This window comes from Salvelinus fontinalis, chromosome 9 (assembly GCF_029448725.1).
Source record: "Salvelinus fontinalis isolate EN_2023a chromosome 9, ASM2944872v1, whole genome shotgun sequence".
Taxonomy (NCBI): domain Eukaryota; kingdom Metazoa; phylum Chordata; class Actinopteri; order Salmoniformes; family Salmonidae; genus Salvelinus; species Salvelinus fontinalis.
The window spans coordinates 15,211,794-15,283,882 of NC_074673.1; the positions used below are offsets into that span (position 1 = coordinate 15,211,794).

The following is a 72,089-nucleotide window of genomic DNA, read 5'->3' on the forward strand; positions in this document are numbered from 1 at the left end:
CCCTGTCTGTACTCAGATATACTCCCACACAAGCATTCGCCCATACTCACAAACACACACACAGTAAAAGCTGCTGTCGCATGAACATAGGGACATCAAACACGGGACTGTTTATTTTTTACTGTTTTTCACACTATGTATTCGTGTACTGTATTCTTCCCATAACTAATTTTAATATATTTACAACTGTATATTGCATTTTGTTACACTGTTTATATACTGGATTCTTGAAAGCACACTGTAATATCTGTATATTTCATTCATAGTATTTCTTTTTATTGTACATACCATTGGAGGCTGGTGGGAGGAGCTATAGGAGGATGGGCTCATTGTAATGGCTGGAATGGAATAAATGGAAAGTATCAAACAGATGAAACATTTGGAAATCCCACGTTTGACTCCGTTCCATTGACCCTCTATAACATCTGCTATGTCTGCAACTGTGTATGCAACCAATACACTTTGATTTGACTGTTCCCAAGCCACCGTACAATGTTACATACAGAAGGCATGTTCAGGCAATGCCTTGTGAATTCAAAGCTTACACACACCACAGAAGCCATTCACTTCATCAGTAAATATTCCCATCATTCTGGTGATGGGACTCTAATTTGACCGTCTTCCTAATTGTATGGGCTACCTTTCTCACATTGTGGGTCGTATAGCCTATTCACAATGGGAGAAGTAAATGCATGACAGCAAAATAATACGGCCAAGGAACAACATTGGAATGTACGGTGCCTTATCGCACTTTTCCCTACTAAAGTGAACCCTCAAGGGAGGAATTAACTTTATTGGGAATGTATTGGGCCCAAGAGATATTTGTTTGGGGATTTACTCTAGGCTTAGCTTCGACTTGCACCATGAAACCAATACAAACAGTAACTCAAATACCAGGTGAAAAACAATAGCTAGAATTGAATATACAGTAAGCTAACCAACATACTGTAGCTGCACATTGCCTGAATGAACATCAGTCCTTTAGTATAATCTATAACTTAGACAGAGTTGCCAACAATGTAAGTTAATGGACAGTATACGCGACATTGTAATGACAGAGAGATGTGAACCAAGTATTTAACCCATATTTTCTTGGCATCACTAATTGCATTAAAGCAGAAGATGACCTTTGTACTTTAGATGGGAGAAACACCAGCAATGATCTTCTCCTTGCTGTTGGCGCATCAAATGTGCAGCAGAATCAATTGAAGAGCAAGAAAAGAAAAAAAAACATGTTCCATTCAAAGCTGTTTACAGACCATATCACAAGATCAGAGCAGCAACACTTTCTCATAACACAAAAGTAGCACTTACAGTACAAGCAGTCTTCCCTGTACGCTTCCAGAATCAGTGCCTACCTGCTCCGGAGCCCGAATGTGATTAGAGCGGTAATGACACTGAGTCTCAGCCTGTAAGTGCACAGCTGAGCACCACACAGAGAGAGCGAGAGAGCAGGCCAAAACGTAGACCCCGAGGATGTAAGTGAAGGAGGATTACATTTCATTCAAAGCGGACACATTCCCGTCTCCCTCTGATTGATACCCGAAGTACAGTACAGTAAGAGGGAGGAATTTACCTGGACAAAGACATGGAACACAGACTAGTTACTGAGGTATGCTCACCTTGCCTGGGTGTACAGTAGTACAGTACAAGACAGGGGTTTACCTTAGAAACATTGAATACACTGATGTTCTCTCCGTTATGTTAGCCATGTCCTGTGTGAAGTGGATATGATTCAGCAATAACATAATTAGAACATACCTTGTTTTGATAAAATTTACCCAAACATAGAAATTTAACTCATAGTGTGGTCTCTACTAGTGCATCATCTCTAAATACTAATACAGTTGCAGCAAAGAAAAATAACAGAGCAGAATTTTGGGGGGGAATAAATGTATTCAAATGGTAAAAATAAACGGTAAACAGGGCTGAGCTAGTTTAAGCCATGCTACAGAGGGATGTTTGAGATTATACAAGGCATATTCAGGATTTTTTGTTCTTATTTTACAAAGCAATATACACGAAGTGGCCAGTAGGTACACCAACCCGTTCACGAAAATGGTTTGCTCCTACAGACAGTGAGTCACGTGGACTTCTATATAAAGCAGGCAGACAGGCATCGAGTCATTCAGTTACTGTTCAATTGAATGTTATAATGGGCAAAACGAGTGACCTAAGCAGCTTTGAGCGTGGTATGATTGTCGGTGCCAGGCGTGCCGGTTCCAGTATCTCAGAAACACATGGTTTCCTGGGCTTTTCACGCACGACAGTGCCCAGGGTTTACCGAGAATGGTGCGACTAACAAAAAACATCCAGTCAGCGCCAGTTCTGTGGGCAAAAACAGTTCATTGATAAGAGGTCGAAGGAGAATGGCAAGAATCGTGTAAGCTAACAGGCGGGCCACAAACAGGCTAATAACGGTGCAGTACAACAGTGGTGTGCAGAACGGCATCTCGTGAACGCACAACTCTTTGGTCCTTGTCACGGATGGGCTATTACAGCTATTATCAGCTAAAAACAAGAAGAAGCGGCTCCAGTGGGCACGCAATCACCAACATTGGACAATTGAGGAGTGGAAAAAAGTTGCCTGGTCCGACAAATCCCGGTTCCTGTTGCGTCATGTGGTTGCATCAGTCAGAATTTGGCGTAAGCAGCATGAGTCCATGGCCCCATCCTGCCTGGTGTCAACGGTACAGGCTGGTGGTGGTGGTGTAATGGTGTGGGGAATGTTTTCCTGGCACACGTTAAGTCCCTTGATACCAATTGAGCAACATTTCATGCCTGAAGAATTCTATTCTGGAAGCAAAGGGGGGTCTGACGCGGTACTAGATGGGTGTTCCTAATAAGCTGGCCACTGAGTGTATATACAGTATAGCATATTGACAGAAATAATGTAGCTGTATATTCTTTCTAAGTAGTTTTTGAGAATGTACATATCAAGGCATTGAATAAAGCTGGAGGTTTCTCTGCTACAGTGTTATGATAATATCCAGATGCTTGGGTTAGTTCTACCCTCTAGGGTTCATTTTGGACACCACATGTTTACATTTCAAATCAATCATTCTTCACTGAAAGTTACTCATACAGTACTACAAGTATCCCCATCACACAATATGGCCCAGTCAAAGTAGGCTACATAGAGCATGTCATCTACTTTGTTGCCACAACAACATACAGATTATAAATGGATAAAGCAAATGTAATGCAAGTTCAATGCAAAATAAGTCACCACCTTTATTTTATGTATTATTAGACTAGTTTGGCATAGAGCACAATGTATCATAGGCATAATATTACAAAAAAGGAGCCCCACAATAACATGCTGTGGAAAGTTCAGTTTGTGGTGAAATGAATCACTGACATATTTTCTTGTGTTGCTTTAAATTCCAAGCACGATTGAAACTCTTCCCACAATTAGAGCAGAGGTAAGGTTTCTCTCCAGTGTGTAGTCGGATGTGTGCTCTTAAATGTCCCGGCAGAAAGAAACTCTTGTCACAGTAAGTACATGTGTGCCGTCGTTCCCCCTTGTGAAATAGCAGGTGCATTCTGAGTCCCTGAGCGTGATGGTATCCCTTCCCACAATCAGGGCATTTATGTGGTTTCTCTCCTGTGTGAATGCGCATGTGAAGCCGTAATGTCTTTGCGATGTTGAATGTCTTGCCACACTCCTTACAAGAGAATGACCTCTCTCCTGTGTGGGTTAACATATGAACCTTCAAGGAGCTGGCCTGCGTAAATGTTTTACTGCACTCTTTGCAAGAGAACGGCGTCTCCCCTGTGTGAGTACGGCGGTGTATTCTCAAACCTCCGATCTGTTTGAATTTTTTACCACACTCCTCACAAGTGTGGGACTTAACATTGGAATGAACTTGTTTATGTCTGGCCAGTTGGGTGAGGTTAAGAAAGCTTTTTCCACACTCCTCACAGAGGCAGGATTTTTCTGGTTTGGGCCTGTGTGTGTACTGGTGCCTCTGAAGACCATCCAGAAGGCCAAAGCTCTTCCCACACTCCTCACAAGAATGCGGTTTGATACCAGTATGGTTTGACTGATGCTCTTGCAATATGGACAGTGTGGAGAAGCTTCGCCCACATTCAGGGCAGGGGAAGGCTGTTCTGTGTACTTGCTTCTGATGCTTTCGCAGACGGTACTCTGAGACAAAACTTTTCCCACATTCAGAGCAAGGCAATGCTTTTTCCTCTCCATGCGCTGCTGACATATGCATTTTCAAGTTGTAGAGGAGTGTGTAGCTCTTCCCACACTGAGAGCAGATGTGAGGACCCTCGTGGACTTTCATATGTTCTTTAAGGAACTTCAGCACACTGTAGCTCTTTCCACAGTCGTGGCAGGTGTGCAGCTTCTCCCCTTGGTGATTTAACTGATGATTCTTTAAGCTCTCTGGTCGGGTAAAACTCTTCCCGCAGGCGGTGCAAACATGTGGTCTTTCCCCGCTATGTGTTGTCATGTGCCTTTTTAAGCGAGATGCTGAACAGAATTTCCTATTGCACTCGGTGCAACCGTGATTCTTCTCACCGTGCGTTGTCAGGTGCTTCCTTAGGCACGATGCAGATCGGAAGCTCTTTTCGCATTTCGTGCAACAGTATGTTCTGTCAGCATCATGCATTGTTAGGTGCTGCTTTAAGAGTGATGCATAAGGGAAGCTCTTCTCACAAGTTATGCAATAGTGTAGGGTTTTATCAGTGTGAATAATCTGGTGCTTTTTCAAATGTAAGGCGGTACGGAAGCTCTTGTCACACTGGGTACAAGAGAAAGACTCTGAATCAGACTCAGAATCCTCCTGGGATGAATCCGAACTGTCTGCTTGGTTTGCTGGCTGATCACTTAGATTCTCTTCTTCCAGTGTGTTCATCTGTTGAGTGTACTCAATGCGCACCTCATCTATTTCAATCTTTATTTCAGGTGAATCAATGTTATTTGCCTTGTTCTCTGGATCATTGCGGCTTTGGTGTTCATTAATCAAGTTCTCCATCTTGATAGACGGAGGGAAGGGGTGCGGTCTAATTTTCTGTCTGGGGAAAGTGACAGAAAATAATGTGTGAAGAGAATATAATATAAAAAGGCTTGGCTAATGCAAACAAGACCTCACTTGACACAGACGATCAATGTTTCATGGTGTTGTGGATGTGGACGACCACAGATTTCAAAGCAAAAAGTGTAAGAACTAAACCAAACGTGAACGTTTGCTGACTAGCTAGCCAACCAGCCAGCTAGTTGGCTAGTTTGCTTGCCTGCAGTGCTCATACCGAATGGAAATACAAGATTGTTGGTTTGGCTATATGACTCAACCAGAATGCACAACACGAAAACACACAAAACTACTGCTAACACCTAGAAAAGTCAAAATACCTGTAGCTATGTTCGCTTTTGGGCAAAAACAACAGCGCAAAAATCAGCGTCTCGTCAGCAACACTAAAAAAGTACTTCCTGGTCACGGCATTTTCTTACATTTTCGAAATAAAAGTCCCCCACGTAATAGTAGAAAAGTGTCATCAACCTGTCTTTATTTATGATGTCTAAAAAAATTATTGTCTAAACATTAACAACAAAGTACTTCCGGGTCACGGCTTTGTGAAATCTTGTGCACTTTGTACATTAATAATTAGGGCAAAATTGATGGAAAATGTGCACAATTATTAATATATTGTATAATAGGTATTATACAAAGAATTTTAAAAAGATGTTCTAAAATATATTACACGATTAAAAAATATATTTGGTCAGCAATGTTTCTTGGTCCGTGTACTCCTATGATTTATTGGACTGTACACACACACACACACACACACACACACACACACACACACACACACACACACACACACACACACACACACACACACACACACACACACACACACACACACACACACACACACACACATATACATGGTTACATAAATATATATATTTAAATGTAACCATGTGTGTGTGTGTGTGTGTGTGTGTGTGTGTGTGTGTGTGTGTGTGTGTGTGTGTGTGTGTGTGTGTGTGTGTGTGTGTGTGTGTGTACAGTCCAATAAATTATAGGAGTGCACGGACAAAAAAACATTGCTGAGTAAATAGGAGTAAATTTAAATATATATATATATATATTTAAATGTAACCTTTATTTCGCAGTAAAAGGGGGTCCATTCAGCTAAGTGTAACGGATGTGAAATGGCTAGCTAGTTAGCGGACGCGCTAGTAGCATTTCAATCAGTTACGTCACTTGCTCTGAGACATTAAGTAGGGTTGCCCCTTGCGCTGCAAGGGCCGCGGCTTTTGTGGAGCGATGGGTAACGACGCTTCGTGGGTGTCAGTTGTTGATGTGTGCAGAGGGTCCCAGGTTCGCGCCCGTGTCGGGGCGAGGGGATGACGTAAAGTTATACTGTTACATTGATGCTGTTGACCCGGATCACTGGTTGCTGCGGAAAAGGAGGAGGTTGAAAGGGGGATGAGTGTAACGGATGTGAAATGGCTAGCTAGTTAGCGGAACGCGCTAGTAGCATTTCAATCAGTTACGTCCCTTGCTCTGAGACATTAAGTAGGGTTGCCCCTTGCTCTGCAAGGGCCGCAGCTTTTGTGGAGCGATGGGTAACGACGCTTTGTGGGTGTCAGTTGTTGATGTGTGCAGAGGGTCATAGGTTCGCGCCCGTGTCGGGGCGAGGGGACGACGTAAAGTTATACTGTTACATAAGGAGCAGCTTTAGTTTCCAAATTCACAGATATTACACCCCAGCATTGTCGCTGCTCATTTTGAGGCCCTTAAAAAGGAGTCAATCAGTTTGTTTTGCATGGCCTGGTGCCCCGGGTGGGTGATGATTTTACTTAAGGGCCAATGGAATGGTCTAAAATGTGCAAACTCTGCCCATTCGTTGCATGCAAAACATACATATTGGACCGTACACAATTTCCTGTACATTGTGTCACAGTAAAAGAGGTGTCCATTCAACTCATGAGCACCTCTAGTTTCCAAATCCACAGAGTTTACACAGAGTGCTCCTAAGTAGAATGGACCCCCCTTTTACTGTGATATAATATACAGAATATTGTTTACGGTGTAATATCTATGTACAACATGAAAAAACTATTGGATTTCAGCTGATTGACAAAACTTTAAGGGCCACAAAATTAGCAGTGACGATGATTGTGGTGTAATTCTGTGGATTTGGAAACTAGAGGTGCTCCAGAGTAGAATGGACTCTCATTTACTGCAATGCAATGTACAGGAAATTGTATACAGTGCAATATGAATGACAGAACATTGTGTACAGTGTAATATGAATGACAGAACATTGTGTACAGTGTAATATGAATGACAGAACATTGTGTACAGTGTAATATGAATGACAGAACATTGTGTACAGTGTAATATGAATGACAGAACATTGTGTACAGAGCAATATGAATGACAGAACATTGTGTACAGTGTAATATGAATGACAGAACATTGTGTACAGTGTAATATGAATGACAGAACATTGTGTACAGAGCAATATGAATGACAGAACATTGTGTACAGAGCAATATGAATGACAGAACATTGTGTACAGTGTAATATGAATGACAGAACATTGTGTACAGTGTAATATGAATGACAGAACATTGTGTACAGTGCAATATGAATGGGCTAAATAACAACAGGATTTAAATGTGTGTTCTTAAGTTGATTATTATAATTATAAAATTAGTAGTAGTAGTAGTGCTATTACTATTATTGATAATAGTAGCATTTAAACAATGTTTTGTTATTTGTATTGCTGTTGTTATCATCACAACCATTCATCTCAATGCTTCTCGTTAGGTCTTGCTTATTCTTGCTGGCGTCTCAAACGTTCACTTACGTGGAGCAAAACACAGCATGCTTCATAAAGTCGGCTTCCTTTAACGACGAAAAGAAACAGTGGACACTTTGGTGCCATCTGATGTACAGGAGGCGCAAGCAGGAGTTATCAACCTGGGCCCGGTTTCCCAAAAGCATTTTAAGACTAAATTCATCTTCAGAACCTTCGTAGGAGGATCCATCGTTAAATCTCCAATCTTTATCTTCCTAAACACTTGAAAACGCTCGTAATCTAACTCCTACCTCAGACCACTCGTAGAACAGCTAAATGCGTCATTGGATGCTGTTTTGTCCTCCCGCCTCACTGGAGATATCCTCTAAGCATAAAATGACATGCTTTATCTGCCTCTCTGAGACCACCAAGAACTACAGAACAAAGTTGACTACAAATAAAAGTTGCCAATGTCTTTGCACTTGATACAAACAATGCTTCAAATTAAAACCGAGATGACTGCATTGAAATATAAATTGCCTACTTTATGCTATAGGCCTGTTTCATTCAAATTGAAATACATTTCATGTTCACTCAATTGAGTTCTATTTTGCAACTTGTATGCTACTGTCTGTAATTAAGAGATAATGTCCAGGAAGCCGGTGTTTAGAGGATATATTGGCGCAGGTGTTGTTAGGCCCAAGATCATTACTAATAGAAAGGCAATCCAAATTCTGATTATAGCTAGTTCTGATAGTGCAGCTACAGTTTGACTGACATTGTGAAATCTCCAATTAGAATAAAGTGTTGTTGTCCCCCCCCACGCACTACATGCAGTTGAGAGGTCTATAGTTGGCTGAGAATAAACATTCACCTAAACGCTTGCTCTTAGTGCATATTTTCAAGCAACAAACATTGAAAATATAAGACAGTGCTCTTTTTTCCCCCTTTCCCCTTTCCGTACCTGAGAGTCCACAATTCACTATCAGCTCTGACACCCAGGATCACCCTCCTGCTCAGGTTAGACATTCTCTGTCCGATGATGGCTTGCAGACCTTCTGACCTTCTGGTACCTACCCCAACTGTCAACCTAGTGTCGGACCTTCTGGTACCTACCCCAACTGCCAGACCAGTATCTGACCTTCTGGTACCTACCCCAACTGTCAGACCAGTATCTGACCTTCTGGTACCTACCCCAACTGTCAACCCAGTATCTGACCTTCTGGTACCTACCCCAACTGTCAGCCCAGTATCTGACCTTCTGGTACCTACCCCAACTGCCAGACCAGTATCTGACCTTCTGGTACCTATCCCAACTGTCAGCCTAGTATCTGACCTTCTGGTACCTACCCCAACTGCCAGACCAGTATCTGACCTTCTGGTACCTACCCCAACTGTCAGACCAGTATCTGACCTTCTGGTACCTACCCCAACTGTCAACCCAGTATCTGACCTTCTGGTACCTACCCCAACTGTCAGACCAGTATCTGACCTTCTGGTACCTACCCCAACTGTCAACCTAGTGTCGGACCTTCTGATACCTGCCCCGCCTGCCTCTCCGGTTCCTTCCATCCGAGTGCCTTGTCCACCTGTTTGTCCCATCCCTGACCCATCTGCCTCCCCGCTGCTAGCCAGGCCTGCCAATGCCATATCAGGAAGGTGTGTGTCGGAGAGATCTAGTTCTTACAAATACGGTCTGCTATGCAGGACCAGCAGCTACCAGAGCTAATGGACGTCAGACAGGTCATATTACCATCTGAGCCCTTGATCTTCAGAAGCACCGAGACGTTGTTCCTGTGTAGCCCACCCAGCTAATGTAGTCGGAGATGACGGATGTCACCGCCTGCCCAGATCTACATCCAGCCATACAGGTAGCACAGGCCACTCTGCTATACTGACCATTAGGAGAGCAGTGCAGGTGGGCGAGAGGTGCCCCTCTCACAACCTCTTGGTCCCATTGGCAGAGTGGACTCTTATCAGACAGTGGCACATGCCCGCCTCCCGTGCCAAGGCTGAGCAGGAATGGGAGAATAGCCGACGAGAGTGCAGGAAGGAGGGATAGTCCATTCACCTGGTTGAATTCTTCACCAGTCAACCCCAAACCACAGAGGCAGGTGACAGATTTGATCCAGCTCCTACTGATCCAGGTCTTTGTGCAGGAGCAGCAGCTACTGTTGGAAATACTGTTGGATCAGATTCTTCCCATGAGACCCAACAGGAGCCACAAGTACTCTTCTCCCTGGGGTGGGTAGCTTCTCTGAGGGTCTTCTCTTCCTGAATATGGTCAACTTTAACCCTTGAGGGAGAACGCCACCCTGGAGTATCCAGAGTATCCATTAATCCATTTGATATTCTAGTTAGGCCAATGTTAACTTCCACTCTGCCTGTGCCAATGAATGCTTTTCTAATAAAGCTTTCTTACAGTTAAACATGTGGTGTCAGTTTGTGTTAGAATAGAACAATATAGAACCCATTTAACAATAATAGAACACATTTGTCTTCATTGGATTTGTTGAATCAAATGTTTTTGCATGTGACAGGTTGATGCTGAATATATTACAACAGAAAGTAACATTTAAATCACACTCAGAAGCTCCTCTACTTCAGTTATGACTGGACTATGAGGTACAGTAAGTAGCATGTGCCAGATCTTTGTACTGACCAAAGAGAGATATTGAGAAGGAGTGAGATCTGACTGGACTAAGAAAAGATCCAATTCAAATTCTTATTACCCTGAAGGAGGCACATCTGACACACCATAGTCTCACATTTCCCCACAACAATTTGTACTACAGTTTCTGAAATTAGCTCCGTCAGGACCTATCCCTGTTGTAACAACACATTATATCCCACAGGGGGCACTAAAGGTATGGACAGGAGGTTGAGGTTGGAAAGCAGGGAGGAGCAGACTGCAGTGCACATAGTATCAGAACACTTTGTACCTTGAACACCATCTGAACTTCCTCACATCCTCAATTATTTAAATTTAAGAAAATCTAATACCCGCTCTGCCATGGTCATCTTCAGGCTGATATGGTTTCAAATGACAATTACAGTAAAGGTAACAGGAGGAAATGATGCTCTGACGAATGAAGGACTTCAATTGGTCGTAAGGACAGTACGTTAATAGATGATGATCCCTTGGGTTTTCACAGTCCATCATGATAAATACTTTTTTTTGTCAACTTACGTATTGTTGTCTGAGGTCCACTATGAAACATATTTGCTCCACCAAAGCTCTGAGCTTATGAACATTGTCGAGGTATCGCTCAAGTTTATAACCTCTCCTTCAACGTGAGCAAGACGAAGGAGCTGATCGTGGACGACAGGAAAGGGAGGGCCGAACAGGTCCCCATTAACATCGATGGGGCTGTAGTGGAGCAGGTCGAGAGTTTTAAGTTCCTTGGTGTCCACATCATCAACAAACGATCACGGTCCAAACACACCAAGACAGTCGTGAAGAGGGCACGACAACACCTTTTCCCCCTCAGGAGACTGAAAAGATTTGGCATGGGTCCCCAGATCCTCAAAAAGTTCTACAGCTGGACCATCGAGAGCATCCTGACTGGTTGCATCACCGCCTGGTATGGCAACTACTCTGCATCTCACCATAAGGCACTACAAAGGGTAGTGCGTACGGCCAAGACTGTTCTCTCTGCTACCGCATGGCAAGCAGTACCGGAGCACCAGGTCTAGGACCAAAAGGCTCCTTAACAGCTTCTACCCCCAAGCCATAAAACTGCTGAACAATTAATCAAATGGCCACCCGGACTATTTAATTTGACCCCCCCCCCCCCCCCCCTCTTTTGTTTTTACACTGCTGCTACTCGCTGTTTATTATCTATGCATAGTCACTTTGCACGTACCTACATGTACAAATTACCTTGACTAACCTGTACCTCTATAGAGCCTCATTACTGTTATTTTCTGTGTTACTTTTTATAAAAATGTTTACTTTAGTTTATTCAGTAAATATTTTCTTAATTCTATTTCTTGAACTGCATTGTGGGTTGAGAGATAGTAAGTAAGCATTTCACAGTAAGGTTGTTGTATTGTTGTTGTATTCGGGACGTGACAAATAGAATGTGATTTGACTGGATACCAAATGTCTGTAGACATGTATATGTAAATTCAGTCATGCATTGCACCCAGTTCCTCTCTAAAGATGTGCATTAGGAAGTTATGACCAATCAATTTGTGGTGTATAAATAGCTTCAGAACTGGCTCAAGAAAAACAAAAAAAAGAGAGAGAAAAAAAGCATATAAGGAAGTTGGTTTACGGACATTGAAACACTTTCCATCATACTCTCAGGAAAGTTAGGTTTAGTTGGGCTACATGTAGTCAAAAGTGTATCACTCTTATTGAAACATAACTTTTGTTATTTTACAGTTTCACTTCATGGTGCAATTATTTGCATAAACGGGTTATTTTCGTTTCCCAGCCGGCAGTGAAGGGATTGACTAGCTGTGCGCCTGCTCATTTTGCTTGCACGCACACATCCGTCTAAAGCAGCTGAGAGAGAGGTGTTCTTCACTGTTTAACAACACAGACCAGGTAAGAGCAGCTTCAAACCTAACACACTTGCATATAAATACATACACCTTTGTTTATGTGCATACCTACTGTACCTACAGTACATTCAGAAAGTATTCGTACCCCTTGACTTTGTGTTGTGTTACAGCCAGAATTTAAAATTGATTAAATACAATTATAACGACAGAAGGTGAGACACAGATGCAGATGGTTTGAGCTCTGATATTTATTATAGTCCAAGGGGTAGTCAAAAGGCAGGTCGGGGACAGGCAAGAGTTCATAACCAGGTCAGAGTCCAAAACGGTACAGGGCAGTAGACAGGCTCGAGGTCAGGGGCAGGCAGAATGGTCAGGCAGCCAGGCTCAGAGTCAGGACAGGGGTCAGAACCAGGAGGAAGAGAAAAACAGAGACTGGGAAAAACAGGAGCTAGGAGAAAAACGCTGGTTGACTTGGCAAACAAGACGAACTGGCACAGACAAACAGAAAACAAAGGTATAAATACCCAGGGGATAATGGGGAAGATGGGCGACACCTGGAGGGGGTGGAGACAAGCACAAGGACAGGTGAAACAGATCAGGGTGTGACAATAATTTTGTTTTCAGAATTATTTGCTAATTTATTGAGAATGAAATACAGATATATCTCATTTACATACGTATTCAATACATGTTAAAATCACCTTTGGTAGCGATTACAGCTATGAGTCTTTCTGGGTATGACGCTACAAGCTTGGAACACACCTGTATTTGGGGAGTTTTGCCCATTCTTCTCTGCAGATCATCTCAAGCTCTGTCAGATTGGATGGGGAGCGTCGCTGCACAGTTATTTTCAGGTCTCTCCAGAGATGTTCGATCGGGTTCAAGTCCGTGCTCTGGCTGGGCCACTCAAGGACATTCAGAGACTTGTCCCAAAGATCTCGACCTGTTCCACAACAGCCCAGTCGATGAGGATGGGGCGTGCTGGGCCCTCCATTTCCTGTAGTCTGTGATCAGCTCCTTTGTCTTGCTGACGATGAGGGAGAGGTTGTTGTCCTTGCTCAACACTGCAATGTCTCTGACCTCCTGTCACGCCCTGGCCTTAGTATTCTTTGTTATCTTTATTATTTTAGTTAGGTCAGGGTGTGACATGGGGAATGTATGTGTTTTTGGATTGTCTAGGGGTTTGTATGTTAAATGGGTCAGCGTCTTGTCTAGGTGTTTGTATGTCTATGGCTGCCTAGATTGGTTCTCAATTAGAGGCAGCTGTGGTTCATTGTCTCTGATTGAGAGCCATATTTAAGGCAGCCATAGGCATTGGGTTTTGTGGGTAATTGTCTATGTAGAACGTTTGTAGCTTTTGTATTGCACTTACGTTTATAGCTTCACGGTCGTTTGTTGTTTTGTTTCATTTTGTTATAAGTGTTCGTTTCGTGTTTCACTCGTCTCAAATAAAAGAGATGTATTTTTCACACGCTGCGCCTTGGTCCACTCATTATCCTCAAGACGATTGTGACAGAATTACCCACCAAACCGGGACCAAGCAGTGTGTTAAGCAGCAGCAGGAGCACCGCATAAAGGATTCTTGGACTTGGGAGGAGATACTGGAAGGTAAGGGACCTTGGGTTCAACCGGGAGAATATCGCCTCCCTCGTGAAGAGCTGGAGGCAGCTAAAGCTGAGAGGAGGCGATATGAGGAGGCAGCACAGAAGCAAGGCTGGAAGCCCGAGAGTCAAACCCAAACATTTCTTGGGGGGGGCGTCCTGTTGCTGCTCCCCGCACTAGCCCTGAGATGCGTGTCCCCAGCCCGGTACCACCAGTGCCGGCACCACGCACTAGGCCTAATGTGCGTCTCCAGGGTGCAGTATGCACCATGTTCCTTCTCCCCGCACTAGCCCTGAGAGGCGTGTCCCCAGCCCGGTACCACCAGTTCCGGCACCACACACTAGGCCTAATGTGCGTCTCCAGGGTCCAGTATGCCCTGTTCCTTCTCCCCGCACTAGCCTTCAGGTGCGTGTCCCCAGCCCGGTACCTCCAGTTCCGGTACCACACACCAAGCCTCCTGTGCGTCTCCGGAGCCCTGTACGCACTGTTCCTTCTCCCTGCACTCGCCCTGAGGTGCGTGCCCTCAGCCCGGTACCACCAGTTCCGGTACCACGCACCAGGCCTATAGTGCGCCTCAAGAATTCAGTGTGCCCTGTTCCTGCTCCCCGCACTAGCCTTGAGGTGCGTGTCTCCAGTCCGGTACCACCAGTTCCGGCACCACGCACCAGGCCTACTGTGCGCCTCAGCAGGTCAGAGTCGGCCGTCTGCCCAACGCCGCCTGCACTGCTCGTCTGTCCCGAGCCGTCAGAGCCGCCCGTCTGTCCCGAGCCGTCAGAGCCGCCCGTCTGTCCCGAGCCGTCAGAGCCGCCCGTCTGTCCCGAGCCGCCAGCCAGCCATGAGCAGCCAGAGTCGCCAACCAGCCATGAGCAGCCAGAGTCGCCAACCAGCCATGAGCAGCCAGAGTCGCCAGCCAGCCATGAGCAGCCAGAGTCGCCAGCCAGCCATGAGCAGCCAGAGTCCCCAGCCAGCCATGAGCAGCCAGAGTCGCCAGCCAGCCATGAGCAGCCAGAGTCGCCAGCCAGCCATGAGCAGCCAGAGTCGCCAGCCAGCCATGAGCAGCCAGAGTCGCCAGCCAGCCATGAGCAGCCAGAGTCGCCAGCCAGCCATGAGCAGCCAGAGTCGCCAGCCAGCCATGAGCAGCCAGAGTCGCCAGCCAGCCATGAGCAGCCAGAGTCGCCAGCCAGCCATGAGCAGCCAGAGCCGCAGCCAGCCAGGATCTTCCAGAGCCGCCAGTCAGCCAGGATCTACCAGAGACACCAAAGCTGGTATTGACAATGGTGGAGTGGGGGTCACGTCCCGCACCCGAGCCGCCGCCATAGGAAGGCCCAACCCGGACCCTCCCCTTCTGTGTTAGGTTTTGCGGCCGGAGTCCGCACCTTTGGGGGGGGGGGGGGGGGGGGTACTGTCACGCCCTGGCCTGAGTATTCTTTGTTTTCTTTATTATTTTAGTTAGGTCAGGGTGTGACATGGGGAATGTATGTGTTTTTGGATTGTCTAGGGGTTTGTATGTCTATGGCTGCCTAGATTGGTTCTCAATTAGAGGCAGCTGTGGTTCATTGTCTCTGATTGAGAGCCATATTTAAGGCAGCCATAGGCATTGGGTTTTGTGGGTAATTGTCTATGTAGAACGTTTGTAGCTGTTGTAATGCACTTACGTTTGTAGCTTCACGGTCGTTTGTTGTTTTGTTTCGTTTTGTTATAAGTGTTTGTTTCGTGTTTCACTCGTCTCAAATAAAAGAGATGTATTTTTCACACGCTGCGCCTTGGTCCACTCATTATCCTCAAGACGATCGTGACACCTCCTCCCTGTAGGCTGTCTCATCATCGCCAGGGATCAGGCCTACCACCACTGTGTCGTCTGCAAACTTAATGATGGTGCTGCAGTTGTATGCGGCCATGCAGTCGTGGGTGAACAGGGAATACAGGATCGCCTGTGGGGCCCCCGTGTTGAGGGTCAGCATGGCAGATGTGTTGCCCAGGATCAAGTTGCCGAGTGAGGTGTTTAATCCCAGGGTCCTTAGTTTAGTGATGAACTTGGAGGGCACTGTGCATTCTCACATATGTGTTCCTTTTTTCCAGGTGGGGAAGGGAAGTGTGGATTGCAATAGAGATTGCGTCATCTGTGAATCTGTTGGGGCGGTATGTGAATTGGAATGGGTCCAGGGTGTTTTGAATGACGGTGTTGATGTGAGCCATGACCAGCCTTCCAAAGCATTTCATGGCTACAGACGTGAGTGCCTCAGGGCAATAGTAATTTAGAGTTAGAGTTATTGAAGTGACTATGCATAGATAATAACAGAGATTAGCAGCGGCGTAAAAGAGCGGGTGAGGGGGGGGGGGGGCTATGCAAATAGTCTGGGTAGCCATTTGATTAGATGTTCAGGAGTCTTAGGGCTTGGGGGTAGAAGCTGTTTAGAAGCCTTTTGGACCTAGACTTGAAGCACCGGTACCGCTTGCCGTGCGGTAGCAGAGAGAACAGTCTATGACTAGGGTGGCTGGAGTCTTTGACAATTTTTAGGGCCTTCCTCTGACACCGCCTGGTATAGAGGTCCTGGATGGCAGGAAGCTTGGCCCCAGTGATGTACTTGGCCATACGCACTACCCTTTGTAGTGCCTTGCGGTTGGAGGCCGAGCAGTTGCCATATCAGGCAGTGATGCAAACTGTAGAAGCTTTTGAGGATCTGAGGACTCATGCCAAATCTTTTCAGTCTCCTGAGAGGGAGTAGGTTTTGTTGTGCCCTCTTCACGACTGTCTTGATGTGCATGGACCATGTTAGTTTGTTGGTGATGTGGACCTCAAGGAACTTGAAACTCTCAACCTGCTCCACTACAGACCCGTCGATGAGAATGGGGGCGTGCTCGGTCCTCCTTTCCTGTAGTTTCCTGTAGTCCACAATCATCTTTTTTGTCTTGATCACGTTGAGGGAGAGGTTATTGTCCTAGATGGTCAGGTCTTTGACCTCCTCCCTATAGTCTGTCTCGTCGTTGGTGGTGACCAGGCCTACCACTGTTGTGTCATCGGCAAACTTATTAATGGTGTTGTAGTCGTGCCTGGCCGTGCAGTCATGAGTGAACATGGAGTACAGGAGGGGACTGAGCACGTACCCCTGAGGGGCCCCTGTGTTGAGGATCAGTGTGGCAGATGTGTTGTTACCGACCTTACCACCTGGGAGCGGCCCGTCAGGAAGTCCAGGATCCAGTTGCAGAGGGAGGTGTTTAGTCCCACCACTATGGTGTTGAACACTAAGCTGAAGTCAATGAATAGCATTCTCACATAAGTGTTCCTTTTGTCCAGCTGAGAAAGGGAAGTCTGGAGTGCAATAGAGATTGCATCATCTGTGGATCTGTTGGGGCGGTATGCAAATTGGAGTGGATCTAGGGTTTCTGGGATAATGGTGTTGATGTGAGCCATGACCAGCATTTCAAAGCACTTCATGGCTACAGACGTGAGTGCTACGGGTCGGTAGTCCTTTAGACAGGTTACCTTAGATTTCTTATAAGTTTGAGTTTTTGCTCAAGAGGATAGAGTTATGGTGAGATTTGCCAAATGGAGGGCGACAGAGAGCTTTGTTTCACATCTCTGTGTGTGGAGTAAAAGCGATCTAGAGTTTTTTCACCACTAGAGGCACAGGTGACATGCTGGTAGAAATTAGGTAAAACGGATTTCAGTTTTCCTACATTAAAGTCATCAGCCACTAGGAGCGCCACCTCTGGCCGAGCATTTTCTTGTTTGCTTATGGCCCTAGACAGCTCATGAGTGTGGTCTTAGCGCCAGCATTGGGTTAAAGTGGTTAAAACCTCTACGGGATCGGTGTCCCTATACTGGGACGTTTTTTGCTAACGTGCGCTAATGTGACTAGAATGAAGTTGTAAGTAACAGCCAACTTTCCAGGACATATGCGTGTCTTATATGTGCAGAAAGCTTGAAATCTTGTTAATTCAACTGCACTGTCCATTTCACAGTAGCTATACAGTGAAAAAATACCATTGTTTGAGGAGAGTGCACAACAACAACAAAAACTTTTATCTCGGTAACTGGTTTGATACATTCACCTCTGAAGGTAAATAATGTACTTACATTCAGTAATATGGCTCTCATGTGTCATCCTGAGGGTCCCTGAGATAAAATGTAGCATAGTTTCGTTTGATAAAATCCATTTTTATATTAAAATGTAGGAACTGGGTTTAACAGTTTCACCCCCTGCTGTTTCCGGGGTTTATTGGTCACATAGGCATGGTTAGCAGATGTTAATGCGAATGTAGCGAAATGCTTGTGCTTATAGTTCCGACAGTGCAGTAAAATCTAACAAGTAATCTAACAATTCCCCAACGACTACCTACTACACACAAATCTACTGGGGTGAATGAGAATATGCACATATAAATATATGGATAAGCGATGGCCGAGCGGCACAGGCAAGGTGCAATAGATGGTATAAAATACAGTATATACATGTAATAGGAGTAATGTAAGATATGTAAACATTATTAAAGTGGCATTATTTCAAATGGCATTGTTTAAAGTGACTAGTGATCCATTTATTAAAGTGGCCAGTGATTGGGTCTCAGTATAGAAAGCAGCCTCTCTGAGTTAGTGACTGCTGTTTAGCAGTCTGATGGCCTTGAGATAGAAGCTGTTTTTCAGTCTCTCGGTCCCAGCTTTGATGCACCTGTACTAACCTCACCTTCTGGATGGTAGCGGTGTGAAATGGCAGTGGCTCGGGTGATTGTTGTCCTTGATTATTTTTTGGGCCTTCCTGTGACATCGGGTGCTGTAGGTGTCATGGAGGGCAGGTAGTTTGCCCCCGGTAATGCTTTGTGCAGACCTCACTACCCTCTGGAGAGCCTTGTGGTTGAGGGCAGTGCAGTTGCTGTACCAAGCTGTGATAGAGCGAGACAGGATGCTCTCGATTGTGCATCTGGGAAAGTGTGTCAGGGTTTTGGGTGACAAGCCAAATGTCTTCAGCCTCCTGAGGTTGAAGAGGCGCTGTTGTGCCTTCTTCACAACACTGCTTGTGTGGGTGGACCATTTCAGTTTGTCTGTGATGTGTACACTGAGGAACTAAAAACTCTCCACCTTCTCCACTGCTGTCATTTCGATGTAGATAGAGGGGTGCACCCTCTGCTGTTTCCTGAAGTCCACGATCGTCTCCTTTGTTTTGTTGACGTTGAGTGAGAGGTTGTTTTCCGACACCACACTCCGAGAGCCCTCACCTCCTCTCTGTAAGCTGTCTCGTCGTCGTTGATAATCAAGCCAACTACTGTTGTGTCATCTGTAAATTTGATGATTGAGTTGGAGGCCTGCATGGCCACGCAGTCGTGGGAAAACAGGGAGTACAGCAGGGGGCTGAACACGCACCCATGTGGGGCCCCAGTGTTGAGGGTCAGCGAAGTGGAGATGTTGTCTTCTACCTTCACTACCTGGGGGTGGCCCGTCAGAAAGTCCAGGACCCAATTGCACAGGGCGGGGTTGAGACCCAGGGTCTCCAGCTTGATGATGAGCTTGGAGGGTACTATGGTGTTGAATGCTGAGCTGTAGTCAATGAACAACATTCTTACATAGGTATTCCTCTTGTCCAGATGGGCTAGGGCAGTGTGCAGTGTGATGGCGATTGCATCGTCTGGGCAGTATGCAAACTGAAGTGGGTTTAGGGTGGCAGGTAAGGTAGAGGTGATATGATCCTTGACTAGTCTCTCAAAGCACTTCATGATGACAGAAGTGAGTGCTACGGGGCGGTAGTCATTTAGTTCAGTTATTTTTGTCTTCTTGGGTACAGGAACAATGGTAGCCATCTTGAAGCATGTGGGGACAGCAGACTGGAATAGGGAGCGATTGAATATGTCCGTAAACACATCTTCCAGCTGGTCTGTGCATGCTCTGAGGACGCAGCTAGGGATGCCGTCTGGGCCAGCAGTTTGCAAGGGTTAACACGTTTAAATGTTTTACTCACTTCGGCCACGGAGAAGGAGAGGGGGGCTCAGTCCTTGTTAGCGGGCCGCGACAGTGGCACTGTATTATCCTTAAAGCGGTCAAAGAAGGTGTTTAGTTTGTCTGGATGCGTGACGTCGGTGTCCGTGACGTGGCTGGTTTTCTTTTTGTAGTCCGGAATTTCCTGTAGACCCTGCCACATACGTCTCGTGTCTGATCCGTTGTATTGTGACCCCACTTTGTCCCTGTACTGGCAAGACGGTAGGAGCAAGATGGCATCGTGGTTGGATTTGCCAAAGGGAGGGCTTTATATGCACCGCGGAAGTTAGAGTAGCAGTGATCGTGTGTATTACCCCTGCGAGTACTACAATCAATATGCTGATATAATTTAGGTAGCCTTGTTCTCAAATTTGCTTTGTTAAAATCCCCAGCTACAATAAATGCCGCCTCAAGATATATGGTTTCCAGTTTACATAGAGTCTAGTGAAGTTCCTTGAGGGCCGTCGTGGTGTCTGCTTGAGGGGGAATGTACACAGCTGTGACGATAACTGACGAGAATTCTCTTGGGAGGTAATATGGCCGGCATTTGATTTTAAGGAATTCTAGGTCGGGTGAGCAGAAGGACTTGAGTTCCTGTATGTTGTTATGATTACACCATGAGTCATTAATCATGAATCATAAACCCCCGCCCTTCCTCTTCACAGAGAGGTGTTTATCTCTGTCGGGGCGATGCATGGTAGAAGCACGGTGGCTGAACCGATTCCGACAACATATCCCGAGGGAGCCATGTTTCTGTGAAACATAGGTTGTTACAATCTCTGATGTCTCTCTGGAAGGCAACCCTTGCTCGAATTTCGTCTACCTTGTTATCAGGTAGTAGGCGAATAGTATACTCTGGAGAGGTGGGCGATGTGCACGTCTACGAAGCCTGACCAGGAGGCCGCTCCGTCTGTCCCTTCTGCGGCACCTTTGTTTTGGGTCGGCTTCTGTGATTAGATCCATTGTCCTGGGTGGTGGTCCAAACAGAGTAACCGCTTCGGGAAAGTCGTATTCCTGGTAAATTGACGTCGCTCTTATATCCAATAGTTATTCCAGGCTGTATGTAATAAGACTTAAGATTTCCTGGTGTAACAATGTAATAAATAATACATTAAAAAAAACAATCTCTGTCGGCACCATCTTATTCTTTTACCAGATCTAATGTGTTATATAATCCTACATTCATTTCACATTTCCACAAACTACAAAGCGTTTCCTTTCAAATGGTTTCAAGAATATGCATATCCTTGCTTCAGGTCCTGAGCTACAGGCAGTTAGATCTGGGTATGTCGTTTTATGCAAAAATTGAAAAAAAATGGTCTGGTGCTTTTTTAAACTTTTTTACTTTATATTTTTACTCCTGAACTTATTTCGGCTTGCCATAACAAAGGGGTTGAGTAGTTATTGACTCAAGACATTTCAGCTTTCATTATTTATCAATTTGTAAAAATGTATTAAAAAAATACTTTCACATTATGGGGTATTGTGTGTAGGCCATTGACACAAAATCTCAATTTTGTCCATTTACAATTCAGGCTGTAACAACAACATTTTGAAAAAAATCAAGGGGTATGAATACTTTCTGAATGCACTGTAACCACTTATTCTGTCTCTCGTAGGATGCATTTGCACAGGCAGCCCAATTCTGATATTTTTTCCTCAAATGATTAAATGACTAAATGTATAGCAGTTACAACACTGTAAAGACCCAGCTTTGAGCCTTATGATAATGATAGTGTAGTGTAATCTAGCTAGTGAGTTCTATTTTTATGCTCTGTGAACCATGGTTTTATAATCTTGCCTTGTATTCTGCAGTTTAGGTGTTTCCTGTACATTTTGCATAATTGGCCCAGATATTAAAGAAGATGAAGAGAAGAGACACGCCCCAATTCAAGCAGAAGTCCACTCACAACTTGGGGAAAAGTAAGCAATGCAGTGGAAACCCACTCACACACGCAGAGACGCACCTGCACGCACTTTGCACATGCATATTCGCATGTACTTTTACACACATATCAATGCAAGAAAGACAGCAACTGGGCCAAAATTACGTGAAAGCACACAAAACACACCTTAAACTTAGCGTAGGCATGGGCTCTGTAGGCTTAAACTCACTTGATAAACCAGCTCCTGCGTAACAGTATGGTGACAGCGAAGCCTCTAAATTTAGGAAAGAGAAGGTCTCTTACACCATTCAGCAGAGATAAGAGAACCAGCTCCCTTATTATCAACAGCAACTCAGTTATAGAGGAAGTGTTTACAGACATACTATATGGAATGTTGGTACAGAGGCTATGCTCTCTTTAAAGGCCTGGCATGTGACAATCTCTCCAAATTGTTTCTCTCTCTGTGATGAAAAAAGCTGAAGTTACATGCAGTAGTACCACATCCAACCTGGCATGTGTCACATTTTGTGGGTCACTCATACCACATTTCCTCTATCAAGACATACTAATGTAGTAATATCGCCAAATAAAATACAATGTTACACCCATGCTTGCGGTGCTGCACATGATTATGAGTGTATGTGTATCAACTCAATCAACACAGTATTGTTCAGCGTAAATGTGTGTGTCTTGTTATTGCACCCTGCTGTACAGTATGTCCAGGACACTCATGCCCCGCATAAGGAAAATCTAGTGTAGCAGCTTCTACTCTGCGCTCAGATACCATGCCAGCCCTGACATTTCTTGACTCTCTGCCCAAAAATAATCTGAATTCTGAGGTGAGAATGCAGCCCAGGGCATTCCATTGTTCTCTACCAGCATTTATGAGCTAAGAACAGGGCATGAGTGTCCTGGACATACTGTACAGCAGGGTGCAATAACAAGACACACACATTTACGCTGAACAATACTGTGTTGATTGAGTTGATACACATACACTCATAATCATGTGCAGCACCGCAAGCATGGGTGTAACATTGTATTTTATTTGGCGATATTACTACATTAGTATGTCTTGATAGAGGAAATATGGTATGTGTGACCCACAAAATGTGACACATGCCAGGTTGGATGTGGTACTACTGCATGTAACTTCAGCTTTTTTCATCACAGAGAGAGAAACAATTTGGAGAGATTGTCACATGCCAGGCCTTTAAAGAGAGCATAGCCTCTGTACCAACATTCCATATAGTATGTCTGTAAACACTTCCTCTATAACTGAGTTGCTGTTGATAATAAGGGAGCTGGTTCTCTTATCTCTGCTGAATGGTGTAAGAGACCTTTTCTTTCCTAAATTTAGAGGCTTCGCTGTCACCATACTGTTACGCAGGAGCTGGTTTATCAAGTGAGCTTAAGCCTACAGAGCCCATGCCTACGCTAAGTTTAAGGTGTGTTTAGTGTGCTTTCACACACAACAGTGTAATGATTGACTCTGACTACCATTTGTATGGTGTCTGTCTGGTCTGTCTTCACAATAATTCATAAGAGGTGTTACATAATACAATTGCAATGCCAAAGTTACTCAAACATAACAGTAACTTGAGAGAGGTTGTGGTTATGTGTGGCTCTGAGTGGGAGTGAAAGATGGGGAAGTAGTTTTGTGTCTGGGGAGGGCAAGACAAGACAGGACTGACACACATACACAGAGCTCTGTGGGATGGGCATGTACTACAGCAACACTTCACAGGCTGAGTCAAGTTTCTCCCAATTGTTTTCCTGCAAAGAAAGGAGAGGCCAGGAGATGCCGCTCAGCTGTAAAGAAATTCAAATAAATAGAACTAGTCCCCTGAGAGCACCACACACTCCACTCATCTGATTCTGTAGCAACAGGACACAACTCTGAACAGGTAAACAATGCACAACTTACTGTATCTACCACCTTCTCAGCTTTATTACACTTTGGAGTAAGTAGTAGTCCTGAGTGTCGACGTTCTTTTCGGGTTTTGCATGTTTTGACTGGATATGATTTACATATTTTGAACTGCCCTCTAGCTGTCTTTTTCCAGACCCTTTCCATTCCCTGTCAGTGGACTGGTGTTATTATTACACAGCACAAATAGTTCCTGGCATTTGTCACCCTGGTGATTCAGCATACTGCTGTTGGATTACATTATGTTTGCTTATGTAAGGGCTTGGGGGGAAAGCTTGTCTGTTGACACCCAGCGTATAGTAAGGGTAAAGGCGAACACTAGGCCACTCACTGCAAACAAGATTCGGTACTCTATGCCTGATATCCTACGTCAAGGTCTATCAAAGTATATGGGGTTGGGAATGTATGCAGTTTACTGCAACATTGTGTCCTGGCTGTTTCGGTGTGTTTCATTCAGTATGGCACAATGTTTCAGGGTCAGAGTGTTCCATACTGTCACGATCGTTAGAAGCATACTCGGACCAACGTGCAGCGTGATCTGGGTTCCACATCTATATTTATTGAAACGCACAAAACAATAAAGCAAGAACGAAACGACAAGGGAGTGCTGACATACAACTACCCATAAACAATATCCCACAAAACACAGGTAAAAACAAGCTACCTAAATATGATCCTCAATTAGAGACAACGATTACCAGCTGCCTCTAATTGGGAATCATACAAAATCACCAACATAGAAAAACAAAACTAGAACCCCACATAGAAAATATAAACTAGACTAACCCCCAGTCACGCCCTGACCTACTCTACCATAGAAAATAAGGGCTCTCTATGGTCAGGACGTGACACATACATTGCCATTAGCTCTAATGGGCACAGCACATTTTATTCTGTCAGGTACTTGTATTTTTGGTCCTGTTCTGGATTATGGAAACCTGTTTAATCTCAGTTGTCTGGCCAACACAGTAAAGGGCGTGGTTGCTATTCTCCTGGCAGGCAGGCAGGGCCCAGTTCTGGGTATGGCTTTTAGTAGAGGCAGCTGGTACAGACAGACAAGCATGTGTTTTCTCTTTGTCGTTTAGCAGAGCATCTTGCTTGCCTCCCTCAAGGACATGGCTATAAGATCAAAGGCAAAGAGGTTGCCTCCTGCCAGTAATGATCTATTCAAGAAAGCATTATGTCCTCTGCTCTCCTGTTCCCCTTAGAACTGTTACAGTGCGTTGTGGGTGGTCAAGAAGCCATCACCCCATACTACAGTAAGTAACTGCCTCACCCTCCGTGCTGAGAGACAGTTGGACATACACAGTTTGGATTAGCTGGCGCGGTCTCCGTGATGCTCCCAGTCTCCTGAAATAGAGAGGGAGAAGGATACTCAAGACACAGCAACAACCAGCTGCCTCATACAGAGACAGGAGTTGATAAACAACTGAGCAAAGCCAGAGAAAGACACACTGAATGAGATAAAGACACTGTATCACACTGAAGAGACAGAGGCAGTTAGAGACTACAGTCAAAACAGAGACCAAGACAGTCACAATAAACAGTTAGAGATTACCAGTCAAAACAGAGACCAAGACAGTCACAACAAGCAGTTAGAGATTACCAGTCAAAACAGAGACCAAGACAGTCACAACAAGCAGTTAGAGACTACAGTCAAAACAGAGACCAAGACAGTCACAATAGGCAGTTAGAGACTACAGTCAAAACAGAGACCAAGACAGTCACAACAAGCAGTTAGAGACTACAGTCAAAACAGAGACCAAGACAGTCACAACAAGCAGTTAGAGATTACCAGTCAAAACAGAGACCAAGACAGTCACAACAAACAGTTAGAGATTACCAGTCAAAACAGAGACCAAGACAGTCACAACAAGCAGTTAGAGATTACCAGTCAAAACAGAGACCAAGACAGTCACAACAAGCAGTTAGAGACTACAGTCAAAACAGAGACCAAGACAGTCACAATAGGCAGTTAGAGACTACAGTCAAAACAGAGACCAAGACAGTCACAACAAGCAGTTAGAGACTACAGTCAAAACAGAGACCAAGACAGTCACAACAGGCAGCTAGAGACTAGTCAAAACAGAGACCAAGACAGTCACAATAGGCAGTTAGAGACTACAGTCAAAACAGAGACCAAGACAGTCACAACAAGCAGTTAGAGATTACCAGTCAAAACAGAGACCAAGACAGTCACAACAAGCAGTTAGAGATTACCAGTCAAAACAGAGACCAAGACAGTCACAACAAGCAGTTAGAGACGACAGTCAAAACAGAGACCAAGACAGTCACAACAAGCAGTTAGAGACTACAGTCAAAACAGAGACCAAAACAGTCACAACAAGCAGTTAGAGACTACAGTCAAAACAGAGACCAAGACAGTCACAAAAGGCAGTTAGAGACTACAGTCAAAACAGAGACCAAGACAGTCACAACAAGCAGTTAGAGATTACCAGTCAAAACAGAGACCAAGACAGTCACAACAAGCAGTTAGAGATTACCAGTCAAAACAGAGACCAAGACAGTCACAACAAGCAGTTAGAGACCACAGTCAAAACAGAGACCAAGACAGTCACAACAAGCAGGTAGAGATTACCAGTCAAAACAGAGACCAAGACAGTCACAACAAGCAGTTAGAGACTACAGTCAAAACAGAGACCAAGACAGTCACAACAGGCAGCTAGAGACTAGTCAAAACAGAGACCAAGACAGTCACAATAGGCAGTTAGAGACTACAGTCAAAACAGAGACCAAGACAGTCACAACAGGGAGCCACACCTGCATCATAGTAGTGATCAACACAGTCATAGAAAGAGATTCACAAGAGAGACAGAGTCACCACTGGGAAATACAGGCTCGTCACTCAGAGCCAGAGAGCCAGGCATGGCCCGGATGACTGCAGAAGGTAAGAGTGAGAGATAAAGCTACCTACTGACCATCTTGTTGTGTTGTGTGATGATGGACGTTATATGAAAGGCAGAGGTCATTGAATGCCTATGGCTTGGGGAACTCTGAGTGTCAGGATCTACGGGATAGAGCACTTCCTAGGTGCAGGAAAAGACTGTGACAATAGCCAAACGCAGAGAAAGGGGCATTTTTAGAGGAAATTAAAATCAGTTAGGATAGGTTGACAGTTACATTTACATTTACATTACATTTAAGTCATTTAGCAGACGCTCTTATCCAGAGCGACTTACAAATTGGTGCATTCACCTTATGATATCCAGTGGAACAACCACTTTACAATAGTGCATCTAACTCTTTTAAGGGGGGGGGGGGGTTAGAAGGATTACTTTATCCTATCCTAGGTATTCCTTAAAGAGGTGGGGTTTCAGGTGTCTCCGGAAGGTGGTGATTGACTCCGCTGACCTGGCGTCGTAAGGGAGTTTGTTCCACCATTGGGGTGCCAGAGCAGTTTGATGATGATGTGTGTTTGGATTCTATGTTATTGTGTGTAGAGGCATTGACCTTCCTCACCATGTACATTGGGAGTTGGAAAGCAAGTTCAGGGAGTGTATTTTATAAATGAATCAACATAGACCATAACAAAAAACACAGGTAGTGTACAGACATGAACACTGGAACAGAAACAATAACGCCTAGGGAAAGAACCAAAGGGAGTGACATTTATAGGGAAGGTAATCAGGCAGGTGATTGAGTCCAGGTGAGTCTGATGAGGCGCTGATGTGCGTAGCGATGGTGACAGGTGTGCGTAACAATGAGCAGCTTGATGACTTCGAGCCCTGGGTGAGGGAGTATACGTGATACACAGACACAAAGTCAACAACTAAATCATGACAGCAAGTAAAACACTTAATAAATAACACCATTTTTTTGCTATCATTAAAACTCACCTAATATACATGGTTGTTGACTGTGTTGTATGTAGTCACATCCAAAATGATTGGCACCCTTGATAAAGATGCGCTAAAAAGTATATATAATAAATATATATAAAATAATACAAATACCGAGCTACAGTATATTGTCAATGCAAAAAAAAGGGATAATTATAATATTGTATTCTAATACAATTGCTCAGAGAAAGAGAATAATAATACAATCTAAAATAGATAGCTGTTAAAATTATTGGCACCCCTGTTTTCAATACTCCGGCACCCTCCCCTTGTGAGGATAACGGCACTGAGACTTTTTCTCAAATGTTTTATGAGATTAGAGAACACATTGGGAGGGATCTTAGACAATTCCTCAATACAGAATCCTTCCAGATCCTTGATATCCGTTTGTCTGCGCTTATGGACTGCCCTCTTTAATTCAAACCACAGGTTTTCAATGGGGTTCAAGTCCGGAGACATAGATGGCCATTTCAAAATGTTGATTTTGTGGTCAATTAATAATTTCTTTGTGGATTTTGATTTGTGCTTGGGGTTATTTTCTTGCTGGACGATCCACTTGCGGCCAAATTTCAGCCTCCTTCTAGAGGCAACCAGGTTTTTGGCAAAAATATCGTAGTACAAGGTAGAGTTCACACGATGCCGTTGGCCTTAACAAGGGTCTCAGAAACAATGGAAGCAAAACAGCCCCATAACATCAAAGATCCACCACCATATTTTACAGTATGTATGAGGTTATTTTCTGCATTTGCATTCTTCTTTCGAGGCCAAACCCACCGCTGGTGTGCATGGGCAAATAGCTATATTTTCATCTCATCTGACCATAACACCCAGTTCTTATCCAAGTGCCAATGCCGTTTAGCAAACTCCAGGATTTACATTGGTTGGTTGCTCTCAATAAAGGCTTTTATTATCCAATACCAGGGAATGGTGTCCAATACCAGGCATGTTTACCATTATTCCAATGGTTTTAAACTTCTTAATTGTTGCCCTAATAGTGGTATATTTGTTTTTTGTTGGGGGGAATGGGGAGGCAGTTCCCCAATATGGTCCATATTAGAAAATATATATATGTTTTTGCATCCTGTGCGGTATTCATATTTCCATGATCAGCCATAAGTTCATTAACACTTTATATATTTACATATCCTACTATGTGTCACACACCTCCTCACACACACTTGTATGTTTTTATGCATACTCAGTATGCATACTTATGCATACTCAACCTTAACGGTTTTTATGCATACTCAACTTTTACCGCACCAAAAGTGCACCAAAAGTATGTGGTCACCTGCTCGTCGAACATCTCACTCCAAAATCATGGGCATTAATATGGAGTTGGTCCCCCCTTTGCTGCTATAACAGCCTCCACTCTTCTGGGAAGGCCTTCCCCTAGATGTTGGAACATTGCTGCAGGGACTTGCTTCCATTCAGCCACAACAGCATTAGTGAGGTGGGGGCACTGATGTTGGGCGATTAGGCTTGGCTCGCAGTCGGCGTGCCGATTTATCCTTCAGGTGTTAGATGGGGTTGAGGTCAGGGCTCTGTGCAGGCAAGTCAAGTTCTTCTTCACCGATCTCAACAAACCATTTCTGTATGGACCTCGCTTTGTGCACGGAGGTATTGTCATGCTGAAACAGGAAAGGGCATTCACCAAACTGTTGCCACAAAGTTAGAAGTTTTATTCTAGAATGTCATTGTATGCTGTAGCATTGACTTCCCTTCACTAGAACTAAGGGGCCTAGCCCGAACCATGAAAAACAGCACATTATTCCTCCTCCACCAAACGTTACAGTTGGCACTATGCATTCGGGCAGGTAGCGTTCTCCTGGCATCTGCCAAACCCAGATTCATCCGTTGGACTACCAGATGGTGAAGTGTGATTCATCACTCAAAAGAACGCGTTTCTACTGCTCCAGAGTCGAATGACGGAGCGCTTTACACCACTCCAGCCGGCGCTAGGCATTGCGCATGGTGATCTTAGGCTTGTGTGCGGCTGCTCGGCCATGGAAACCCATTGTATGAAGCTCTCGACGAACAGTTCTTGTGCTGACGTTGCTTCCAGAGGCAGTTTGGAACTCGGTAGTGAGTGTTGCTACTGAGGACAAATATTTTTACACGCTATGCGCTTCAGCACTTGGTGGTCCACGTTCTGTGAGCTTGTGTTGCCTACCGCTTCGCGGCTGAGCCATTGTTGCTCCTAGACATTTCCACTTCACAATAACAGCACTTACAGTTGACTGGGGAAGCTCTAGCAGGGCAAAAATTTGACGAACCTCCTTGTTGGATAGGTGGCATCCTATGACGGTGCCATGTTGAAAGTCACTGAGCTCTTCAGTACGGCCATTCTACTGGCAATTTTTGATGGAGATGGAGATTGCATGGCGGTGTGCGCGATTTTATACACCTGTCAGAAAGGGGTGTGACTGAAATAGAAGAATTCACCAATTTTAAGGGGTGTCCACATACACTACAACATATGCTATTGTACAACAGCTAATGAAACTAAAACTGTAAAAGTGTGATCAGTGTTATTTCCTGATAGTGGTTGGTTTAAATCAGCCTGTTTACATGGGCGGGAGTTTCGGCTTGTCTGGTGACATTACCAGTTGGTAAATTGGTTAATAAACCGATAACAAGGAGAGTTCCAAACCTCTCTGCCAATAACAGCTAGTTTACGTTTCCCCCTCCCCACTCAGACCACAGACAGTCCTAGCAAAATTATTGCTTGAAAAATGTTTTTGTTGCTAAAAATAAGTTTTTATCAATTTTAATGGAAAACTATTACAGTAAGGTACATAATTGTTACACATAAGTGTTTTGATGTTGATATACAAACAGCTGCACTGGACCTTTCAATACATTATTAATGCCATTTTCTAAAATGACTTATAAACAAAATATATATAGTCGCTTACATAATTGGACACAGAGTGGGTGGGTAAAGGATTTTCCTCTTCCTACTCAATGAGTGACCTACAACCCAGGAGTGCAATGGTGACAATGTCTCTAGTTGACCTAGTTGGTGAATAGTTGTGTTCACTGTATGAAGGCACATAAAAACAGAAGACAAGGACACGTGTCCCCAGTACACCATGCTCTCACATTCAGCATGCTGTACTTGTATTTACTGCCTCTCCTAAGATGTTTTGATTTCCATAACAGCAGTATTAGTTCATATACTTAAACCAAGAGTGAAAACATGACTGTAATCAACAAGATATATAATAATCATACCAACAGTCTTCATTTATAAGTCACTTATAAATCCATTTTAATGATATTGAGCATATGTAACAACCATGTGTGTTAAACCTAAAAAAAGGACATTATATTTAATGTATACAGTATGCTCGATCAATCCTGCATAATAAAAGCTCCTGTGTGTTCCTCTGTTGCAGAAGAGATGCCGCGTCAGTTCCCCAAGGTCTTGCTGAGCGAGGTGGATGAGTCAGTGCGTCTGCTGGCAGAGAAGGTGTATGCCTCGGCGCTGAAGGAGGAGGACACCAAGGATTCCCTGTCCATGTACACGGTGTCTGAGGACTGTCCCATTGGCATGAACCAGGTCCGGGAGCGAGAGATGCTCAAGGAGATCGCCGAGCAGTACTCTGAGGAGAGCACTAAAAGGTCAGAGGGCACAAATCAATTAATGGGGTCTAATTGTCAGTTTGATTCCGTTCAAGTCAAATTAACTTAAATTTATGACTTTTTGTCAGTGAGGTTAATTTTCCTCAAGTGACTTGAATGTCATGGAGTTAAAAAGGAGCTGATCTCACTTGATTTTTAATAGGAGTCGGCATGGCGTCTCATTTTCCACCTATCGACTTGTATGATGTTGGTCTCTCCAGGAAGAAGAGTTTCAAAATGAAGCGTTCCCAGTCGTTATCTCAGCAGTTCCCCAGTTCCCTCAACATCAGTCCAGAGTGGGCTTTGTCTGTGGTCGCCCCTCTGTTCGCCCCTGGCGCCCACTGTATCACAGAGAACTCCCTAGAGTTCCAGAGGGTCACCATTAGCGGAGACTATTGTGCAGGGGTAAGGGGCATTATACAATCATATATTCATTCATCATTTAATCACATCACAAATCATTTCCTACTACATGCAATGAATGAAAAGTTATATCAAGGCATGGGCTGGCCATTTCTAATGCCTATGGTCTTGTCAACACATGTTTTTCCCAGATCACAGTGGAGGACTATGAGCAGGCAGCCAAGACCCTGATTAAAGCCCTGTTTATCAGGGAGAAGTACTCCAGGCTGGCCTACCACCGCTTCCCCAGGACCACCGCCCAGTTCCTCCGTAGCGCTGAGAACCAGAAGTGGAACGTGGAGGAGGAGATCTTGCCAGGTAGAAAATCAAACTGTACACACCCGGGCATCAACCACATACCAATACCTGCTCATCAATCTAACAAGTCCTACAGTGTAGGACTTTGGATCAAAGTGCTCTAGAAACAGCTTTGCCTTGATTACTTCTGAGCTCAAGCTTCGAAAAGAACCCAAAGGAAAAGTAACTCCACTCGAGACACTTCTTAAGCCGTTTCCTCTCTCTCCCCTCTGTTCACCCATCTAATCCTGTCCTCTGCAGACATGTGCCCCTGCCCTCAAGAGGGGGAGGACCCATACACTACGGAGGGCATCCCTGATGATCTGAACTACACATTGCAGATGAAGGACGGAATTGTGTATGTGTACAATGACGCAGAGGCCCTGAAGCAGCAGCAGCCCCGCAGCCTGCCCTACCCTGACCTGGAGACCTTCGCCATTGACCTCAGCCATGTCCTCGCCATGATCGCCGACGGGCCCACGTGAACACCCCACCGCCCACATCACCACCTCACACTGACTGTTGCCTAATTCTCAATGACCCCATCTATTACGGTGTTTGTAATATCATCTAATATCATTCTTCACACAGGAAAACCTACTGCCACAGACGACTGAACTTCATGGCCTCCAAGTTCTATCTGCATGAGATGCTGAATGAGATGGCTGAGCTGAAGGAGCTGAAACGTGTTCCTCACAGAGACTTCTATAACGTCAGGAAGGTTGGTGATATATAAAATCTAAGGTGTAATACAAATAAATAGGGTTGAAAAACTCCCATGATTACATTTCACTGACTCAAGCTGTGCTTTAGAACAAGCTGACACATTTTTTCCGGCTTATGTTTCCTCATACCTCCAGGTAGACACTCACATCCACGCAGCTGCTTGCATGAACCAAAAGCACCTGCTGAAGTTCATCCAGACCACCTACAAGACCGAGGCGGACCGAGTGGTGCTGGAGAAGGGGGGCCAAAAGCTCACCTTGAAACAGGTGTTTGACACCCTGACCATGGACCCCTATGACCTCACTGTGGACTCCCTGGATGTTCACGCTGTAAGAATGTTCCCAAAACACCTAATGTTCTAATGCTTGGAATAATATTGGACAGTATTTAGGTTATTACAGTTTATAGGTTACATCAATTTAACACATTTAAAACACCTATTCTGCTTCACAATTAAACTGTTCATAAGCAGTTTATAGCACCTTTATAATGCACATATGAATATTCAGAATTAAGTCTGTAAACAATTGCAGTTTGGCAGTAGGTTCCATGTAAATTGACAGCAGTTTCTCTGAGAATGGTGTTTACTCTCTTAGGGAAGGCAAACATTCCACCGCTTTGACAAGTTCAACTCCAAGTACAACCCAGTGGGAGCCAGCGAACTCCGAGAGATTTACCTGAAAACAGACAACTACATCAAAGGGGAATACTTTGCTCGCATCATCAAGGTATAGTGTCAACTTATGCACAACTTCACCATCATGGGCATCTCTAACATCCTATTCACTTCCTCTATAACAGGAAGTTGCCCATGAGCTGGAGGAGAGTAAGTACCAGCATGCAGAGCCCCGTATGTCCATCTACGGCCGCTCCCCTGTCGAGTGGGAGAGCCTGGCCTCATGGTTCATCCAGCACAAGGTGCACTCCCCCAACATGCGCTGGGTCATCCAGGTGCCCAGGATCTAGTAAGTGCCACAGATAGAAGAATTATACACATCCAAACCTGGCACAGAAGCTTGACAAAATTAAGATAAAGGCAATGCTGCTCTCAATGCTGATTTTAAGACTAGTGACACTATAATGCTTCAATCGTAATGGTCTTTGTAAGACTACACTACTTGTAATTGTTCCATGGCAGTGGACACATATAAAGTGTGACATGTTACATTGTAAACCAGGGTGATGGTCCCATAATTAATAGCTGTTATTTAACTTTTACCCCGTTGATTACCAGCTCTTGTTTGCACATACCAATCAATGACAGGTGTATAAGACACACAAAGGCTAGAAGGAATGGTGCTGCTACTTGTACAAATAAAGGCAGTGGTCAACATTATTATCAAATCAATCAACAGTTGAACTGAATCCATCATCAGTCTTACAGTGATCAAGCAAATTACATGTCTAAAGATATCAGTTTCACAAATGTCTCGTTTTGTCTTGCAGTGACATTTTCAAGTCCAAGAACATAATACCGAACTACGCCAAGCTGCTGGAAAATATTTTCCTCCCACTGTTCAAGGCCACAGTCAATCCACAAAAGAACAAGGAGATGCACATTTTCTTGAAATATGTGAGTATTTACAACACACGGCAGGGTGGCTAAACTTTATCAAACTGGTTCTACAAGTCAGAAATGTTGGTGAAAGAGCTATAATTCACATTCATCCTAATAATCAAAATGTTGATATTAGATTGCATTTATACAGTAGTACTTTCCCCTGGGTCTCAAAGCATCTTACAGTGTATGAGAGTAACTCACTACTTCCACCACCACCAATAGGTAGCACCCTCCTGGGTCTAGCATCATGCATGGCAGACATTTTGTGTCAGAATGTCTACCGTGCACCAGCTATGGCACATGTTCAGATCCACACCTCCTGTCCTGTAGGTAACTGGGTTCGACAGTGTGGATGATGAGTCCAAGCACAGCGACCACATGTTCTCCTACAAGAGCCCCAAACCTGAGGAGTGGACCTCAGGCGAAAACCCACCCTACAGTTACTACCTCTTCTACATGTACGCCAACATCATGGTGCTCAACAACCTGAGGAAGTAAGTCCATGCTCCGGACCAGGGTGTCAAGTAAACATGTATTGTACTGATAGTATTCCCATGTGTAGCCTACTGCTATGATTAAAGGTAGACTCAGCATTATACGGTAAAATATATATTTATTTGTCCTACTGTTATATAAATATGTCTTGTCTTTATGTAATGTGACGCGTCATTGTTTGTTTTCCCCCAGGGAACGAGGCCTCAATACCTTCCAGTTCCGGCCCCACTGTGGCGAGGCCGGGTCCATCACCCACCTGGTCTCTGCCTTCCTCACGGCTGACAACATCTCCCACGGCCTCAACCTAAAGAAGGTCCGACACCTCAACTCTGACCCCTAATCATTACCTATGAAATGGCCAAGATTGAGTAGTAACGTAACAGGGATTATAATCTTTGAATGCGGTGCTGAGCCACAGTTTCAGTGGGAATGGAAGCCTTCCACTTCTGTTCTAATCCATTTCAAATCTCCAAAACGGCCAAAATTGCTTGCTTGCTTTCTACAGAAACTTTTTTTAACCCAAAAGGTCAGACAGCCCACTGACTGAGAACTGAGTTATTCCACATTTCATCAGGATCTTTGTGTCAAAAGGACATTATTGATCATCGCAGCTCCATCCTGTTCAGTTCCCAATGTCTGGGATGATACATGACAAATCAGCTGCTTACTCAGCTATATTTCTAGTTTCAGTGGAAACGAGTACACCAAAAACAACCTGTGTCTTTGCAGACAGATCTACGTGTTTTTGTAAACTTTCAGTCTACAGTCAGAATATTTGCACGATTGATCATCCAAATCATGAAGTAATCAGATTTATCTGGGATCTGTTACATCTGTCTATTTAATGCTTTATCATACCTAACTGTTATGTTAAGGATTGGTCAGTAAATCAAGACCTATAATTGCACAACCAAAGAATGAGGTTTGGGAAAGCTTTCTCTGGAACTTGACAGTGAAGCTGACCTTTTAGTAGTGATGCCATTTCATCAAGAAGACGCAGCAGACAGCCGAGCCAGCACTTGCCTAAATTAGGTAGGCAGTTAGAAAGGGAACTGATCGGTCATGGCCCTGGACATGGGTCATGGCCAAGACAAAGGGAGTGTTGACATCTCTCCATCTCTCTCCTTCCCCAGAGTCCTGTGCTGCAGTACCTGTACTACCTGGCCCAGGTCCCCATCGCCATGTCTCCTCTGAGCAACAACAGCCTGTTCCTGGAGTACTCCAAAAACCCTCTGAAGGAGTTCCTCCAGAAAGGCCTGTGTGTGTCCCTGTCCACCGACGACCCCATGCAGTTCCACTACACCAAGGTCACTGGGCACTTCAGTAGATAGATCTAAAAGGATTGGATAGGTGTAAGCAATGTGGCAGAAGTTACAACTAGCCCACCAGAAGGCAAGATGAAGCTATCACCATAATGTTTTATATCTATCCAACCCAGCCGCAAGAGAGTAACAATTGTAAAATCAATGTGTGTGAAATAAAATAATATGTTAGCGAAGAAGCTTTGGGAAAACTCCCCCGTCTGTTTGTCCATGCTGCAGGAGGCCTTGATGGAGGAGTATGCCATTGCAGCCCAGCTGTGGAAGCTAAGCACCTGTGACACGTGTGAGATCGCCAGGAACAGTGTGCTGCAGAGTGGTCTGTCTCATCAGGTACAGTAAACAACAGAAAATACTTGGTAAATAGAACTGCTTGATAAATTGTAGTGTTGTGGTAAACACTAGTAATGCCTGGCCTGCTGACTATGACAGATGTCTTCAACATCCTGAAAATGACGCTCATGCCAACAGTTCAGGAGAACACACCATGACGTCACCTCATAAGTGATTTCTGTAGCCATCCCTCTCATGTAATTCCTGAGTATGCCTCAGTGTGCTGTGTCACAGAGGTCACACATATCCCCCTTTACTCCTCCCTTTACTCCTGCCAGGAAAAGCAGCACTTCCTGGGGCCCAACTACCTGCAGGACGGGCCGGAGGGAAATGACATCAGACGGACCAACGTGGCTCAGATCCGCATGGCCTACCGCCACGAGACTCTGTGCAATGAGCTCAGCTTCCTGGTGGAGGCCGTAAAGACCGAGGCCAGCGGCACCCAGGTAGAGTGACCACAGCACAGAGACCCTTTTCACACTACTGAGCTGAGCCAGGCTTAGCCAAGCTGAGCCGTACAGTGCTTGCCTGGTCAGTGGTTACACATTCACTGCACAGTAGTTGCTAGAACCGTGCTGGAAAGGTCAATGTGAAAAGATAGTATCTGAGACAGCACTGTATGGTTTGGGTCAGGAGATAATGTGACCTCTAGTCTCTCTATTTCAGCTCTAGACCACAGCTAAGTACTGTACTGGGTCATTCCATGAAATTAGTGCCTTTTGCATCCCTTTGTTATTTTATGTAGACATTGTGCACCAATATTGAATTTTAAAAGCCTTTAATATTAAATAGTGACTTTTAATATAGACCACATGGAGAATTCAATCATATTTTTTACTTGAACGAAGACTTGCTAAAGTGCCAAAACTCAGCATTTTGACATGTCCCTACATGCACCTTCTGTGACTTCTAGGAAGATTCAACCCATTTAACCCCAAAATGTCTCATGTTTTCACCATCATGGTAAAGCCCTAGTTATTTTGTTGCTTTGACAGTCATTTCTAAAAATTATTATTAATTGAATCCGATTAGTGATTTATTTACGTCAGTCCCTCATTTTAACGTCAACCATGTTACGTGAACTGAAATTCAATTTTAATATATTGAAACCATTCCTTTATAAACTGTTTTTTCAAAAGAAACATTGAACATTAATTGTCAAATCATAGTGTAAAAGCAAGTGAGCTGGTTCTACTCTTCTTGGCCATTTGCTGGTGTTTAGTGGCAGAAAACTGAGAAGGTCGAGCATAACATGTCAACCCTGTTACCCATAGATATACAGATAGACGTTTGCATTCAATTGCCCCTCCCTGTTGTACACAACAAGTTTCCATTCCCCCTCTCACAAGGGGATTTATGGCTGATTTAAAATGAAATCGTCAACCCTGCTACAGTCAACCCTGCTACGGTCAACCCTGCTACGGTCAACCCTGCTACGGTCAACCCTGTCACAGTCAACCCTGTCACAGTCAACCCTGTCACGGTCAACCCTGTCACGGTCAACCCTGTCACGGTCAACCCTGTTACTTTATTTGACACTTAATAGGCTCTAGTAATTTTTTTATTTAACCTCGAGATGGGGAATGTGTTTTTATTAAGTTGAATGTGTACTCTTTATGACAGAATGTAAAATTAGGAGAACATACATTTTTTTAAAGCAAGTTACACTTCTCAAAAGGCACCGAATTGGTGGAAAGATCCAACTGTTACGGGCTATGGTAATACTGAGAGAATAAATTAATAAGACCGTACTGTGTAAGCTACACCCCATCAAGCCAAGCTAACAGCACCATACTAGGCAAATCACACAGTACCCATGTCCTCTTGACTCATTTGCATGCAGGTTTTTTATGATCTTTGAGAAAGCAGAACTTAATCCTTACCTGGTTCTCATGTTCAACTAGAAAACCAGTTTTGTAGTTGAACATGAGAGCCAGAGGGACACTGCCTGTACACTGCCACTCCCAGGTCCTGTTCAACAAATACTACCAACTGTGTCAATACAAGAGTTCTCACGCCAGAATGAAAGCCAATCCGAGAGCAGAGCCATTTTTTGCCTTTCTATTTGAATTACAGTACATAATGGTAGAAGGGATATTATTGTGTTCTATCAGGTGAAGGGACTCACATTTAAAGAATAGCCATACATTTTGATGCACTGTTACTAAGTTTGTAGCTGGGTATGAGAGCGAGTGGTGTTTTTTATTATACAACTTTGGTAAGAGGTTAACTACAGAGCACTTTCTATCATTTTGAATGCTTCTCTTATGTGGTCATCATATCATTGACAAAAAGCACTTGACAAAAGGTGAATTGTAATCATGTGCCGACTATGACAAACTTTCACCCTAGAATTGGTTCATTGTCTGAATGCAGCACAAATGTCACTCAACTGTACGTGTATGATCGGGACATTTGTTTTTATATGACAATAAAGAGTTACTTAGAATAGGCGTCTGTTTGTGTCAAATACTGTAACAAATGCACCTGAAACACAAAGTTGGTCAAATATGAGACTGACAACCACCTGAGGTTGCCAACATGCAATAACATAAGACAAAAGACATGTGAGCCATAGCCAAAAGACATGTGAGCCATAGCCAAAAGACATGTGAGCCATAGCCAAAAGACATGTGAGCCATAGCCAAAAGACATGTGAGCCATAGCCAAAAGACATGTGAGCCATAGCCAAAAGACATGTGAGCCATAGCCAAAAGACATGTGAGCCATAGCCAAAAGACATGTGAGCCATAGCCAAAAGACATAACTGCCCTCTTTATTAGCCTGTTGTTGGTTTTTGTTATGAATGTTCAAAGAGACAGTTCAGTTGATCAATTAACCAACCAGGTTGAACACAGGATATTGATGTAACTGAAGACCGCATTAGCCCACTGAGCTAAAGCCTAGTTGTTAGCTCTGGTTGCTAACACAAGTCCTCAGGCAAAGTTACTCATCTTGTAAGTGTAGAGCCCTACTACACTTCTAAAGGACATCAATTATGTTGTAGTGGATTTTGCTTTACTCAAAGATGCACAACAATAATACGATTGTCACAGCGAAATACAAAAGTGTTCAAAAGTGCAATTGGTCAACATTACAAATCCTAAATACTTTGTCAGATTTGGTTAAAAATGTTCTGTGGACTAATATTTAATAAAAATATGTTACATCATGTTTAACTAACAGTCAGTCGTGAGTAAAGTGCATATACAAAACAGCTTAAATCTTTAGTTACCTAATGGGAATAAAAATATGTATTATTTTAACATTCACTCACAGTCTCTCACACTTAATAAAAAGTACATTATTTAAAACATCCACTGGCCTGGGTATCTGTGATATAATAAATAATTATTGTAAATAATAATGCAGAAGTTTTGTTCTAATTATGTTAAACAGTAATTTAGACTAAAAGCTAAAAAATAGTTGATGGAAATCACCTCACCCTAACATGTTGATTTAAGAGAAAATAGAAAGCTTTATCCTGGCTAAAGCTTCCATGAGATTATTGCACTTATTTTCACATTTCATTAAATTACAAACCATTCCCACAGAGTGTGTGGATTTCAAAATTAAAGTATTCATGTGACTACAGTGATTTATGCAAAGTTCAACAGCAGTTACAGAGCTGCCTATAACAGTTACACTAAAACATCTAGTATTATCCAGGATTCAAAGCGTAATTTTAAGAGTAGGTATAACCAAGCCGAAAGGAAACAATGTGGTTCCATGTTATATTCTTGTGGACATATTCAGTGGCCAATTTATTAGGTACACTCATCTAGTACCAGGTCGGACCCTCATTTGCCTCGAGAACAGCCTGAATTTTAAAGGGCGTGGAAACATTGCTCAATTGATATTAAGGGACCTAAAGTGTGCCAGGAAAGCATTCCCCACACCATTACACCACCAGCCTGTACTGTTGAAAAAAGGCAGGATGGGGCCATAGACTCATGCTGCTTACTCCAAAGCCTGACTCTACCATCAGCATGACGCCACACGAACCGGGATTCGTCGGACCAGGCAGTGTTTTTCCACTCCTCAGCATGACGCAACACGAACCGGGATTCGTCGGACCAGGCAGTGTTTTTCCACTCCCTAGCATGACGCCACACGAACCGGGATTCGTCGGACCAGGCAGTGTTTTTCCACTCCCTAGCATGACGCCACACGAACCGGGATTCGTCGGACCAGGCAGTGTTTTTCCTCTCCTCCACATGACGCCACACGAACCGGGATTCGTCGGACCAGGCAGTGTTTTTCCACTCCTCAGCATGACGCCACACGAGCCGGGATTCGTCGGACCAGGCAGTGTTTTTCCACTCCTCAGCATGACGCCACACGAGCCGGGATTCGTCGGACCAGGCAGTGTTTTTCCACTCCTCAATTGTCCAGTATTGGTGATGGCGTTCCCACTGGAACCAATTCTTCTTGTTTTTAGCTGATAAGAGTGGAACCCGGTGTGGTCGTCTGCTGTAAAAGCCCATCTGTGACAAGGACCAATGAGTTGTGAGACGCTGTTCTGCACACCATTGTTGTACTGCGTCGTTATTTACCCGTTTGTGACCCGCCTTTTAGCTTGCAAGATTCTTGCCATTCTCCTTCGACCTCATGGAAAAATATGGAAAAGTAAAAAAGAGAACATAAAAGAAATATAACCAGTGGTTGTTGCTAAAAGTGAAGATCACATAGGCACATTTCTATAAAGCAAACCAAATCCTATCTACATAACCCAAAACTAGGCCAAGGCCCTACACTAAGTCAGGAAAAAACTACAGGCCCTACACTAAGTCAGGAAAAACCCAAAACTATTCCCGACGTCAGTTTGTCTGTCACTAGTTTATCAAAGTATCTTAGTGTTGAGTAGTTTAAGGTCTGTGTGGATGGCCTGCCTCGTCAGCCAGGTTGAGGATATAGCCAGCTATGTCCTCCTCTGTAGGGGCATCAGGCATCACCCACGACTCATTAGCAGCTGTCACTTGCAAGCGGCATATCGGACAATTCCTGCTCTGCCCACTCCTATGAAAACAAACCAATTAATTTAATTGACTCAAATTACCCATGAAAATAGACCTTGTGACAACAGATTTATCTGTGGACTGTTGTGGCTAGTGTCCGTCTCTCTTACCACTTGTCAATGCACTTCTGACAGAAGCTGTGAGCACAGGGCAGGATGAGGTCAGATTCCCATCCATGCAGATACAGCACTCTTCCTCATCAGTCAACTGCTTCACCCTGTATGGGAATAAACACAATGGCTTGCATCACAGACAGATCACTCAGCTTCGAGACTTCATCTTTCTCACAATTGAGAAGAGCAAAGTAATAAATGAGACTTGGAAGGATGGCAACGCAAGACTACACACAGAAATATGAAAGAAAACACACACACACAGTGATGTACTAACCTGCCCATCCACATGCTGGCCTGACAAGAGTCCCCTGATGGGAGGTTTCCAGACGGGAGGCTGGCGCCCTCTGCTGACAGCACCTCTGCTGCCTGGCTGGTAATGTCATGGTACAGCTGAATGAACTGGTACAGGTTCATGATGCGAGACGCCTCCACCATACCATTTTCTTTGTTGATCTGACAAACCACAGGGCAATAAGACACTTTTCATTCTCAAAAACATGCCATGAACACACACTGCACACTACAAACAATTTAAGTTTCAAAAACACACACATGCCCCATAAAAAGCTAGCGAGAATGGAGACTGATTCACAATGACAAGTCTCATTCATTAGAGACCAACTTCAGTTTGACCCTCTGTCACCTTCGTACAAACTATCCTCACAGTCACTTTCCACAGAGCAGAGGCGTCCGAGCCAGTCTGGACTTCAAAGATCAGGTGTTTTTGCTGTCTAGCTGCCAGCTTAGCCATCCTGTCCAGTTCACATTCATGGAGAAACATTGTTTAAATTATTTCACTGTAAGGGAAGGACTCACTAACGGGAACAATGTAATAGTCGTGGAGAAGATTTGGCTCATCCCCACCAATTAAAGGGATATTTGATTATCATGAGTCATGACATTTTTGTAAGATAAGGTAGGTCACTCTATTATAGTTATCTAAGAGTTTGTTTTATGCCACTGGTTAAGTGCTGTCGTCCAACCAAAGCAATGCATTTTCTGTTCAATTCAACACCGACACCAAACTATCCTTATTTTCTGTCACTTACTGCCTATGAGAGCTAAATTTACACTAGCGGCAGCAAGGCCTACTGATTGGGGAAGAGACTAGGTTAAATTCCAGTTGGCCGAGAACGCTCTAGCTAGAAATGGGACAATAATCGACACCGACCATACCGATCACGTAATGATATCAGCAAAATGCCTGCAATAATAAGCAGCCTATACTATAGAAATGTGAAGTTTGAAATGAAATATATTTACTATTATGTGCGATTGTTAATGGAACAATACAACCGTCAAAACTAGTAGTAGTGGTTTAAATGATAACAAAAAAGTAAAACGTTCCATTTATCATTATATCAATTCAGGCAATTTATCGCCGCTCTCTAGCTCTTGACTATGTTCATAACCTGGATCATGTCAGTTAATAACCAGTGGTGTAATGGGATAATGATCAAGAAGTGCCAGAGGAAGACCAGTATGTCACTTTGGGGCCTTAGCCTACCATCTGGAAATGAAAGAGAGCTTTTCTCTTTGCCTACTGACTTATTACAAAGAACAGTGGAAGCATGGAGTATATTGACAGTATGACACAACATGGTCAGCCTTACATGTCATTGAGCTCTGCCACCCTGCCCAGGAACTCCTCGTAGTTGAGGTAACCGCTGTCTCGTACATCTCGTAACCGCTGTCTCGTACATGTTTCACCAGCTTCTCAGGTAGACTGGTCATCACTGCCCGGACTGAGATCTGCTGGCCCATCCCGACCGCGCTCACGAAAACGCACTATGACACCGGGGGATACCCAAACAAACACAAGCAAAGTCACCAAGTCATTTACCTACCGCCTGGCCTGAGATCTGCTGGCCCATCCCGACCGCGCTCACACAAGAGCAGTGGTTCCCAAACTTGTTATAGTCCCGTACCCCTTCAAACATTCAACTTCCAGCTGTACCCCCTCTAGCACCAGGGTCAGCACACTCTCAAATGTTATTTTGCCATCATTGTAAGCCTGCCACACACACACAATACATTTATTAAACATAAGAATGAGTGTGAGTTGTCATCACAACCCGGCTCATGGTAAGGTCCAGGGCACAAATAATAATATAATAACAATCAATAATTTTGCTCTTTATTTAACCATCTTACATATAAAACCTTATTTGTTCATTGAAAATTGTGAATAACTCACCACAGGATAATGAGAAGGGTGTGCTTGAAAGGATGCACATATCTCTACAATGTTGGGTTGAGAGTCTCAGTCTTAAATCATTTTCCATACACAGTCTGTGCCTGTATTTAGTTTTCATGCTGTGAGGGCAGAGAATCCACTCTCACATAGGTACGTGGTTGCAAAAGACATCAGTGTCTTAACAGGGCGATTACTCTGGAGCGCAGCCCAATCCAGAAACCTGGCAGTGGCTTATGATTAAATAAAATTTCACAGAACCGCTTATTGCAGTTTCTCTTGTTCAGATATCGGTAAGTGGACTGGAGGCAGGGCATGAAAGGGATAACGAATCCAGTTGTTCGTGTCGTCCGTTTCGGGAAAGTACCTGCTCAATTGCGCACCCAATTCACTCAGGTGCTTCGCTATATCACATTTGACATTGTCCGCTTGAGTTCATTTGCACACACAACAAAAATAAATCATACAATGATGGAAAGACCTGTGTGTTGTCCTTGTTAATGCAGACAGAGAAGAGCTTCAACTTCTTAATCATAGCCTCAATCTTTCCCCGCACAATGAATATAGTTGCGGAGAGTCCCTGTAATCCTAGACTCAGATCATTCAGGCGAGAAAAAACATCACCCAGATACGCCAGTCGTGTGAGAAACTCGTCATCATGCAAGCGGTCAGACAAGTGAAAATTATGGTCAGTAAAGAAAACTAAGCTCGTCTCTCAATTTTAAAAAACGTGTCAATACTTTGCCCCTTGATAACCAGCTTCTTTCTGTAAGTTGTAAAAGCGTTACATGGTCGCTGCCCATATCATTGCATAGTGCAGAAAATACACAAGAGTTCAGGGGCCTTGCTTTAACAAAGTTAACCATTTTCACTGTAGTGTCCAAAACATCTTTCAAGCATTCCCTTGGCAGCAAGAGCCTCTCTGTGGATGCTGCAGTGTACCCAAGTGGCGTTGGGAGCAACTGCTTGCACACGCATTACCAGTCAACTATGTCTCCCTGTCATGCCATCAGTGCAGATACCAACATGAGCAGCAGCTACATTTGGCTACATAGTGGAATTCCCGCGAGAGAGTAATGGTTAATGTGATTGGATGTTAATTATTTGACTAGGCTACCTGTATTTGACATTGTGTTGTTATTTCGCTGAACACTAGATGGTTTAATTTCATTTGTGGCAGTGAAACAAGGCTACTCAGGCGATGAAAAAACCTCACCCAAATGTATAGCCCCATTGGAAAATATAAATGGACTGTTTGAAAATGTGAAGAAAAATATATAATTTTTTTATGTGAATCACATTTTTGTTTGGCGTACCCCCGACGGCATTGCGCATATCCCTGTAAAACAGCTCATTTCCCTCTCCTCCCCATGGCAAAATGAGTAGAATTCCATGACATTAGCTATATCTTCTCTCCGCCTCATGGCAAAATGTGTAGAATTTGAGATATTAAATAACCTTAGTCATTTTGTAAAAATATCTAAAGGGATGGACTGCTAGGTAACTTTACTTTCAATGTATTGACATGGCAATATAATGTTACAATTACTGTCATATCCACTTGAATATTGAGGCAGTTAGAGCTGCACAAAACAGCCATTCTGGGCTAGCTAGTTACTAGCACAGAATTGATAGGTTTATATATCAAAGATGAGTTTACGTTAATGTGTCCAGAAAAACCTCATCACCAATATCAATGTTACAATAGTAACTGTAACTAATGATGTCAGGACTGTTACTTTGTAACTATAACATCGATAAGATTCCTACAAAATGATCTGCTTTCCATAGACAAGTACCCTTAGCGTGGTCGGTATTTAATTTGGAACAATAAGGATATTTTGTAGAGAAATAAAGTCTTTATTTTATTAAGAACTAGTTTAATAATCATATCCTGCTGGTGAGTCAACTTTTTAATGCAGAAGGATTGTTACTCAATTATGAGAATTTTTTTATCTCGTTACAATATCCCTGTTACACCTAGAGTTCGCCATAGTCTTTTTTACTGACTCGCAGGGTAATACTTACGGATGATTCTGAAAGAGACCACTTTGACCTTGTTAAACAAGCAGGTATTTGTGCGGTAATAACCAGACTTTTTCCCCAATAGATATTATTGACAAATGTATTTCAGTAAGTTGTGACATAAGGAATGGAAACAATATCCCTTTGAAATTAAGCACGTATAGATATGTTATTCTGAGGGAGCAATGAGAAACACATGTTTACTATTGGAGAGACAACTGGATCAAGCAAGGGCAGGTCAAGAAGGTAAGGTCTGGTTACACCTCTAAACAACATGAGAGTTCCAGATGGAATAGCATCAAAGGGTAAATGAAGAAACTCAGACATGAAGAGTATTTTTTTGTGTTGAGCATCCAGAAACAGTTTCTACATGTAAAGATATTATGGAAAGATATTCATAGTTTAATAATTGTTAATATTCTTGACTACTTGTTTTTTTTAAATGGGAGAACGTTCTGCTTCCTTAACTATAAAAAGGATAAAGCAAAACAATTCGCATTCATCTAATTGTGCTAATGGAAAACTTTCATATTGATAAATGTAAATTCACTTGTAATAAATCACTCTTCTGTTTTTTCTATAAGAATTCGAGCAGTACATTAAGACCGTTCTACATTCTTCTAATAAGAAAGCTGCTAAAACAATCAATGCGTGCATCTTTTAAGGTATTTGTATAATCTGAAATTTGTTGTACCCCCTAGCATAAGTTATCATTGTCTGTTTGTATACTTATTGTATGTATACAGATTTTTCTGCTATAAAATAAAATGTGACCTAAAAAAGAGAATTAAAAAAACGTCAGTTAGCAAGCTAGCTAGCGTAGTTTGCCCTGAAACGAAAACTTGCTGTCACACGAAAGGCTAGCCCAGCCTTTGGCATTTTATCTACAGTACTGCATCTGGCACATACATCGCACTAATTATCTACGTTAGCTAACTGACGTTATCACAATGTATTTATTGGTAGGCTCAGATGCTAACTTAGATAGCTAACGCTAGCTAAGAGAAAGACACACACAAGCCCATTTAAGAAAATCGGTCTACATTTGGTGACAACAGTTCAGCTTACCTGGTATTGCTACTTGTCAACATCGATATTTCGAAAACCACATGCAATCAGCAACGTTTAATTTGTTTGAGAGTCTGTGTTGTGGTTTTTGTGTGCTGGCAAGCCTGTTGCAGAAGGATGACGAAAGAAAATAGTACGCAAACGTCGCACAGGATTGTTGATGCAGATCACTGGTGGCGCTCAAACAAAATTACTGCAAACTCAATTAATTCATGAATGTGTTCTTAAAGAAAGAATGAAAGAAATAACTGGAATAGTAATAAAAACATGGACGGGTAAACATTTTGCACAATGTTTTTTATGTTTGTGAATATTAGTATTTTGCAACTAAGCAAATTCATGAATGTAGGCTACACCAGAGAAGAAGAGCCGAAGCGAGAGGGTAAGCAGCAATGCCAGGGTTCAACTATGGGCCCACTGTGCCACCAATTGGAAAAAATGTACACATTGCCTTAGGACAAGTTACTTCTCTACTGTTTATCATGCTTGCCAAATATCAGAACTCAAAATCAAACTGTTCATGCAATATAATACAATTTTGATGTGTTTTGGACCATTTTCAATTATGTTTATAACTTTAAAACGATTCTTCTACAGAACCGCTGGACCGACCGGCACCAACTTTGGTATATAGCATTTATTTTCCAACTCTTGTATAGACAATATGACCGCTATGAGCCAATGAGCTTGCTTGAATGATTTTTACTGGCCAACAGTGCCTCCATGCGGTCACACTGAACAATACTTTACAGGCTAGATAGATTCATGTCCCTGAGTATGTGTGCCAAATGTCATGACTGAGTCAAACCGATTAAGAGAAACATGTGCCCGTTTATAGAGCCATTGTGTAATTGATCTCAATGTGCTTAGAAATGTTGAGTCTTGACAGTGTTTGGAACATGTGTACCAAGTTTTGTTGCAATACGAATATCCATGTTGGAGTTATATGCATTTATGTGCCAGAACAAGCCCACATTGTTTATTGGTCAGTGTTGTTGTTCGAGATGCTATACTGGAAAAACATAATTTGTGAAAGCTTGGTCCATAGATGCCATGTATCATGTTTTGTGTAGATTTAGTGCCATTTAGTGTCATTTAGTGCCAGAGGAGTAGTGTTTTAAGTGTTTTTTGCTAAATTATATAAAAAAACATTTAACTTTTTTTTTTACCAAATGCAAACATACACATATGAACAACAACTTACAGACGCACACATCTCCTCTGCACAGACCCGAATGCTCACACCTCCATCCCTAGTGCCTGCATTATTTGCCACATGGCCTTAAATTGTACCAATTCGTTTTTCTCGGTCGCCCATGCTTTTTCAATAATAAATCATTTGATTTTTCCATTGTGTGAATGATGGCAAATTAACTGATTTACACGTTTTTAATATACGTTTTTTTCAAGATGAGAAGAGAATTGTCCAGCCCATTGGGTATTTCACTACACCCTCATATACCATGTCTTTAAATATGCAGACAGATTCAAAGTAAATTTATAGCATTCCCAGAAAGCATGGATTATTTAATCATTGATGGTTTTATACTCAAGACATGGCTGCCATTTGCTATAGAATTTGTACATTTTGTCTCGTGTAATAAATTGTATACATTAGTTTATACTGATTTTCATTAACCGTAATTTCAGTAGTTACGCGCCAACTTTCCCTCCATCTTGTGCCAACATGAGTTATTTTTAAGTCTTTGTTCCAAGAGATTGTCGGTTGGATATGCTCTCTGCAAGATTTTGTATATCTTACCTATCATAATATAGACAGTACCAGTCAAAAGTTGACACACTTACTCATTCCAGGGTTTTTCTTTCTTTTTACTATTTTCTACATTGTAGAACAATAGTGAAGACAAACTATGAAATAAACACAGATGGAATCATGTAGTAACCAAAAAAAAGTGTTAAGCAAATCAAGAATATATTTTATATTTGAGATTCTTCAAAGTAGCCACAGCTCAAATAAGCAAATAGAAACTAACAGTCCATCATTACTTTAAGACATGAAAGTCAGTCAATCCGGAACATTTCAACAACTTTCAAGTGCAGTCGCAAAAACCATCAAGCTCTATGATGAAACTGGCCCTCATGAGGACCCCCTCAGGAAAGGAAGACCCAGAGTTACCTCTGCTGCAGAGAACAAGTTCTTCAGCCTCAAAAATTGCTGCCCAAAAAAATGCTTCACGGAGTTCACAGACACATCAACTGTTCAGAGGAGACTATGTGAATCAGGCCTTCATGTTCAAATTGCTCCAAAGAAACCACTACTAAAGGAACCAATAAGAAGAAGGGACTTGCTTGGGCCAAGAAAGACAAGCAATGGACATTAGAGCGGTGGAAATCTGTCCTTTGGTCTGATGAGTCCAAATTTGAGATTTTTGGTTCCAACCGCCGTGTCTTTGTGAGACGCAGAGTAGGTGAACGGATGATCTCTGCATGTGTGGTTCCCACCGTAAGGCATGGAGGAGGAGGTGTAATGGTGTGGTGGTGCTTTGCTGGTGACACTGATTTATTTGGAATTCAAGGCACACTCAAGCAGCATGGCTACCACAGCATTCTGCAGCGATACGCCACCCCATCTTGTTTGGGCTTAGTGGGACTATCATTTGGTATGCTCTATTTTATTATTTAACTAGGCAAGTCAGCTAAGAACAAATTCTTATTTACAATGACGGCCTACCAAAAGGCAAAAGGCCTCCTGCAGGACGGGGTCTTGGATAAAAAAAAAAGAAGGCAAATCACAAGAGAGATAACACAACACTACATAACGAGAGACCTAAGACAACATAGCATGGCAGCAACACAACATGACAACATGGTAGCAACATATGGCATCAGCACAAAATGGTAGCAGCACAAAACATGGTACAAACATTGGGCACAGACAACTGCACTTAGGGCAAGGTAGATACAGTATATACACATTCAAATACAACACAGTCATGGGAAGCACAAATAAAACATTACAAATCACCCAGAAAAATACTTACATTTCTCCACAAATAAGTCCCCAATCAGTACTTTGATTTGCCCGAACAGCACCAGAACATCCTTGCTTGAAAACCATTTTCAGGTCTTGCTATAGATTCAAATAGATTTAACATTTTAATGCGGTGGGCTAAATCAGGGTCAGTGTTTTTTAGTAGTCAAATAAATTTACTTTGAAACAAAAGTATACACCTCACACATGTCACACCCTGATCTGTTTCACCTGTCCTTGTTATTGTCTTCACCCCCTCCAGGTGTCGCTGGTTTTCCCCAGTGTATTCATCCCTGTGTTTCCTGTCTCTCTGTGCCAGTTCGTTTTGTATGTCCCAAGTCGACCCGCGGTTTTCCCGGTCTCCTGCTTTTTGCTATTCTCCTTTTTCTAGTCCTCCCGGTTTTGACCCTTGCCTGTTTCTGGACTCTGTACCTGCCTGCCTGTGAGCATGAGCCTGTCTGCCACTCTGTACTTCTGGACTCTGATCTGGTTTTGACCTCTTGCCTGTCCACAACCATTATCTTGCCAACTCCTTTTGGATTAATAAACATTAAGATTCCAACCATCTGCATCTGGGTCTCGCCTTGATAGATCATGGGCTTAAAAGAATACACATGTACCACGTCGGACAGTTAATGTATTCAAATTTGAGTTTGCATCCCAATATTACACATCATAGAAGACAAATACAATGCCTTCAGAAAGTATTGCGACCCCCTTGACTTTTTCCACATTTTGATAGATTAGTCTTATTCTAGAATCGGAGGGGGGGGGTCAAGAGTTTGGGGTCACTTAGATGTCCTTGTTTTAAAGAGAAGCACCTTTTTTTTGTCCATTAAAATAATTTCGAATTGATTAGAAATGGTGTAGACAATGTTGAAAATGACTATTGTAGCTGGAAACTGAGTTTTTTGCAGAGTTGCAAAGAAAAAGCCATATCTCGCACATACGAGTCTCCCTCCAGTCCGGATCTGCCGGAGTCTCCCTCCAGTCCGGATCTCCCGGAGTCTCCCTCCAGTCCGGATCTGCCAGAGTCTCCCTCCAGTCCGGAGCTGCCCCTCCAGTCCGGAGCTGCCCCTCCAGTCCGGAGCTGCCCCTCCAGTCCGGAGCTGCCCCTCAGTCCAGCGGTGCCCTTTCCTAGGGTCTCGAATCCAGGGTCGGTGACGAGGGTTGCCGCTCCTAAGGTAACACAGAAGGGGGCCGAGACTATGGTGGAGGTCCCGCTCCAGAGCCGCCACCGCGGTAAATGCCCACCCAGATCCCCCCCTATAGGTTCAGGTTTTGCGGCCAGAGTCCGCACCTCTTGGGGGGGGGGGGGGGGGGGGGGGGGGGTACTATCACGTTCTGACCTTAGTTCCTTTTTTATGTCTTTATTTTAGTTTGGTCAGAGTGTGAGTTGGGGGTGGGCATTCTATGTTGTTTTTCTATGTTTTGTTCTATGGTTATATTTCTATGTGTTTGGCCTAGTATGGTTCCCAATCAGAGGCAGGTGTCAGTCGTTGTCTCTGATTGGGAGCCATATTTAGAGAGCCTGTTTTCCTTTGTGTTTTGTGGGTGGTTGTTTTCCTGTGTCTGTGTTTTCACCATACGGGACTGTTTCGTTTTCGTTTTGTATCATTCACGTTGTTATTTTTGTATTCTTAGTGTCCAGTTATTAAATTCAATATGGACACTTACCACGCTGCGCTTTGGTCCTCACCTCATTCCAACGACAAGCGTTACAGTGTGTGCCTTTCGAAATCATGTCCAATCGATTGAGTTTACCACAGGTGGACTCCAATCAAGTTGTAGAAACTTCTCAAGGATGATCAATGGAAACAGGATGCATCCGAGTTAAATTTTGACTCTCATAGCAAAGTTTCTAAATACTTATGTAAATATGGTATTTCAGTTTTTTATTTGTAATACATTTGCAAACATTTCTAAAAACCTGCTTTCACTTTATCATTATGAGGTATTGTGTGTAGATTGAGAACAACACACATTTAATACATTTTAGAATAAGGTTGTAAAGTAACAAAATGTGGAAAAGGGGAAAGGGTCTGAATACTTTCTGAAGACACCGTAGTCATGATTTCTGTATTATCTTTAAAGTTTCCGCGGACGCCCCTGTATAAAACAGCCATAGTCCTGGGGCTGCTTTAGCACTCAGTATGCTCTTTCAGGCTGTGATTATGACATCCTGACGCACAACGCCCACTCAGGCGAACCAATCAAAAAGCTTTGCAGAAACTCCCTGCCCTTTCCTGTTCTTCCTAAACAGGAAACGTGCATCTCTTTACACCATTTAAAGGTGCAATATGCAGAAATGGCTCCGCCATTTCATGATTGCTGAAATTCTAGTAGTTCGCTTAATTTTAGTTTGTGACAAAACAAGCAAATTTAGAAATATATCTTTTCAATAACCAAAAATATGTTTTCAGGAGATTGAATCTGGTGTACAAAACCGAAAGAATGGGAAGCATACAATTAGTGTACATAAAACAGATACTGTATACAGCTTCTTAGACTTGCTTTCAATGAGAACGACAGATCTATAACTTACATTTCAATGTGAATTTGGTTAGGTCGGCTGTTAAGAGAATTATGTTCTCAATGTTCATAAACTGAACTTCAATTAACTACTCAGTCTGCAACACAAAATATTGTAAGATACTGGTTGAAATGAAAACAGACAGAGGCCCAGCCTACAATAGTCAAATGTTTATTCACGAGAGTACTCTCCCCCGTTGTACAAACCCATCCATTTTATACCGGCTCCTTACGCACATACCTTCACACACAAACAGTAGGTATCCTACGTACATACTGTATCACTACCCAAATCTCTCAGAGGCCTAGCTGACCTGAGACCTTGAGAAATCCTCCCTGTCCTCCTAAGTTTTCTCACTTCCTGCCAGGTGGGATCAAACACAGTCTAACTGTTCTTGGTATCTTTCTTCGCCCCCCCACCCCCCCACCCCCCACCCCCCATACAAGTTCAACAGTCTGGGTTTTTCCAACATACAGATACATTGTTTTAACCTAATTCTGACTAAAACTACACACATCATCAGAATATAATTTCATGATTCTAATCAATTTCATACAATTATATGGTTTCAGAGTGGCATTATTTCATCATTATCTTCAACATATAAATTACTTTAACATCGGCAAAAAAGTTACATATCTTCTTATGGCTGCAATCCCGTTAACGGGATGATATGACAACAGCCAGTGAAAGTGCAGGGCGCCAAATTCAAACAACAGAAATCTCATAATTAAAATTCCTCAAACATACCTGTATCTTATACCTTTTTAAAGGTCATCTTGTTGTTAATCCCACCAAAGAGTCCGATTTCAAACAGGCTTTACAGCGAAAGCACCACAAACTATTATGTTAGGTCACCGCAAAATCACAGACAAACAGTAATTTTTCCAGCCAAAGACAGGAGTCACAAAAAGCAGAAATAGAGATAAAATAGCTAACATCCATTCAGTATTCAATTCCTAAACTAAAACTAAGAGGCTAAAGTTTAAACTAAACTAAGCTATACTCGAAACGAACTAATCTTTCAACTGTAAGTTTATCATTTATAAACTATAATTTATTTGGACTTAATCACAAACCATTATCCTATACATTCCTCAGCAGTTTGATGTGTCATTGGTGCATGTGTTTCTTTTTCATTTAAAATTCATTGCTAAATTCATTACTGCAATCATGGAGCAAAACTCATTTTCATGCTCAAAGAGCCAATACAGCATCTAAGAGCCTGGCAGGGGTGAGAATCTGGGAGGTGATTGGCCCATTTAAATGTTTGGGCCATAGTAGCCTGCCAACAGAAAGCGTTGTCTCATTTCAATGTTCTCCCCAGTTTGTAGAATGGCGAGTGGATTAGATGGAGCCCCTAATTATTTTGGCTTTAGTTCTGGATTAACCCTCTGTACTGTCGACTTCAATTCACACTCCCCATTTGATGAAATGTGAACTGACATAAATACCGTGGCTCAGTTTCAATCCGATTATGCAGTTAAATCACCTCAATGCTAACCCAAGCATAGGACGCTGGCAGGCCTCCTTTCTACCACTCCTGCTAACAAGTGACAGCCCCTCCCCAGAACACAGGGACCCACGCTACCTCGGCATAGCCCCACGCTACACCCTTCACCCTGCATGAATGGGGCCCATTCAGTGAGGTGACGCACACAATGCACTGAATCAACCTAAATATTGTTTTATGAGCAGCAAATAGGTGGCACCCTGTAAAGAAAACTCCCGTCCTTGGAGTGCTGGAATTTCCACACTTCTTAAAAGGGGTTAACAGAATAGAATAAATAGGAGAAGCTGTTACAATGGCAAGTCTTGTGTCCCTCCACCAAAGAACAAAACCGGGTAGGGAACAACAAGGAGGTAGTCTAAAAGAACCGCATTTTCTGGGTATTGCTCAACCTCAAATTCATTTAGCAGCAATACATTTCCCAGGTTTGAGTGCACAATGGCCTCTCAGTATGGCAAAGCGTTAGGCCAGTTGATGAGGTATATCTGTGTGTGGATGTCTATGAGCTGCGGTGGGAAACAGTTTTTTTCCCACATGTTGTCTATACATATCCATGGTGGTGTGGGTCTGGGGTTACAGGGGAATCCTGAGAGTAACAAAGCTCATGAGAACTCTTTTTATAATCTTTTTAATATCCCACTAACGTTAGTAAATGTTGTCATTTACAGCTTTTGAGTTAAGATTTTTATTAAATTCATATTATTTCTTGAATAAAATATGTTGCTGAAGTTTGAAGTGTATACCAATGCGTCAGTATCACTTATTATTATTTAAGTTATTTCATATTTTATTGTTTTCATAATGTGGACATAAGTTAACAACTGGAATCTTTCTCTGAATACTTAGAGCCATATTTATGAGGAGTTTATGTTGGATCTAAATGCCTGTAAGGGTCGTTCCATGTAATTTCAGCAAGCCACCACACCCACCATCTCAGATAGTTTTGAAATCATTTCTGTAGTAAGAAACGGATAAGATTAGCATTCCTGCAACATTAATTTGTAGAAATATAATTTCATCTCTGAGGAATTAAGCTAAATGATTGCACCCAAATTGGCAATTTTAATTGATAGGATTCATATAATATTCAATAAAATACTATATAGTACCTAATATCCAATTTGGAACAAAAAAACGTATAATATTAAGACATGAGAAATCCAAAGACATTGTAAAAAGCCACCCACGGACCCCCCACACCCCACGACAATCCCACCTAACAACCAGTATACAGTATCACATCTCAGTGTTTGACAAGTAGTATGGCGCTGCGGCTTTGATTATTGTTTCTTCATCTTTTGTAATGTATTCTCAGTGAATTTGGTGAGGTTTTCCCCCCTGTTTGAGAAGTTAGTCATTGAAGTTGTTAGGTTTCTGTCCCGTCCTACACCCTGATATGACCAGGTTCTGACCACTAGATGGTGCTGTTCCTGCTATGTTAAAGGGAGAGTTCACCCGAATTACATATTGGTTTCCTTAATCTGTAAGCAGTTTATGGTCAAGTTATGACAGCAACACATGCTCTGTTTTGGTTAGGGTTCATGTCCACATCCTGGTTCAACCCCAGCCTCAACAACAACCCTAACTTTAAGCCTATAGCTTCATGCCCACATCCCGGTTCAACCCTAACCGTAGTGTCTACCACAACCGTAACCCTAGCTTCATGTTCACATTCGGGTTCAATCTCAACATTACTGTAGCTTCAACCACAAACCTAACCCAAACCGAAATCTAACCCTAACTTCAGTATTCTATTTCCAAGAAATGTAAGACATTAGGCTTGTTCTCGAAATGACCTTCCTCGAATCTATCAGTAGAGGGCGTACTTAACATTGTTCCTTCAGTGTTTGGACATTGAAATGACAATAATCCGCAATTTACATTTTCATGAGATTTGGTAAATACTTAGGTTGAAACTCTTTCAAAAAGTACAGCAAAAATAATATTTATGGAGTGAATACTGATATGGGACAGACTACTATTAAACATTGGAGTCACCTTAGACGTTAGTAGTAATATATATGTATTTTAACAGTAGTAAGTAGAAAATATGCATTGCAAGTCTATGCGATACTGTACAGGCCAATGTGCTGCATCGACCTGCTGTAAAAATAGATATATTTCTACAGAACATAACAAAGTGTAATTTCATAGTGTCTAATGACACCCCACTGGCAAAAAAAGACCAAATCTGATTTCCCTGAGAGGGTGCATTTCTATACTTGAAGACAATTGACTTTTAGAAACAAAGACAGTAAGGGTGGGGTCTTTAGCCCAAGCAGTCACTAATTGCCTGCTCAAGAAAGGGAAATGTTGTGGTATTGTTCTTGTCCGTGGGCAGTAATTGCAGTGAACAGTAGGGAACAGGCTGCTGTAGAGTTTCATGTTGATTCATTGCCATTCATTGATCATTGGACCAAGTGGATGGTGACTTTGTGCATGGTGTCATACATGCATGTGTTATCCACTTTAATGTTCCCAAAGATAGTCATAAATACGCTGCCATTCATCTGCCTTGTTTTTCTGAAAACAAACACATTACAATGTAATAGATTTCAAAATGCAGATAGGATCCACTCAGTCCAGAGCTCCTCCTGAATGGAGAATCAACAGGTACCACTACTGTTGTTGGCTTAATGAATATGTAGAATGAATATCCATCTCTCCAGCTGGCTGCTTCCTCTCTCTAAAGTAACTGTAGGACTTTTTAACTCTTTAGTCATATCACAGTTTACTAATGTATTTTTTTTTTTGGAACACGAAGCCAAAATTAAACGTGCTTATTTATATAACGAATGTGAGTTGGGGTGGCTGAAGTTATTAAACGTTAAAGCATTAAACCTCTCACTAAAAGCTTCACTCATACATAGGTTATACTTAAACCTGAACTAGGCGGCAGGTAGACAGCAGTTAAGAGCATTGAGTCAGTAGCTGAAAGGTCGTTGGTTTGAATTCCAAGCCAACTAGGTGAAAAATCTGTTGATGTGCCTTTGAGCAAGGCTCTTAACCCTAATTGCTCCTGTAAGTCGCTCTGCATAAGAGTGTCTGCTAAATTACATTCTATTCCATTAATTGGTTCTCTCGTAAATTACTAAAACATTCATCAGTAAAAAAAAATATTAAGGCCTTTTTTCCTTTATACTGATTACATCTTGTCATTTTCGGTTAATTCTTGAACAAGCCATAAAATCTGGTTACAATTTATATTGTTTTCTCCAGAAAAGACAGAACAAATATTGCATTAATGTGTATATATATATATATACACACACACTGTAACGGCGTTCCTCTCTCTCTTCATGAGAAGAGGTGGAGTAGTGATCGAGCCAAGGCGCAGCGGGTTGTGAATACATGATGATTTATTAAATAAACAAAACAGACAAAGACGAAAACGAACTATACTTGATATAACTAACAAAATAACAAAACGATGTAGACAGACCTGAACAAACGAACTTACAAATACACGAAGCACGCTGACACAGGAACAGACTACATAAACGCACGAACAAACCGAAACACTCCCGTATGGTGTAACATCGACACAGACACAGGAGACAATCACCCACAAACAAACAGTGAGAACACCCTACCTAAATATGACTCTTAATTAGAGGAGAACGCAAAACACCTGCCTCTAATTAAGAGCCATACCAGGCAACCAAAACCAACATAGAAACAGATAACATAGACTGCCCACCCAAAACACATGCCCTGACCTAAACACATACAAAAACAACATAAAACAGGTCAGGACTGTTACACACACACACACACACTACCGCTCCAAAGTTTTAGAACACCTATTCATTCAAGGGTTTTCTTATTTTTTCTATTTTCTACATTGTAGAATAGTAGTGAAGACATCAAAACTATGAAATAACACATAAGGAATCATGTACTAACCAAAAAAGTGTTAAACAAATCCAAATATATTTGAGATTCTTCAAATAGCCACCCATTTGCCTTGATGACAGCTTTGCACAATCTCAGCATTTCTCAACCAGCTTCATGAGGTCACCTGTAATGCATTTAAATTAACAGGAGTGCCTTGTTAAAAGTAAATATGTGGAGTTTATTTCCTTCTTAATGCGTTTCAGCCAATCAGTTGTGTTGTGACAAGGTAAGGGGGTATAAAGAAGATAGCCTTCATTGGTAAAGACAAAGTTCATATTATGGCAAGTATAGCTCAAATACGCAAAGAGAAATGACAGTCCATCATTACTTTAAGACATGATCAGTCAATACGGACAATTTCAAGTACTTTGAATGTGCAGTCGTAAAAACCATCAAGCTCTATGATGAAACTGGCTCTCATGAGCACCACCACAGGGATGGAAGACCCAAAGTTACCTCTGCTGCAGAGGATATGTTCATTAGGGTTACCAGCCTCAGAAATTGCAGCCCAAATAAATGCTTCACAGAGTTCAAGTAAAAGACACATCTCAACATCAGCTGTTCAGAGGACACTGTGTGAATCAAATCAATTTGTCACGTTAATTTGTCATGTACACCCAATACAACAGGTGTAGACCAGTGAAATGCTTACTTAAGCAACAGTGCAATTTTTAAGTAAAAAATAGGTATTAGGTAAACAAAAGATAAGTAAAGAAATACAATTTAAAAAACTGTGAAATGAAAGTGAAAATAACAGTTGCGAGGCTATATGCAGGTGATACCGGTAGAGAGTCAATGTGCGGGGGCACCGGTTAGTCGGGCTAATTTATGTAAAATGTACATGTAGGTTTAGTTAAAGTGACTATGCATAAATGATAAACAGAGAGTAGCAGCAGCGTAAAAGAGGCGTAAAAGGGGTGGGGGTGGCGGGACACAATGCAAATAGTCCGGGTAGCCATTTTTTACCTGTTCAGGGGTCTTAAAGGCTTGAGGGTAAAAGCTGTTGAGAAGCATTTTGGTCCTAGACTTGGCGCTCAGGTACCACTTGCCAAGCGGTAGCAGAGAGAACAGTCCATGACTGGGGTGGCTGGGCTCTTGACAATTCTTAAGGCCTTCCTCTGACACCGCCTGGTGTAGAGGTTCTGGATGGCAGGCAGCTTATCCCCAGTGATGTACTGGGCCATACGCACTATCCTCTGTAGTGCCTTGGAGTGATGCAACCAGTCAGGATGCTCTCGATGGTGCAGCTGTAGAACCTTTTGACAATCTGAGGACCCATGCCAAATATTTTCAGTCCCCTGAGGGGGAATAGGTTTTGTCGTGCCCTCTTCACGACTGTCTTGGTGTGTTTGGACCATTCTAGTTTGTTGGTGATGTGGACACCAAGGAACTTGAAGCTCTCAACCTGCTCCACTACAGCCCCATCGATGAGAATGGGGGCGTGCTTGGTCCTCCTTTTCCTGTAGTCCACAATCATCTCTTTTGTTTTGATTACATTGAGGGATAGGTTGTTATTCTGGTACCACCCGGCCAGGTCTCTGACCTCCTTCCTATAGGCTGTCTCGTCGTTGTCAGTGATCAGGCCTACCACTGTTGTGTCGTCGGCAAACTTAATGATGATGTTGGAGTCGTGCCTGGCCATGCAGTCGTGGGTTAACAGGGAGTACAGGAGGGGATCCCTGAGGGGCTCCAGTGTTGAGGATCAGCGTGGCAGATGTGTTGCTACCTACCCTCACTACCGCCCGTCAGGAAGTCCAGGATCCAGTTGCAGAGGGAGGTGTTTAGTCCCAGGGTCCTTAGCTTAGTGATGAGCTTTGAGGGTACTATGGTGTTGAAAGCTGAGCTGTAGTCAATGAATAGCGTTCTCACGTAGGTGCTCCTTTTGTCCAGGTGGGAATTGGCAGTGTGGAGTGCAATAGAGATTGCATCGTCTGTGGATCCGTTTGAACGGTACGCAAATTGGAGTGGGTCTAGGGGTTCTGGGATAATGGTGTTAATGTGGGCCATTACCAGCCTTTCAAAGCACTTCATGGCTACGGACGTTAGTGCTACGGGTCTGTAGTCATTTAGGCAGGTTACCTTAGTTTGCTTGGGCACAGGGACTATGGTGGCCTGCTTGAAACATGTTGGTATCACAGACTCAGTCAGGGACATGTTGAAAATGTCAGTGAAGACACCTGCCAGTTGGTCAGCACATGCCCGGAGCACACGTCCTCGTAATCTGTCTGGCGCAGCGGCCTTGTGAATGTTAACCTGTTTAAAGTTCTTACTCACGTCGGCTATGGAGAGCGTGATCACACAGTCGACAGCTGATTCTCTCATGCATGCCTCAGTGTTGCTTGCCTCGAAACATAGAAGTGGTTTAGCTCATCTGGTAGGCTCTTGTCACTGGCCAGCTCCTGGCTGTGCTTCCCTTTGTAGTCTGTAATAGTTTGCAGGCCCTGCCACATCCGACGAGCGTCAGAGCCGGTGTAGTACAATTCAATCTTAGTCTTGTATTGGCGCTTTGCCGGTTCGTCAGAGGGCATAGCAGGATTTCTTATAAGCTTCCGGGTTAGAGTCCCGCACCTTGAAAGTGGCAGCTCCACCCTTTAGCTCAGTGCGAATGTTGCCTGTAATCCATGGCTTCTGGTTTGGATATGTACGTACAGTCACTGTGGGTACGACATCCTCTATGCACTTATTGATAAAGCCAGTGACTGATGTGTTGTACTCCTCAATGCCATTGGAAGAATCCCGGAACATATTCCAGTCTGTGCTAGCGAAACAGTCCTGTAGTTTAGCATCTGCTTCATCTGACCACTTTTTTTATAGATCGAGTCACTGGTGCTTCCTGCTTTAATTGTTGCTTGTAAGCAGGAATCAGGAGGATAGAATTATGGTCAGATTTGCCAAATGGAGGGTGAGGGAGAGCTTTGTACGTGTCTCTGTGTGTGGAGTAAAGGTGATCTAGAATTTCTTTCCCTCTGGTTGCACATTTAACATGCTGATAGAAATTAGGTAAAACGGATTTAAATTTCCCTGCATTAAAGTCCCCGGCCACTAGGAGCACCACCTCTGGGTGAGTGGTTTCCTGTTTGCTTATTTCCTTATACATCTGACTCAGTGCGGTCTTAGTGCCAGTGTCCATCTGTGGTGGTAAATAAACAGCCACAAAAATAATAGATGAAACCTCTCTTGGCAAATAGTGTGGTCTACAGCTTGTCATGAGATTCTCTACTTCAGTCGAGCAAAATCTAGAGACTTCCTTAGAGTTCATGCACCAGCTGTTTACAAATGTACACAGACTGCCCCCGTCTTACCGGAGTGTGCTGTTCTATCTAGCCGGGGCAGCGTATATCCCGCTAGCTGAATGTTTTCCATGTCGTCATTCAGCCACAATTCTGGTTGTCAGGATATTCGTGATCGTACCTCGTCTAATTTATTGTCCAATGATTGTATGTTGGCAAGTAATATTGATGGTAAGGGCAGATTTCCCACTCGCCGTCGGTGGATCCTTACGAGGCACCCCGCCCTGTCTTCTATACCTGCGTCTCTTTCTCTTGCCAATGATGGGGATTTTGGTCTTGTCGGGTGTCTGAAGTACATCCTGTGCATCCTGCTTCTTGAAGAAAAGATCTTTGTCTAATCCGAGGTGAGTGATCGCTGTCCTGATATCCAGAAGCTCTTTTTTGCCATAAGATACGGTGGCAGAAATATTATGTACAAAATAAGTTAAATTTTACAATTTTAAAAAACACAATAGCACAATTCGTTAGGTGCCCGTAAAACGGCTGCCAGTTCTTCCGGCGCCATCTTGCTAGTGGCCTTCATGACTAAATTGCTGCAAAGAAACCACTACTAAAGGACACCAATAATAAGAAGAGACTTGCTTGGGCCAAGAAACATGAGCAATGACATTAGACCGGTGGAAATGTGTCCTTTGGTCTGATGAGTCCAAATTGGAGATTTTTTGTTCCAACCGCCATGTCTTTGTGAGACGCAGAGTAGGTGAACAAATTATCTCTGCATGTTTATTTCCCACCGTAAAGCATGGTGGAGGAAGTGTTATGATTTAGGGGTGCTTTGCTGGTGACACTGTCTGTGATTTATTTAGAATTCAAGGCACACTTAACCAGCATGGCTACCACAGCATTCTGCAGCGATACGCCATCCCATCTGGTTTGGGCTTAGTGGGACTATCATTTGTTTTTCAACAGGACAATGACCCAACACACCTCCAGGCTGTGTAATGGCTATTTTACCAAGAAGGAGAGTGATGGAGTGCTGCATCAGATGACCTGGTCTCCACAATCCCCCGACCTCAACCAAATTGAGAAGGTTTGGGATGAGTCAGACCGCAGAGTGAAGGAAAAGGAGCCAACAAGTGCTCAGCATATGTGGGAACTCCTTCAAGACTGTTGGAAAAGCTATCCAGGTGAAGCTGGTTTAGAGGATGCCAAGTGTGTGCAAAGCCGTCATCAAGGCAAAGGTTGGCTATTTAAAGAATCTCAAATATAAAATATTGTTTGATTTGTTTAACACTTTTTTGGTTACTCCATGATTCCATATGTGTTATTTCATAGTTTTGATGTCTTCGCTATTATTCTACAATGTAGTAAATAGTCAAAATAAAGAAAAACCCTTGAATGAGTAGGTGTCCAAACTTTTGACTGGTACTGTATATCTCAGCTCTGCAGATTTTGCTGCCAAGAGACAGAATCATTAGATAATTCATTCTGGTATTACCCCCATGTACAGTAGCTTGTTTATGGTCACGGGCTCAGGAATGGCTGAAAAATCACAACATTAACCCTACAAATAGCAGTGTTGGGTGCTTTCAGAAGACATAGTCAATCAATCAACAGTATAGTAATATTCTTAGGAAAACTATTTATCTTTATCTTACAATCTGTGGATACTATGTGATTAGAGAGGTTAACAATGTATGTAAGACATCCCAGCTCAGTTGAAAAATCTATGGCACATGAAAATCAAGAGAGGGTGGTCTACGGAGATCGGTGGGATGGGCTGAGAGTAGCTGAGGGCTGGGATTAAAAAGGTCATAATTAGTAATAGTTATTACTGAAAACACTATATATCATGTGAACCGGAGACGTCTGAGTACTATCTTTTACAAATGTAATGTGTATATAAAATAACTATCTTTGTTATGTGAATGATGTGTATAAAAGTACCATGTAGGTATACTGAAGAAAAATATAAATGCAACATGTAAAGTGTTGGTTCCATGTTTCATGAGCTGAAATAAAAGATCCCAGAAATTTTCCATACTCACAAAAAGCTTATTTATATCAAATTTTGTGCGCAAAATTGTTTACATCCCTGTAAGTGAACATTTCTCCTTTACTAAAATAATCCATCCACCTGATAGCTGTGGCATTTCAAGAAGCTGATTAAACAGCATTTTAGAGAATTTGGCAGTACGTCCAACCGGCCTCACAACCGCAGACCATGTGCAACCACACCAGCCCAGGACCTCCACATCCGGCTTCTTCACCTGCGGGATCGTCTGAGACCAGCCACCCGGACAGTTGATGAAATTGTGGGTTTGCACAACTGAAACATTTCTGGACAAACTTTCAGAAACCATCTCAGGGAAGCTTATCTGCGTGCTCGTTGTCCTCACCAGGGACTTGACCTGACTGCAGTTTGGCGTCATAATCGACTTCAGTGGGCAAATGCTCACCTTCGATGGCCACTGGCATGCTGGAGAAGTGTGCTCTTCATGGATGAATCCTGGTTTCAACTGTATCGGGCAGATGGCAGACAGCGTTGCTGATGTCAACATTGTGAACAGAGTGCCCCATGGTGGCAGTGGGGTTATGGTATGGGCAGACATAAACTACGGACAACAAATACAATTGCATTTTATCGATGACAATTTGAATGCTCAGAGACACTGTGATGAGATCCTGAGGCCCATTGTTGTGCAATTCATCCCCGCCATCACCTCATGTTTCAGCAGGATAATGCACAGCCCCATGTCGCAAGGGTTTGTACACAATTCCTGGAACCTGAAAATGTCCCACTTCTTCCATGGCCTGCATACTCACCAGACATGTCACCCATTTAGCATGTTTTATGATGCTCTAGATTGACGTGTAAGACAATCCAGCAACTTCGCACATCCATTGAAGAGGAGTAGAACAACATCCATTGAAGAGGAGTAGGACAACATCCATTGAAGAGGAGTAGGACAACATCCATTGAAGAGGAGTAGGACAACATCCATTGAAGAGGAGTAGGACAACATCCATTGAAGAGGAGTAGGACAACATCCATTGAAGAGGAGTAGGACAACATCCATTGAAGAGGAGTAGGACAACATCCATTGAAGAGGAGTAGGACAACATCCATTGAAGAGGAGTAGGACAACATCCATTGAAGAGGAGTAGAACAACATCCATTGAAGAGGAGTAGGACAACATCCATTGAAGAGAAGTAGGACAACATCCATTGAAGAGGAGTAGGACAACATCCATTGAAGAGAAGTAGGACAACATCCATTGAAGAGAAGTAGGACAACATCCATTGAAGAGGAGTAGGACAACATCCATTGAAGAGAAGTAGGACAACATTCCACAGGCCACTATCAACAGCCTGATCAACTCTATGCGAAGGAGATGTGTTGTGCTGCATGATGCAAATGGTTGTCACACCAGATACTGACTGGTTTTCTGATCCACACCCCTACTTTTCTTTAAAGGTATCTGTGACCAACAGATGCATTTCTGTATTCCCAGTCATATGAAATCCATAGATTAGGGCCTAATTACTTTATTTCAATTGACTGATTTCCTCATATGAACTGTAACTCAGTAAAATCTTTGAAATTGTTACATGTTGCCTTTATATTTTTGTTCAGTGTAAAATGTGTGTAAAATGTATATGTAACAAAAGAGCTGTAAAAAGCAAAAATAGAAAACAAAGTTTATTTGTCCTCCGAAGAGAAGGTGGGGGGCAAAAAAGCGTTCCAAAAGGGTTCTTCGGCTTTCCTCATAGGATAACCCTTTTTGGTTCTAGGTAGAATCCTTTTTTAACCATGTAGAACGTTTTTGGGTTCATGTTGAACCCTCTGTGGAAAGGGTTCTACCTGGAACCAAAAAGGGTCCTTCAAAGGGTTCTTCTATGGGGACAGCTGAAGACCCTTTTAGGTAGTTTTTTCCTAAGAGTGTAGTGGCAGGACAAGTTCTGACTGTTGTTGAAATACAAACAGTCCTGTTTGTGTTGAGATGCCTTGGCTGCTGTGCACACTGAATGTAAATGAATCCTCTCATAATGTAGTGTCTGCCTTTTGAGATGAACTAGGCTGTGTAATACAATGTAGTCCTTCACTTTTCTATACTTGAATATGATTATCATTAGTTAAAGCTTCCTTTTACATTTTTTTATATGTAATTAATCATTGGTCCATAGCCTACTCTGAGCAACATCCCACAAACTCTTCAAAGACCTTAACAAGCAATGCCCATGATTTTCCCAGGCCAGTGAATATGATGAATCACCAAATTGGTATGCACCTCACTAACACTTCAAAGTCTCTTAGGCAATATGTATTTTGGATTTTATAACCATTAGCCACCTAAATGATTCCATTGTTACAGGGCTGGATCAGTGGAATGGCTCTTTTGAGTCTCCAAGTTGTACACAAAACAGTTAAAGAAAAGCTTGTCTAGCTCATTTATTTTCAGCTAATGTGACACATTTCTCTCTCACTGTGCAGTGACACATTTTGCCTACATCTCTGGAGATAATTTAATGGAATAGAAGATAAGAATATAATACATTTCCTTTGGTAAGTACACTACACAAAGGCCTGTCACCTTTAGGCAACAAGTGGACTTCCACTAGGAACTGTGATAGGGTAGTCCTGTTGACAAACAAGTCACAAATGGAAACCATGTTAAGCCCGACAAGAGGCTCACAAGTTGTGTCTAGAACTGGGGTCCACAGATCCACAGTTTGTGTGGAAGCCCAGTGTCAGTGTAGGTAACAGCAGACCCACCACAGCCCAAGCCAGCTTCCCTACCAGGGGGCAAACAGAGCTACAAATGGCCGTGCCGAGGGAACAATCCCAGAGTGAATGGAGCAGCATTAGCCAGGCCCCTAATGCCAGTTTACTAACACCTGTATTAGTGCACCATCACTGTGGGGAAGACCACTGTCCAACAACTAGTAATCCCATAAGCTCCCACAACATTTGCATATTCCTCATTATCTTATTTAAACCAGAAGAAGGCAGTTTTTCACAGCTGGCGGTCTCCATTCCTCCAATCCCACTGCCTGGGTGGCTGTGGAACAGAGTAATGTTCGTGAATGTGAGGTTGATATGTATGTAAGGGATTAACAGAATGAGTTTGGGTGTGAAGCAATGCAGCCATATCCTCTACACAGGATCAGGGTAATTGGAGGGGTGGAGAAGATGGCCGATCCATTACGTTGAGTCTGTTTGCTCAGCGGTCAGCCGGCCTAGTTTGGCAATTTTGCTCCCGCTTTTGGCGCTGCTACTTTGCAATAGTGTGTGTGTGTGTGTGTCTGTGTGTGTTGGGGGGGGGGGGGGGGTGGGGTTTTGTCCCCAAACCATAGCCCTTAGAACCTCTATGTATTCACCAAGCTATGAAGATCCCCCTACAAAGCAAATGCCTTGAAGATTTAGCATGGCAGACTAGTAGTGTGTTGAAAAATTGCTGTGTAAATTTCAAGTGGTACTTGAGGGGCGACCCAATCAGACCACACATTCTGCTCTCTACAAGTGAGAGATAATTGAAATCTATAAACACCTCCAAAGCCTCTTTTCTTATTTTTATTAATTCTCTGCTTTCAAATCTCTGCATCAAATGTGCCGAAAGCTACTTCAAAGAAGATTGAAATGGTTCAAATTCAGCATAAAGAGAAAGACATTATTGAAAGGCTCTCTTGCATCATTTATTTGATTGTGTTGTATTTGTATTTGAAAGCTAGTGGAAATATCACATAGTGTTCAAAGAGGAACAAATGTTTCAAGTCTTGTTATTTTTTACAAATATACATTACCAGTCAAAAGTTCGGACACACCTATTCATTCAAGGGTTTTTCTTTATTTTTTACTATTTTCTACATTGTAGAATAATAGTGAAGACATCAAAACTATGAAATAACACATATGGAATCATGTAGTAACCAAAAAAGTGTTAAACAAATCAAAATATATTTTCTATTTGAGATTCTTCAAATAGCCAACCTTTGCCTTGAAGACAGCTTTGCACACTCTTGGCATTCTCTCAACCAGCTTCATGAGGTAGTCACCTGGAGTGCATTACAATTAACAGTTGTGCCTTGTTAAAAGTTAATTTGTCAAAATTCTTTCCTTCTTAATGCATTTGAGCCAATCAGTTGTGTTGTGACAAGGTAGGGGTGGTATACAGAAGATATCCCTATTTGGTAAAAGACCAAGTCCATATTATGGTAAGAACAGCTCAAATAAGCAAAGAGAAACGACAGTCCTTCATTACTTTAAGACATGAAGGTCAGTCAATACGGAACATTTCAAGAAGAAGTTTCTTCAAGTGCAATCACAAAAACCATAATGCGCTATGATGAATCTATCTCTCATGAGGACCACCACAGGAAAGGAAGACCCAGATTTAGCTCTGCTGCAGAGGATAAATTCATTAGCGTTAACTGCACCTCAGATTGCAGCCCAAATAAATCCTTCACAGACTTCAAGTAACAGACACATCTCAACATCAACTGTTCAGAGGAGACTGCGTGAATCAGGCCTTCATGGTCGAATTGCTGCAAAGAAACCACTACTAAAGGACTTGCCTAGGTAAATAAAGGTAAAAAAATAAATAAAGGACACCAATAAGAAGAGACTTGCTTGGGCCAAGAACCAGAAGCAATGGACATTAGACCGTTGGAAATTTGTCCTTTGGTCTGACAAGTCCAAATTTGAGATTTTTAGTTCCAACCGCTGTGTCTTTGCGAGACGCAGATTAGGTGAAAGGATTATCTCTGCCTGTGTGGTTCCCACCGTGAAACAAGGAATAGGAGATGTGATGGTGTAGGGGTGCTTTGCTAGAGACACTGTTGGTGATTTATTTAGAATTCAAGGCACACTTAACCAGCATGGCTACCACAGCATTCTGCAGCGATACACAATCCCACCTGGTTTGCGCTTAGTGGGACTATCATTTGTTTTTTAACAGGACAATGACCCAACACACCTCCAGGCTGTGTACTCCGAGCATGCGCTGACCAACTGGTAAGTGTCTTCACTGACATTTTCAAACTGTCCCTGACTGAATCTGTAATACAAACATGTTTCAATCAGACCACCATAGTCCCTGTGCCCAAGAACACTAAGGTAACCTGCCCAAATGACTACCAACCTGTAGCATTCACGTCTGTAGCCATGAAATGCTTTGAAAGGCTGGTCATGGCTCACATCAACACCATTATTCCAGAAACCCTAGACCCACTCCAATTTGCATACCGCCCCAACAGATCCACAGATCATGCAATATCTATTGCACTCAACACTGCCCTTTCCCACCTGGATAAAAGGAACACCTATGTGAGAGTGCTATTCATTGACTACAGCTCACCGTTCAACACCATAGTGCCCTCAAAGCTCATCACTAAGCTAAGGACCCAGGGACTAAACACCTCGCACTGCAACTGGATCCTGGACTTCCTGACCGGCTGCCCCCAGGTGGTATGGGTAGGTATCAACACATCTGCCACGCTGATCCTCAACATAGGGGCCCCTCAAGGGTGCGTGCTCAGTACCCTCCTGTACTCCCTGTTCACTCTTGACTGCATGGCCATGCACGACTCCAACACCATCATTAAATTTGCCGATGACACAACAGTGGTAGGCCTGATCACCGACAACGACGAGACAGCCTATAGGAAGGAGACAAAAAATACAAAAAAGATGATTGTGTACTACAGGAAAAGGAGGACCGAGCACGCCCCTATTCTCATCGATGTGGCTGTAGTGGAGCAGGTTGAGAGCTTCAAGTTCCTTGGTGTCCACATCACCAACAAACCAGAATGTTTCAAACACACCAAGACAGTCGTGAAGGGGAAACAACAAAGCCTATTCCCCCCCAGGAGACTGAAAAGATTTGGCATGGTCCTCAGATCCTCAAAAAGTTATACAGCTGCACCATCGAGAGCATCCTGACTGGTTGTATCACTGTCTGGTATGGCAACTCCTCGGCCTCCGACCGCAAGGCACTACAGAGGGTAGTGCGTACGGCCGAGTACATCACTGGGGCCAAGCTTCCTGCCATCCTGTACAAGGTGGTGTCAGAGGAAGGCCCTAAGAATTGTCAAAGACTCCAGCCACCCTAGTCATAGACTGTTCTCTCTGCTACCGCACGGCAAGCAGTACCGGAGCAACAAGTCTAGGTCCAAAAGACTTCTTAACAGCTTCTACCCCCAAGACATAAGGCTCCTGAACAGCTAATCAAATGGCTACCCAGACTATTTGTATTGTCCCCCCACCCCCCCCCCCCACACTGTTTTACGCCGCTGCTACTCTGTTTATCATTTATACATAGTCACTTTATCTATACCTACATGTACATATTACTTCAATTACCTTGACTAATCTGTGCCCCTGCACATGGACTCTGTACCAAAACAGCTGCTTTTAATTTTTTATTTGTTAAAAAAAAAATATTATATCTATTTTTTACACTTATTTTTCTTAACTGCATTGTTTGTTAAGGGCTTGTAAGTAAGCATTTCACTGTGAGGTCTACAACTTGTATTCGGCGCATGTGACAAATAAAATGGAATTTGATTTGATTTAAGGGCTATTTGACCAAGAAGGAGCGTGATGGAGTGCTGCATCATATGACCTGGCCTCCACAATCACCCAACCTCAACCCAATTGAGATGATTTATGATGAATTGGACTGCAGAGTGAAGGAAAAGCAGCCAACAAATGCTCAGCATATGTGGGAAAGACTGTTGGAAAAGCATTCCAGGTGAAGCTGGTTGAGAACCTTTTTTTGGTTACTACATGATTCCAAATGTGTTATTTCATAGTTTTGATGTCTACAATGTAGATAATATTAAAAATAAAGAAAAAACCCTTGAATGAGTAGGTGTCTCCAATCTTTTGACTGGTACTGTATTTCAGCAAGTTATAACACAAAATCATATCTGAAAGATGGAATGTATACTGTAGGAAGTATATTATGTGCTGTGATTGATGTTGCCATTTTCAGCAGCTCAACTTGTAAAATCAAAGCCAGAGAAAGAGATGAGACAGTATTTGTTATGGTCAGATGGTTTTACCCAGGGCTAACACACCATACTGTATCCCAGACAAATTCATTAACTTCCTGAAATCAAATACATGTTTGCCAAGAACAACTGATCAGTGGAACATCACAAAGTAGATAATTTGCAATGGAGGGTCGCTGTGTTAAAATCTGGATTTGTAATGTGTATTATCTCTACTAAAGACCACTAGACAGAAGTGTTTTATGTGTGGGAAGGAGTTAGTTTTGCTATTAGCCCATTAAAGCTGACAAATCCTGTTATCGGAGATATGTTGTGCTATCTAGAAGCCATGGAGTCGGTAATGTTTTCTGACATGCCTGTTTGCTATTTAAGGCATAATTTGTGCCTTGTTGGGATTCAAAAATTGCCTGTTGACATCGTTTCATGCATGTTCACAGTATGTCACCAGCTCAACATTATCTCTCCAGTTCTGATGCTGTGAGCTCTGCTCATGGCTCACTCTCTCGATGGCGCTTGATGCCACTTGTGCCGAACGTAGGTTAATTAACCCCTGCCTGCATCCTTCCCCCCACAGGCTTCCTCACACACAAACACTCACAGACCAGCACAAAGGTTTGGTGGTAATAAGCAGATAAAAGACCCATAATGACATGGCACCAGGTTAGAACAAACGTCATGAACCGGTGGCTGCAATCATGTCTTCTGCCTCAGCGAACAACACAAGAGGCCATGTCTCGTGCGGACCATGTGACCGGAATTGTATTGATCACTCAATTTGTGGCCCTGGCTATCCTGGGGCCGTCTGGTGTTATCCCTGGAAGGCTGGCCCAGGGCTCTGTCTGCTCCCCTGACAGGGCCAGCTCTGGGGGTGAAGAATGGGGGAGGCGGGTGGTGTGACTAAGCAGAGTCTTGTTAGAATGGGGCGGTGCGGACGGGAGGGGCACATCGCCAAACCCTATCCAAAAACAGGCTGCTGCTCGCTTTTTTACATCCCACCAACTGTTCACATTTCAACGCTCTGACCCTTTTTTCATTTCTATACAATACATCGTTAACAAAACAGTTTACAAACCACGGGTGATACATTATCCACTCTGACTTCCCAGATTTACTCAGACTAATGGATTAACCACTGAGCTGTGTAGAGTCCACACATGGCTAATGCTCAATATCTCCTTTGTGTGGCATTTGAAAACAAATGCAAACATACAGGTTGTATCTGTAATACTTGTGTGTATATTATAAATTAAGAGTTTATTTCCAAAAGTCTATATCCACCAATTTTTCACATTTGTTTTTTTTAATCAAAAATGATTCCGTTTGGGTACCTTCATGTGTGTGTAAAATATTACTTTTCTCAGATTTTGTATTCATAGATTTTAAATGTGTATGAAGTTTTACTTAATTTTTTGCAAAATGCTACATGTCCATTGTTTACATGGAATTGAATGTTTGTATCCTGTATATTTGAATGTGATATGTGGTTGTCTTAAGATGAATGCACTAACTGTAAGTCACTCTGGAAAAGAGCCTCTGCAAAATTACTAAAATGTAAAATTTAACTGTTTAACATACAGATCTCATATTACTGTATAGAATACCTTTTATGTACACATAGATGTCACAAATGTATCATTTGTACAGTTCTTTATTAAAAATGTAGTTATTTGTTACATTTGACTGTGTAAAACTTTGCAGTACCACCTGTTTCTCTGAGAGTCAGGTGGATATATATTGCATTTTGCAAAAAAACATGATTATTTGTCTCTGAAATGAAACCATTAAGTGATAGATTTTATTGAACAACCCCATGCCATTATTAGATAGTGAAAAAACACACCAATCTCTTTAAACAATAAAAGCTAATTTACCAACATTTCTGAAAATGGATATATAGTATTTTGGAATGAAACCTTAAATGTATGCACATATCATTCTCTATTTGACATGCAATTCTGATATTGGTTGGAACTCAAATGTAAGAGTTTAGCAAACAAGTCGACTTGATTCTCAAGAACTTAAGGCATGGACACAACGGTAGTGTTTGCTGGCTGAAAGTACTTAACACCTCTTAACAGAGTGCCAGTCGCAATTTGCAAACCGAGTGCAAACCGATTCTTGTAAAAACAGGCAAAAATGTTTGACCACTGGCGGGTGGTGGAACAGCCGGCCATAATTCAGTTTTTCCCTTTATTCATA

The 72,089-nt window shown here is 42.8% G+C and overlaps 2 protein-coding genes and 1 pseudogene across 4 annotated transcripts; 1 reads left to right on the plus strand and 2 right to left on the minus strand.

Annotated features, from left to right (window-relative positions):
- Positions 1 to 1,235: 1,235 nt before the first annotated feature.
- On the minus strand, positions 1,236 to 5,473 carry LOC129862141 (gastrula zinc finger protein XlCGF26.1-like). Its single transcript, XM_055933514.1, has 2 exons — positions 5,366 to 5,473; positions 1,236 to 5,028 (listed from the first exon to the last, which is right to left on the minus strand). Exon 2 carries the CDS (start codon positions 4,986 to 4,988, stop codon positions 3,354 to 3,356), a length of 1,635 nt encoding a protein of 544 aa, XP_055789489.1. The 5' UTR covers positions 4,989 to 5,028; positions 5,366 to 5,473; the 3' UTR covers positions 1,236 to 3,353.
- A 6,560-nt stretch (positions 5,474 to 12,033) lies between these two features.
- On the plus strand, positions 12,034 to 38,740 carry LOC129862142 (AMP deaminase 3-like). Of its 3 annotated transcripts, none has more exons than XM_055933515.1 (16): positions 12,034 to 12,328; positions 21,671 to 21,778; positions 30,933 to 31,158; positions 31,380 to 31,563; positions 31,713 to 31,878; positions 32,119 to 32,338; positions 32,449 to 32,578; positions 32,718 to 32,912; positions 33,180 to 33,311; positions 33,385 to 33,548; positions 34,030 to 34,156; positions 34,475 to 34,638; positions 34,832 to 34,952; positions 35,773 to 35,946; positions 36,181 to 36,291; positions 36,570 to 38,740. In XM_055933515.1, exons 2-16 carry the CDS (start codon positions 21,721 to 21,723, stop codon positions 36,744 to 36,746), a joined length of 2,349 nt encoding a protein of 782 aa, XP_055789490.1. In that variant the 5' UTR covers positions 12,034 to 12,328; positions 21,671 to 21,720; the 3' UTR covers positions 36,747 to 38,740. The 3 variants fall into 3 exon arrangements, with proteins under 3 accessions (XP_055789490.1, XP_055789492.1, XP_055789491.1); XM_055933516.1 differs by lacking the exon at positions 12,034 to 12,328 and adding an exon at positions 23,526 to 23,648 and having other exon boundaries at positions 21,692 to 21,778; XM_055933517.1 differs by lacking the exon at positions 21,671 to 21,778.
- A 311-nt stretch (positions 38,741 to 39,051) lies between these two features.
- LOC129862143 (RING finger protein 141-like) lies at positions 39,052 to 46,889 on the minus strand (annotated as a pseudogene).
- Between the last annotated feature and the right edge of the window lie 25,200 nt (positions 46,890 to 72,089).

Excerpts from the sequence above, each read along its gene's own strand:
- LOC129862142 (XM_055933515.1), top strand. The coding sequence starts at position 21,721 with ATGAAGAGAAGAGACACGCCCCAATTCAAGCAGAAGTCCACTCACAAC. Across the intron at positions 33,312-33,384 it reads ACTTTGCTCGCATCATCAAG|GAAGTTGCCCATGAGCTGGA; the intron begins GTATAGTGTCAA and ends CCTCTATAACAG. Across the intron at positions 34,157-34,474 it reads TGCACATTTTCTTGAAATAT|GTAACTGGGTTCGACAGTGT; the intron begins GTGAGTATTTAC and ends CCTGTCCTGTAG.
- LOC129862141 (XM_055933514.1), bottom strand. The coding sequence starts at position 4,988 with ATGGAGAACTTGATTAATGAACACCAAAGCCGCAATGATCCAGAGAAC.